This window comes from Pinus tabuliformis, chromosome 4_2 (assembly GCF_031772625.1).
Source record: "Pinus tabuliformis cultivar Carrire ecotype Pingquan chromosome 4_2, CPIR1, whole genome shotgun sequence".
Taxonomy (NCBI): Eukaryota; Viridiplantae; Streptophyta; class Pinopsida; order Pinales; family Pinaceae; genus Pinus; species Pinus tabuliformis.
This window is the reverse complement of record NC_142304.1, coordinates 21,581,312-21,653,400: the sequence shown is the minus strand read 5'-3', so window position 1 is coordinate 21,653,400 and position 72,089 is coordinate 21,581,312.

Genomic DNA, 72,089 nt, shown 5'->3' with positions numbered 1-72,089 from the left:
ACTCGGTGACAGAGCAATTGAATGCATTTAATACTGTGGTAAGTTAGTTATTATGTGTTGATATTAAAATTTCAGATGAAGATAAGTGCATTAGTTTGTTGTGTTCTCTACTAGATTCATGGGATAGTCTGGTTATTGCAATGGGTAACAATGCAACTTCCTTACAGTTTGATGAAATAGTCTCATCCTTACTGACGGAGGAGATGAGACGGAAAAATATGGAGAGCCATAATTGTGATGCCTTATCTGTAAGAGGAAGGTCCCAGAACAGAAACAAAAATAAGTCAGCGAGGGGGAGATCTAAATCTCCAGGAAAACCTGTAAAGGTGTGTTGGAAATGAGGAAAGGAAGGGAACTAGAAAAGGGACTGTAAATCTAAAGCTCCTAACAAAGGAAAGGGATCTGATGATGATCCTTCTGCAGAGGTGAAAACCACCTCAGATTAAGGTGGGAATGTGTACTTGGATTCTTCAAGTATAGATGTAGATCATGAGGCATGGTTGATTGACTTAGGTGCATCATTTCACTTCACTCCCCATAGAGAGTGGTTCTACAAGTATGAGAAATATGATGGTGGTGATGTCTTCTTGGGGGATGACAAGAAGGCTAAAATCATTTGTTGCGGAAAAGTTAAGTTGAATTTGCAAGGTGGAAGGATTAGAACACTTCCGGGTGTTTTGCATATTCCTGCATTAGCCAGAAATATGATTTCTGTAAGCAAGCTGGATAATGTAGGTGTAAAAATAGTGTTCGAGAAGGATACCTGCAAGCTGGTTTGGGGAGCACTGGTATTGATGCGGTGAGTTCAGATTGGAACTCTGTACAAGCTACAAGGTATGACTATTGTTGATGGGCACAACAGTTCGGTGGTTCCTAAAAGTAGAGCAGAAAATCTAGTGGTCTCTAGAGAAAAGACCATGTTATGGCATCAAAGGCTTAGACATATTGGAGAGAAGGGCCTTTGAATACTTCATGGTAAAGGTATGGTAGAAGGTATGACTAGTAGCTCTCTGGATTTTGATTTCTGTGAAAATTGTGTATATGGGAAGCAGAATTGAGTGAGTTTCTCCTATGGTGGTAAGAGGGCAAAACAAATATTAGAGCTTGTGCATAGTGATGTGGTTGGACCTGTGAAGGTTCCATCACTGGGTAAGTCTATGTACTATGTATCATTAATAGATGACTTCTCAAGGAATACATGGATATATCTCCTTAAGAATAAATCTGAAATCTTTGATAGGTTTAAAGAATTTAAGGCTCTAGTGGAAAACCAAACAGAGAAGAAGATAAATGTGTTAAGGACAGATAATGGTGGAGAGATTTGCAAGAAGGAATTTGAAGAATTCTGTAAGAAGTGTGGTATAACATGGAAGAAAACTACTCCATACACACCTAGGAAAAATGGATTTGCAAAAAGAATGAACAGGATGTTGATGGAAAGGGCAAGAAGCATGCTTAGTGGTGTCAGGTTAGGACATGAATTCTAGGTAGAGGCGGTGGAGACTGCATGTTACCTGGTCAACAGATCACCTTCATCACCATTGGAGGATAAGACTCCACAAGAGGTATGGACTGGTAAGAAGACATCTCTTTCACATCTGAGTGTATTTGGATGTGATGCATATGTACATGTTCCAAAGGGGAAAAGAACAAAGTTAGATAGTAAATCTGAAAAGTGCATCTTTATTGGGTATAAGGATGGTTTAAAGGGTTATAAAATTTGGAACCTAGGAACAAGGAAGGTTGTGTACAACCAAGATGTGGTGTTCAAAGAGGTGAAATATGTTATTAAACATGAATTCCAACCAAAGGAACCTGAGAAGATAGAGTTTGAGCTTAAGGAGGAAGAATCAGACTCAACAATAGAAGAGGAATTAGAAGATGAAGAGCCACAAACTCCAGTTATGAGAAGATCAGTTCGAGAAAGAAGGCAGCCAGAAAGGTATAGTCCATATGCTTTTTGTTCAAATTTTTCTTTATCTATTACTGATGATGATCCCATAACTGTGAAGGAAGAAATAGATTCAGAGGATGGAAAACTCTAGAAAGAGGCCATGATTGATGAAATGGCATCTTTGCACAAAAATGAGGCTTGGGATCTAGTGGAGTTGTCCATTGGAAGGAAACCCATTGGTAGAAAATGGGTGTTCAAGAAGAATACAAATGCAAAAGGAAAGGGGGGGAAATACAAAGCTCTGTTGGTAGCAAAAGGTTATTCCCAAGTACTGGGAATTGGTTTCGGTTTCTGGATCTGTTTCTTCAACTTGTCCTGATGATGAACCACACTAGTTGGTTCGAAACGCGTCGACAAATGATATTCCATGTGATTTTCGCCGAAAAATCTCTCACAAACTTGATATGGATCACAGAAGCCTGAACTCTATAATTGAATCCCTGCACGGAAAAGCCATTGCAACTAAGGTTCACCATTTTGAACGGGCTCGCTTGCAGGTTTCAAGGTTGAAGACAGATCTAGCTTTTCTTAAACGATGCAGAGACTCCTCCGTCAGCCGTTGGAGGCTCTGCTCAGACTATTTAACTTGCTAGGCTGGATCTGTTTCTTCAACTTGTCCTGACGATGAACCACACTAGTTGGTTCGAAACGCGTCGACAAATGATATTCCATGTGATTTTCGCCGAAAAATCTCTCACAAACTTGATATGGATCACAAAAGCCTGAACTCTATAATTGAATCCCTGCACGGAAAAGCCATTGCAACCAAGGTTCATCATTTTGAACGGGGTCACTTGCAGGTTTCAAGGTTGAAGACAGATCTAGCTTTTCTTAAACGATGCAGAGACTCCTCCATCATTGTTAGCCGTTGGAGGCTCTGCTCAGACTATTTAACTTGCTAGGCTGGATCTGTTTCTTCAACTTGTCATGACGATGAACCACACTAGTTGGTTCGAAACGCATCGACAAATGGTATTCCATGTGATTTTCACCGAAAAATCTCTCACAAACTTGATATGGATCACAGAAGCCTGAACTCTATGATATATTTTCTCCTGTTGCCAAGGTATTTTATTAGATTACTATTATATGTTGTTGTTGCTTTTGATTTTGAGGTGGAACAGATGGATGTGAAGACAAAATTTCTTCACAAAAATCTGGAAGAAGAGATCTAAATGCAGCAACCTGAAGGTTTTACAGTGAAGGGTAAGAAAGAACTGGTATGCAAGTTAAAGAAGTTTATGTATGGGTTAAAATAGTCACCAAGGATGTGGTATCAAAAATTTGATATATTTATACAAGGACTTGGCTTCACCAGAAGAAAAGCAGATCACTGTGTGTATTTTAAAGTAATTGGTGACCGTGTTATTTATCTAGTCTTCTATGTGGATGATATGTTGCTGGTTGGAAATGACAAAGAAATTATCTAGGATTTGAAGACCCAATTGTCCTCCAAATTCAACATGAAAGATCTTGGTGTTGCAAACTATATTTTGGGCATGGAAATTAAAAGAGATCGAGAAAAGAGGAAGTATGTCGAGACAATACTACAAAGATTTAATATGCAAGATAGTAAACCGGTGAAGGTTCGTATTCCTGTAGGTGTAAAGTTATCTACTAAACAATGTCCCAAGACACAAGAAGAGGAAGAGGACATGTCCCATGTTCCATATGAAATTGTAGTCGGTAGCCTGATATATGTGATGGTCTGTATTAGACCACATATTGCACATGCAGTGGGAGTATTGAGCAAGTTTATGTCAAAACCAGGGAAGAAGAACTGGATAGCAGTGAAGCGGGTTTTTAGGTATTTGCATGGCACTGGTGATTATGGTTTGTGCTACCAAGGAAGACCAGGATTGGATAGAGTGTTGGATATTCATGGCTTTATTGATGTAGATTGGGCTGGAGATCTGGATAAGAGAAGATCTACAAGTGGGTATGTGTTTAACCTGTTTGGAGGTGCAGTTAGTTGGATGAGTAAGAAACAATCTGTAGTGGCACTAGCAACTACAAAGGCAGAATACATGGCAACCACTCATGCAAGAAAGGAAGTCGTTTGGTTACAGATATTATGTTCAAGTATGGGGTTAGTACAAGAAGCTATAAGGATAGACTATGATAGACAAAGTGAAATTTTCTTGGCAAAGAACCCTGCTTATCATTCAAAGACAAAGCACATTGATGTTCAATATCACTTTGTGAGGGATATGATAGAAGACAAAAAGGTGTTGCTGATAATGGTGGACACTTTGAAGAATATTGTAGATGCATTAACAAACTCTGTGAGCTTTGAGAAGTTCTCTTGGTGTAGAGAAACAATGTGGATTGTAGGGATGGATAAATGACTAAGCTCTCTTGTGGACCCTTGTGGAAAGAAAACGACAAGTGGGAGAATGTTGGGTTGTGTTATATTCTTTCCACGACTAGCTAACCTAGTTAACCAGGGGGTTCCACCCCCCCCGTCATTACGCTGATTGCGCAGTGGGGGGGTCACAGGGGGTTTGATGGGGGCAGTTAGTGCCCCTCTATGGGGTCCAGGGCAGTGCCCCAAGGAATGAAATTTTTGGACACTATATTAGGTGGGGCGAACGTACCTATGATTTGTGCATGGTTTTTGCACACGGTTTTGGGCGCGATGGTTTTCGGTCCATGGTATTAGATGCTTTGGTATGTATATATATGTATTGTAACATTGAAAGGAACATAATGAAATTCAAGCTAGTAGTCCCGGTTTTGGGATCCAGGGGAAAATCTCTGTGTATATTTGTTTTATGTGTTATTCTCTCGCTATTATTTATTTTCTCTTTTTAGAATTCGTATGCAGCTAATTTCTGTATGGGGTTAAAATCTACACTATCTTTGAATGAAATAATTTCATTCCCTTTATATGCTTCATTGTCATGTTGTCATGTTGTCTTGAAGAAACACTTTATTTTCTTCTTGATCGGTGAATCTTACAATAAATATTCCATCAGAGAATTATTTTTTAGAGGATATTGCATATCCTACCCCGTAGATGTTTCCTTTTTGACAAATGTACGATAACCTATTTTTCTAGATGACTTCAATAAATATCACTTAAGCTTTCAATGAGGTTTCCAAGAGCTATTCCATAGGTTTTTTTCCATACATCCTTCATATTACATATGTCGGAAGCTCTTACTGATGATGCCATTCTCTACTATAATGCATCCTATATTATTTTCAATGCTTCTTATCTATAATTTACACAAAATAAGGGTTCCTTTTAGTGAAGGAGATTCCATCCATCCTAGTAGAGATCTTTCACTTCCACCTTCTTAGGCTTCTTTGACTCAAGCTTGTCTATTTCTTTGGTAATATGGGCTCTTCCTTATTTCTCTTCTTATTGTCCCTTTTACACTTAAGACAAACTCTTCGATAGTGCCCATATTATTCACATCCATAGCACTATACATAAGCCATGTTCCTCTTCTTCTTTTGAGGACCAAATTTTCCAAACTTCCTTTTCTTCTTGACATAGCAAAATATGCTTGATTCTTCTCATTTAATCCTACATCAGTCTTTTCTTTCAATCTAGTTTCTTCGATCTTACATAGATACCATAGATCTTGGAATGGAGTAGCTTCTTTCTTTTCATAAATACTTGAAGTAAATCTACCCCATTCTTATGGTAGTGTAGTTAATACCATTGTTGTCATTTCTATATCCGACATGACTTCTCCCATATCTTGCAGTTGATCTCTTATCTCTAAAATCCTCATAAAGTATGAGGCTATTCCATCTTCATTTTTCATCTTTATCTTGTAGAGTTCCTGCCATAATGAGATTACTTCTCTTGTAGTGGTTACAGAAAACAACTCTACCAATTTGTCATATATAGCTTTTGCAGTGTCTAATTTGGATACAAATGGGATAAGAGAGTCTTTTATGGATTCTATGAGAATCCTCTGGGCCCTCACTTCCCCCTTAATGAATCTAGCACGTGCCTGAGTATCTTCTTTGGTAGGTTAGGTTATTGACCCCTTGATGTGATCTATGACCTCATTCTCAATGAGATTTAGGTCAGTTATTTTCTTCCATGCAAGGAAGTTTGAAGCCCCAACCAATTTTTTGCTTTTTTTGCAAAAAGGCATTTTGAGAGTATGAGATTAAGTCATAAAATTACTTGAATGATTGATGTTGTCTTCCTCCTTAATCTTGATATTTATTGAATATTACTCCTTGAATAATAGATGAGAGAGGGCTTGCTTCACGATCCTTCTTGAATGTTCTAGCCTTTTTTTGTTGATGATCTTTGAAATGCTTCTAGAGTTTTTGTATGATGAATATTTTGATCTCTTGCTTTGTGTTCTTTGACTTGCTTTTGATCCTTCTTTAAATCTCGATTCTTGTGTGCCTTCTTGCTTGAATGCCCCTTCTTGACTTCAACACCTAAGCTCTGATCCCATGTTGAGAAATCTAGGGCATGGATGATTAGGAGATTTATCTTCTTGATAATTGCTTGCGATATACTTTTGCTACTTGTATTATGATATTCTCTTCGTTATATTATTAATGTGTTCTTTTCATCAAGAAAATTACCAAATAAAAAATAGAATACAAGAGACACAGTATGTAGGCTTATCAACTGGGGCTAAAAGCTCTCACTCTTTGAGAGGAAAACCCAATAAAAATTTATTCTTATAGATCTTCAATTGATAAATACCAATACCATGACAAAGACCCTTGACTCTAGTGTCCTCCCAATACTTTTGTCACTATCCCTGATGCTCTGCCTCTTCCTTTTATTGGATTCTTCTCGAACTTGAACTGCTCTCCTTGACTTATTCTAGAGAATCTTGGTCTCTACTCTTCCAAACTGCTCTTCTTGGCTTCCCTAGAGAAGCTTGGTCTCTTAGGTTAACCCTATTTCAGAAACCCTAGAATAATCTATGCTCCTTGATTAGTCTCTTCAAGAGAGAGATACCCATTTCTCCTTGGCTTCTTCTTGCGAGATCCTATACCCAAACAAGGTCACCTTAATGTAGCAGTAAATTCTTTGACCTTCTCTCTATGCCTTCAGACCTGCTTCCTTCGCACATGGGAGAGTATATAACCCCAAATCAGAAACCGAAGAATAATTTCTTCCTTTTCTATCCTTTATTTGTTCTTTGCTCTTATCTTCTAGTCATTTGTTCACACTTATGCTTGTAGGATCTTCTTCAATAAATTGTTTGCCTTCAAGTGAGGCCAAGTGTGGCTATATATAAACATTGTCTCATTTCCTTTAGGCTAACATAATCACTTGAGGGAGAGTTGACATGATATTCTAGGTTTCTTAACTCATTGTAGGTCGACTTGAAGAGGGCTATTGACAAGGTCTTGGAGGAATACTTTACATAGACAAGTGTGACTCTTTACAACGTATAACATGAATTCATTACATGTCAATGACTCTTTTATTCTTTTATGACTAGATGACAAAATTCCTAAAGGTTCTCAATGGGAGCCTTGACTCAAAAATAAAATCCCTTTCTCATGAAACCCGTGATGCAAGCATTACAATAATTTTATTTTTCTTCTTCACATCTCTTTACATAAAATCACAATCACAAATACATGTCATTATGAAGCCCGAACCTAGTTACGCTTTTCAAAAAATTTCACTTATTTTTCCTTTCATTTTTCAACTCTATGTAGCTCATTTATATTGGAAGGGGCCCAATTGATCTTTCAATAATTCCATTATAATCAACTTTCAAAAAGTCTTAACCCCCACAATCCAAGAGGGTCCCAACAATATTTTCATTTTATGGGAATGAATCTGAAATATAGAGCCTAAGTAACCAGTTTCATTATTCCAAAATTTCCATTTTTATCTCTAATATTGCTTCTCTTCTTCCATGTGAAAGGTAGACAAATCAAGTTCCTCCTCCATTTTCAATCCCTACATCAGCTACTTTGTAGATTTATAATATGATTGCCAGGACCTATCTCAAGTCCTTATATGTAAATTAGAAATAAACCAACTCTTATTTTCCTATTTTTAGAGGATTTCACTAATCAGTTCCTTGATTTGTCTATCATAGTGGAAAACAATTTCCATGGCCATCTACTTCATGCTCCTAAGAAGGCTAAACATAATGGTATTGGCATCCACATGGGCACTAGTTTCTTTGAATTGATCTACTAAATCGTACCAATGAAGGAAGAGTTTTGTGATTATACTTTTAGGCAACAAGAAAGAGGATCACCTCTCAAGGATATTTTAAGTTTCACTCACAATTCTTCCTATTCACATTATAACATGATTGTGTGGAATCAAATAAATAGGGAGTCACCCTGTTTGGTAGAACCATAATATCTTGGGATATCAATTGGATCCATAGTACATTTTATTCTTATTAAATATGTATGCATGTCTTCTTATAAATGATAACAAAAATAATAACATATGCTTCCACATCCAAAAATCTAGGAATGTGTTTCGACAAAGTGCACTATTTGTCAAATTCTATGAACTCTTTTTTATCCTTTTTTTTTTCCATAGAAAAAATCAAACCATCTATTAAAAATAATAGTTAGTTACAAAGCATATGCGAGGCATTGCAGAAGGACTCATTCTTTGCCATGAGACAGGGAAAAGAAAGAAGTCTCAGCTGGTTGAGAAAGAAACCAGCGCAAACACGCTCACCCGGAAGGCAATGAGCCATCGCAATAATCCCATATGGATGACAAGTAAGCATTCAAATTGGGAAAGTTGTGCACCAAAAAAACCATCAGAGGTGAGGCACAAAGCCCGTCTAAGAAAAAAAGCACACCTCCCTGGAGCGAAAAGGAAGGCAGACAGGCGAAGTAAAAGTTTATGCAGAGACAGAGATTCCGCACAAAAGAGGAACATACATCGTCCAAGAGAGAATCCTACGTAGACACGATCAGGATTCTAGAGAAATAGGAGAGTGAAATAGAGATCAAGTCGAAACGAGCCTCCTTTTACAAGGAAAGCAACCTGGGAGACCTAAGGAGGAGCAGTGAAACGGAAAATAAAAAACAAATGTAGCAAGACAAATATTTACAGAGCACAGGAAATAGATTCTGAGAAAAGATAACTAAGCGAAAGTGGGTTGTTCTAGAGGTCGAACCACCCCATTCTCTTCTTCCAAAATAGTCCACGACCCCATGATTTGATCAACACCTTCTTTGGAGAGACAATCAGCTTCAGAATTTCTTTCCCTGGAGATGTGACTAAGGGAGATCTCCATGAAAATATATTTAAGTCAAGTAGCTTCTCTAAGCAAGGGAAGCAGGATGAAATTGCTGCAAAATTGTGACCCATTGAACCATCGCACTACGTTCATAGAATCCCCGAAAATCTGAACTTCTTGCACGTTCCTTAGGACAAGCCAACAAAGAAGAAGGTGGAGAGCTTTCAATTCAGCAAAATTATTGGATCCTTGGCCAAGGCTGACCGAAGCCTTAACAGTCTTTTCCTTTGAAAGATGAATTACTAAACCAGCCCCACAGTGACCATTTATGTCCGAGGCTCCGTCATAATAAGCCCACGGGATTGAAGTTCTTATAGTTTCTTGCCGAACCAACTTGGGAGAAGGAGTAGTCTGCGGAACAGGGATACTATCGAATATAGCAGCTCCTTCAGCAACCAATCTTTCGATCGAGAAGACGGAGTCCTTGAAGATGACCTGGTTCCTAGCCAGCCACGTCCCCCAAGTGATGAGGAGCGGGATGGATCTCTCTCTGTCATTTGAAGCTTCTTTCCACCACTTCTGCCAAGCATCCAAAATCCCTTGCCCTTCCCACCTATAAGGGATTTTGAGTAACCTTAACGTTTCAGCACAAAGACTAGAATTGAAAGGGCAGAAAAGGAATAGGTGATGAATTGATTTGATGCTATCTTTGCAAAGAGGACACCATCCTGGGCCAATCCTACCCCATCTTTGAAGAAAATCCCAAGTAGGGACTTTCTGGTGCAGGACACACCAAAAGAAAAGTCTGGTTTTTGCTGGACCTTTTAACTTCCATAGAGGTTTGGCCCACCAGGTCGGATTTTCCCACCCTTTCTGGGTCATCATCCATTTGTACCCCATCTTTGGAGAGTAGATGCCATTTTGAGCAAAGACCCACCGAAGTTCATCTGGAGCGTCTGAGAGCCTGACTGAAGAATTAAGGAGGTATTTCCTATACGAATCCCATTCCTTCAGCCATTCTTCATCCAGTTGAAGATCTATTCCTTGCATCCACCCTTAGCTCCATATGGAAGAAGTCCGGGGATCGGCCACCTGGTTTAAAGTGAATCAACCCTTCTCTTTTAACACCGCAACCAACCCCTGAGATAGAGAAAACCACTCTGAACAGCCAATCTAGGGGTCTCTACCCAACCTTATTTGAGTGTCATCCCCCACGCTCCAAGGCAATCCCTTTTCAATAATATTGACAGAGCAACCATGGCTTTCCAAACCACCAAGGAGTGTTTGCAGGACTTTAATGGCAATATAATCCAATCTATCGTTGATAGAGGGTCAACGTATTTTCTCTTTGTAACAGTAGTCCACAAATTGTCAAAAGAAATAAGCCTCCAAGCGAGTTTGGCTGCTAATGATTGGGAGAAGCATTGAAGATTTTTGATCCCCCAGCCTCCCCACTCTTTGGGATGAGCCACTTTTTCCCAGGCGATCCACGGGGTGACCTTTTCTGACTTGGACCCTGCCCACAGAAACCTGCTGCAAAGTTTATCAATTTGGGATAGGACTCCTTTGGGAACCCAAGTCAGGCTAGCCCAATAGACTGGAACAGCCATAAGCACAGATTTTATTAACACAAGCCTTCCTGCCCTGGAAAGCCATCTGAAACTCCAATGTTTCAGCTTGGATTCGATTTTAGCAAGAATCCAGGTCCAATCTTTGTTCCTGTAGTTGTCTGGTTTGAGGAGAAAGCCCAAATATTTGAAGGTATCCTCCAGCGCTTTGACGTCGAAGTTTAAGACCATCTTCATGTTTTGCACCATTTCTCTGGACAAACCTGTACACGTGAGAGAGGATTTTTTCACATTTATACAAATTCTAGTCGCCTTCAGGAAAAGGTCCATGATCCTTTTGAGTGTCTTACAATCCTCCAGGCTACCATTACTGAAAAGAATTATGTCGTCCACGAATAGGAGATGGGTAACCCAAAGATTTTCAGCTGCTTCAATTCCTTTGAGAGTCCCTTGTCTTTTAGCATCCTGAATCATAAGGCGGATGCCCTCTGCAGCTAGCAAAAACAAAAGGGGAGAGAGCGGATAGCCTTGACGCAGATTGCATTCAGGACTGAAAAACTGGAAGCCACTCCATTAATCAAAACAGCTATGGAGGAGGAATAAATATAGCTCATAATCCATTTCACAAAGTCATACCTGAAACCCAGATGAGTTAGCAGAAGCCTAAGATACAGCTAGCTGATTCTGTCAAAAGCCTTTGACAAATCGATTTTCACTACAACTCCTTTTTTTTCTGGATTTTTAGACTATGAAGAGTTTCTTGAGCAACTCCAACCGCTTCATGAATTTGTCTGCCATCGAGGAAGCCAAATTGCTCAGGGGAAATGTTTCTGGAGAGAAAAGGTTTTAATCTGGAGGAAATGACTTTTGCTATGATTTTGTAAACACAGGTGCACAGGGATATGGGTCTGAAATCTGCAAAAGAGCCCGGGAGGTCAGATTTGGGGATAAGAGCAAGAAATGTGGAGTTGAAGGGATGGAAAATTGATCCGGTGCACCTGGACTCTTCTACAACTGCCACAAGCTCGTCACCGATGAATTCAAAGAAGTGTTGGAAGAATTCGACAGTCCAACCATCTGGGCTGGGGCTTTTGTCCTTTTGCATGGATTTGAGAATATCTTCTACCTCTTCCTTAGAAACGGGGGCCATGATGGATTCATTTCCTTCCTCCTCTATGAACCTAGGGAAGTACTGAGCAACTCTTATAACTTCAGCAATAGATGCTTCCTCTGGCTCTTTAAAGAGGTTCTTGAAATAGGAGTTCCCTAGAGAAGCTAACTCTTCAAAAGAACGAGCCCTATCACCATTGGCTTTTTTCAATTCCCATATAGTATTAGAATTTTTCCTTCCTTTTGCATAGTTCTGGAAAAACTTGGTGTTATCGTCCCCTGCCTGCAACCAGATCGCTCTACTTTTTAAGCACCAACTCTCTTCCCTGGCCTGAAGAATCTGCTTCCTTTCCATCTCCAGATCTTTGAGTCTGGCCCGAGACTCTTCTGTTCTATAACCAATACCTCCTGGATCTTCAAGAAGGGCTATCTCCGAATTGACATTTTCCAGTGTTTTTTCTTCATTCAGTTTCTTCTGGAGGGCCCAATGCTTGGAGGCGGCCTTCATCCTTGTTAGATTTTCCATGAAAGCCTTGCTACGACTCTCATCTTCGCTGAGATTAGCATTATTCCAAGTGTTGTGGAAAAGGCTAATATAGGATGCGTCCAGAAGCCAGGAAGCATTAAATTTGAACGGAGTGCCCGGTTTAGAGAAGGCGCCCTTCACTTCGAGGAATACAGGGAGATGGTCCGAGAGACCGCCTTCCCCAACCCAGTGTCTGAAGGCTTGTAGCTTTTCAGACAACGAATCACAAATAAGGAATCTGTCGAGCTTCTTCCCTACCCATTCTTCTCCTATTCTTCGATTCCTCCACGACGGACGCATCTTGAGCGGAGTGACATCCACCAGAGGAGAGGAGGCCAGTTTATTTATAAAGAAGTCAGTGAGAGGGTCTGCTCTTGCTCTGACCCCCCAGGACTCTGTCATCCCCAGAGAAAAGTTAAGGTCTCCGCCGATTACAAGATTTGGGTGCGCCATAAACGACTTAGCAAAGAAGGGGTTCCAAAACCTCTCCCGATCCATAACAGGACCATAAACATTGATAATGAGAAAGGGGATGCATAGTTCGTTGGAGTATAGTTCCACAGCCAGAACATTTTCCCATCCCCAAGAGGAGATCTCTCTAAGAACCTTCGAATTGAAACCCAATGCCACCCCTCCCGAGTGACCATTGGCGTCTATGACATGAAAGCTCCAACCCGGAAGAAGCTTACCGAGACAGCCTGTAACTTCTTCCCCTTTTCCCAGAGTTTCTTGGAGTAAAATAATATCAGGTTTATTGGACCTGACCAATTCCTTCAGAGCTAGCTTTTTGGGTTGGCTAGCTAGACCCCTGCAGTTGTAGGATAAGATGATCATCGTAAACTCGCAGAGGGTGTCTGCTTTGCTCTAAGCACCCCTGGAAGAGACATCTGCTTCCCGTCTGCAATGTCAATGACAGCCTTCAACTGAGCCTTCGACAGATTAGTTTTCCTTCCTCTTTTGTTCCTCAGTCCTGAAGACTCCATGTCCAGCTCCAATCCACTCACAGCGAGCCCTTTTCCTTTTCTATTGGCCAAAGGTCTGAGGTTATATGGGGGCTCAGGACTCCGGACAGAAGGAGGGGCAGAGCAGGCAGCATCGAAGGGAAAAGAGGTCGGCAATGGGGAGGAGGGAATGGTCATAATAACGCTATCAGAGGAGGTTTTCCCCTTCCTCAGATCCAGCAATTCATTCGAGAGTTGTCTTAAGGGACCAGCCTCATCACAACAAGGCAGAGATAGAACATTAGAAAGGCATAAAGAGGAGGGAGGGGAAAGAAACAAACTCGCCTGAGCCTCACCTGCCTTTTCAGAAACTAGTGAGGGTCCCCGGGAAAACATCGGATAAGAGATGTATTCATTTGCTGTAGTCCCCGGTTGTTCCTGGAAATCAACCTTCCCTTGCTCCGGGACCAAAACCTGGGAAGATGCCAGAGGATCGCTTTCCTTGGTCAGAGCCTCTGTTTCCTGAGAGGTCGCCTTCTGGTTTGCCTTATGGGTATTTCTGCTTCTCCTTTGTCCTCGACATCGACAATGTCCAAGAGTACATTCCCGGGCTAGATGACCATATTGATGACATCGATGGCATCTGAAAGGGAGGTTTTCGTAGTCCAAGATCTGAACAAACTCCAGACCTCGATACTTCAGGTTCATAGCATCCGCTAATCCCTCCCTGGGGTTTAGGCTGACCAAAATACAAGTGACTCCCCATTCATGAGTTTGAAGGTATGTTCTATCAATGTCGAGAAACTTCCCTAGAGTATTACCAATAGAGGTGAAGGCTGAGTTGGTCTAGAATTGCATAGGGAGGCCCGAAAGTTTGACCCAAACTGGGGACTCCACCTCTTTCAAACAGGGGTGTCCATCTTCTAAAAAGGATTGGCCTCTTTCCAAAGCTCCAGTTTTTTCCCATCACCCAGTTGACATGCTCCTTATGTCCGAATCGAACACAAAACCATCCTCTGTCCAAATTTTTGATTTGTTCTGGTTGTCCCGGTGCTTCTTTCCATTCTAACTAAATCCAGTCCTTGATGTAGCCTACCGAGAAATTTCTTCCTCGGACTCTACCAACTAATAATGTTTCCGAGGCTTCCATAGCCTGATCTATAAGAATATCCACTCCAAACACACAGCTAGGTCGCTCCTCCTTTATTCTGATGGGTTTGATCTTTTTCCTCTTTCCACCCCCGCCATCCTTCCTGGCTTCTCCCATTCCTGTCTTCTTATTAGCAGGATCAACTGCCTTTTCTGCCTCATACAGCTCAGATTTATTAACGACATAATCTATGTTTTCTTCTTCCACCTCCATAACCGACCTTTTTATCCCAGCCCCAGGGATAAGAGACAATCTTCTCACTTGTTCCTCTTTTCCGATACCTATCGGCTCCCTTCCCTCTTCTTTATTAGTTGGAGCTTTAGTCATGATGGTATTCAGCCCTTCCAATATAGGTTTTATAACAGATGCCTGTTCCTGGGCTCCTGACTTCAAACTCCCTCCTCCCACCGCCTTGTCAGGAGACCGAGGGTACACTGTATTATTCAGGAAGAAATGTTTTAGGTTTTTCTCGGAAACGTCAAGACCCCAGCAGGCGAGAAGGTCTTCTGGCGCTGGGTCTATATCGACGGTCTCAAAATCACGAGTCATCTCGCGATGAGCATCACTTCCCGGGTCCACCATTATTAGTCGAAATAGATATCTGTCATAACAGCCTCAAAAACGCGGACCCACATGCTTGCTACAAGCCCAGCTCTCAGCCTCCCTGCACACACTGCATTCTTCTTCCAATCTGCGTTAGCACAATCGATTGAATTCCTATTTCTCTACGTTCAAAGTCGCACAGTGTTTGGTCTTCACGTTGCGGATCTACTGCCGCAGGAAAACCCTGTCCTCGGCCTCCATGGTCGCACCTATCTTCGCCTGCTGTTAGGGTTTAGTTATAGAGCTCCGATTCAAATTCCCCACCTTAGATGAACTCTTTTTTATCCTATGGTATTTATGCCATCTATATTTATCTTTGGATATGTGTTTAGGTTAATCTATATATGATGTCTTCATGAACTAAGTTTCTTTAGAATTCTCTCTTATGTATCTCCTTCATTCTCAACTTCCTTTTCTATTTCCTTTGCGGTTTGTTCTATATTATAATTTCTCATGTAAATTTTCCCACTATCTTCATTTTCAACATCCTACTCTTCTAATTTCCTAAATATTTTGATTTCTTAGAGTTGTTTGAGTTTTTTTCTTTCCAAATTGAGTTGTTTATGTTTTACAAGTTCCGTTTCTCTTTGGCATCCATGCCCTTGTTGTCTCTATCTCTCCTCTAAATCCACTATAGTCAATGGTCTTAGATTTTTCACCAATATTCTCTAGAATATGGTCAAGGTTACAAGGCTAAATATCCACATTCTTGTTTTTGTCCTTCATACTATTCCTTTATTTGGGAGGTTATCGCTCCACTTCCCAAGTGCTCTAACCTTTTTTTATCATGTCTATTATCATTGTTCTTCTTGTTGCATGTCCTCCTCAACCACAAATTCTCTTCCAAGCAAGGGGTAGTCTTAGGTAGAGTTGAATACCAACTAATTATTAGAAAGCAACCTAGGTTGATGTCCTATTGCTAGACCAAATAAACATACTTATGTATCTTTTGATACCTTGCATAATCTAGGGGGACATACGAAGCCATCAAAAAATACTCCTAATAATGGAAATTTTTAGTCACAATTTTTTTCAAAGTTTTAATGCATTTTCAAAATTTTGGGCTCAACAACTAGGGAAAAACTAAATATGCTAATTTTATTTGCAATAGGCTAAAAAATACCCAGAACAAGGCATTTAGTGCAAATAATATGATCCTAGCAAACCTCTCCTATTTTTTAGACAATGTGTGTTCATCTTGTATGGTGTTCCTACACAACCCTAACTTCATGCTAGGGATGGGGTTCTCTCGTATTCAGAGTTTTCTAGAAATTTTTGGCATCATTGTAAAATTTGGTTTCAAAATTCTATTAGACTTTTTTTTCGCGAATGGACATAATAGTCACATATTATCACACATCTCCTCAAATATAAATTGTCGCCTTTCTAACCACTTCGTATGGCTATGTACATTAAAATGTTTATTATCATATGACTCATTAGTAGAATTTGGCTTGCATTGCAATAATATACTATTATTTTAGTATCTTAGATATTGTATTATTTCATTTCATTCTCAATTAAATATACTTTATGTTTTTTTTCTATGCATGTCCGTGATAAGGTCAAATTACATGGAATTGGGTTGCAAAATAATCAATATTGGTAAAGACTACCCTTGTAAAATCAAGTAGCCTCCCATGGTAGACACAATAAAAAAAACTACAAAGGAAGGTATACTATCTAGGTTTTTCTCCAACAAACCCTTAAGCATAGGAGGAACAAGTTTATGGACTATTTTTCCTCTAATCTTTGATGACATTGAACAACATAGGAACCTTTGATAAGAAATGTTTTTGGAGAGATGACACCCTTCAAGATATAAGTTAATTTTGATATCTCTCTAGTTAAATGAAAATAGATAGAAAATATGTGGAGATATCCTTAGATTTATTAAGGGATGAATTTTTTGTTCATATCTCTTAAAACAATGAAAATATTACTTTTGCGACACTTTATATTGATGGAATATTCACTATGTGCAATATTTCATAGATTTTGATTTGTATGTGATAAAACCAAGTTTATGGAATGTGATAGCAGGTTATCATATCCAAGAATTTGTGGAAGCAAGCCCCAAATTCTAGCGAATTTCATAGGGGAATTTAGGAACTCCAGAAGAGATGGAAAATGCCAAAAATACTACAAAATTTGAATTAAAATATATAATAAAAAAAGACATAAACCTTTCATATGTAATACATAACAATGTGCTAATAACATATGTCATTAAATGTAACATAATAATCATAAATAATGCACACAATAACATAACATTATAGTCACAATTCACTAATATTCTATCACCATTATATATCCCATTATATTTAGATAACTCAAAAGATATACACCCATCTTAAAATAATTCATATAAGAACAATTCAAATGATAAATTCACATCACCGCCCAAGGGAATGCCCCACTAGTGTCTACATCCAACCATTTCATGAAGAAATAAAGAACAACCATGGGAATTGCACTATCTAACTTGAAATCATGTGCATTCTCCAAAATAATTAATGACACACCAACCAACCCAAATTGTGCCTATTAGTCTATGACAGCCCCAACCCGGGTTTAATGTAATGTATATATTTTACTAAATATATTAAAAAGGGTTGAGTAAAAAGTGACACAGATTCTAGAGCTAAGGAGGTGGCCTACTTGGGATGTGTAAGGTTTCCTTGTGCAAGAAATATACAATATTTTCAACAGCTACTAAAGGTTGGTTGGTATATGTTTTAATGGATTGATTATGAATTTAATGGGGTTGAACTTGAAGTACACAACCCATTCTGTCTTGGAAGACATTTCAAGGAAAAAAGGATGGAGAATTCAATCCATGTGAAGAAAAGTAAAAAGCATAGGAAAAAAAGGGGGTTTAACTTGAAGGAGGGAATTAGTCACTCATTCATGCATTCAGGTGGATTCATTGATTGGAGCACCATTTATCAGAGAACAAAGTTGAAGAGAAGAGAAGAGCAAGGATTTTTTGAAGAGAAGAGAAGATAGTGACAACATATCGGTTGGCATGACAAACATGAATATGGTCTCTCCTTAGTGAGGATCAATTCCTCTCAAGTCCCTTCAAATACAAAGTGCGGAGATGGTCTTTCTCTGGATTCCCTTGATAGTGTGGATGGAGGACCTTTGAAGCCTTTCTTGCTATTATTTTATAATGGGTGTTAGATTCCCCAGAGTGGGTGGAGCCATTGTGTTTAGGGTGGATACTTGCTTCTCTATACTCCCTTAACATTCTAGGGTGGAGGAAACTGACCTCTTGACTCCCTGTTTGTGCTTGGGTGGAGTAGAAGCCTCTAGATTCCATGGGTGCTTTTATTGGCTGCCATTGGGTAGCTAAAGGGTGGAGACTTGCTTCTTTGGATTCCCTTGACATTCTTGGGTGGAGGCAACTGGCCTCTGGATTCCCTATTTGTGCTTGGGTGGAGAATAATTCTCTAGATTCCTTATGCTTTGATTGGCTACCACTGGGTAGTTGGAGGGTGGAGGTAGTTGGCCTCTATATTCCTTGTATATTATTGGATTGTTGAGTGGATAGTGGGTGGAGGTGGAAGTCCTCTAGAGTCCCTGTTCTAGATGGAAGTTAGTTCTTCACTCCTTTGAGAAAGCCCCTCAGTATTTCTAATATGGCTTGGGGGTGAAAAATGCAAGTGAGCTTGGATGCACCTATCTATGGTTGGGTCAAGAATCCTTGTCCTAGAATCAGTTGCCCAAAATATTCCAAGGTAAGTGTTCTTATGTATTTTCAATGTTAATGAATATGTGTTTATATTTATGGATTGAAATGGTACTTATGAATTTGACGAAAATGTGTTTGCATTTCTACATTGAAATTTTGTGTTGTGTGAAATGCTTGATTTTGTTGTTAATAGAACATAATAAATAACATACTGTGTAAGGTGTAAAAGCATTGAAAATATCCCTGAGGACCTGAACTAAAACATGGAAACACTTGAAATAAAGATCTCTTTTATTAATGTAGAATCATTACATTGGAGACAACATGTTTGATAGGGTCTACATGTGTTTGTGTGTGTGTGTGTGTTGGTTACAAGCGTGTGAATTAGTTTATGTGACATTGTATTAATGCTGAGGAATCAGTTCCTCTTTTAAATATAATAACTTGTGACTCTACATTATAGGCTTCTTAGCTTTCATTTTCAACAGTCCTAGAGGTCTTCAACAATCACCTCAATGCTACTCGATAGGTCACTGCAAGTCTGAGGGTGCACCTTGGCATGTGGATCTTTGTGGAGGGCAAGTCTTTGTATGGCCCTTTTGGTATTTTGTAACTCTCGTAGACTCTGGAAGAGCAGTTCCAACGACTCAGGAGGGGTAGCATCGGTAAGAGCTTTAATAAATTGAAGTAGCCATGGTGGAACATTGGCGTAGATTCAGATGGTACCAGGTCCATTGAAATTGAACCATAAGTAAATCCATGATCAAATGGCTAAGTTCTGCACAGAGCTACGTGCGGTGAAGTTAAGCGGGGACTCAACTTATAATTTGATTGAATAAGCCTTATCCTTCAATATAAGGGAAACCTAGCCATGGAAGTTGTGATTGATGCCCAGGTCTTTCCTTACCATGATTGGGAAATGGCAGGGTGACATGGCCTGGAGGCAATATCACAAAGGTTTGTTGTTGCAAAGCAAAGGAGCAATAGGGATTGTTGTCCTATGAGATGATTATAGGTTAATTAATCATGCCAGAGCATCTAAATTGTTTTGTTTTTTTTTAAGATTTTTGATGACCAATGTTATGAACAATTTGAAAACAAGTTCTTAAACTTTAACACTTGCCAAATAGAATGAAAGGGTTGTTTATTTTTCTGCAAATAGTCAATTGATTTTAATTGAGTGAATATCATAATATTAGAGAATTACAACCTACTAAATATTCAAACAAAATATTTAGTTAATTATAAGAAAGAATTCAAGTAAACAATGTTTTCCTGCTCAATAAAATGTATTTAATCTAATGCAGATGGGTGTGACAATTTATTGATATTGAATATTTTATAACAACAGACAATTTTATAAACTAATCTCTAATTATTTTTTATAACTTCATAGGGGATTTAAGATGGACTCATATTCAGTTTGATCTTACCCATATTTCTCCATAAAGACTTAAATACATGAAGAAAAACATAATGAAATGAACACATAAGAAAATCTCTAAAGGAGACAAACTATTTGAGGCAAATCCAAAATCTTTTCATTAATTTGAAGCAAATCTACAGCTCAGTTACAATTCTGATTTGAAAGCTCATCCAAGGTTTCAACCCTTAATAACTCGAAGGAATATTTATTTATACAAACTGAAAGATCTTCTAGAGATCATTTTTAACAAAAATACGAAAATAGTACAAAAATATAGGAATTCTAAAACTGTTGAGTGCTGGCACTATCTTTAAGGAATTTGTTGATGATATGATCCCCAAAAAGTGTTTCCTTTCTTTCTGTCAGTTGGGGATGAAAGTTACTCGATAATTTCACACAAGTGATCCCGTTTATCTTCACTTGGTATATAAAGATTAACCAATTTTCTTTAGACTTCATCAACCTCGGTATACTTTTCAAAAGTAGGCTTATTAATAAAAATATGTTTGATTTCATGCTTTTATTAAATCAAAATTCAAAGCCTCGAAGAATTCCTTCCTTGTAAGGTGACCCTTGATACCTCCAAATTTAGCTTTATCAGTTGCGATTGCATAAAGCTTTTGACAATATTCCTCCAAATCGATTAACTTGTCGTTTGGTGCCACTAATCCTGGTAGTCCTCTCTGGTTGAGTAAGTTAAACTTGAAATGAAACCGTTGGACAACAGTTTTGAATTTTTGGCACTTTGTCTCCAACTGATTCATGAGATTCGTTTTCTGCAAAACCTTCTTAATCTCCGTAGTAGTTTTTGTCCTCCCAACAATGTGAATCTATTGCAATTCAGCCCTAGTTTTTGAATTGAGAAATTTAATCATGTCTATGGCTTCACTTGGTTTTTTCTTAAGGAGTTCTCTGACTTCTTCAATAACTGTATGGCACTTATTAATGAGCTCTTCCGATTCAAAAATAATCTGTATGGAGGGCCAAACTTCAGTTATAGCGTGACTGATTTCTGCCCAAATATTTTTCTTGGCTTGGGCCAAGGTCTGAGCCATTAATGACTCATTTTCCAACTCTTCTATCCTTCTTGCCAATATGTGCGACTTTTGTATCTCTTCAACATAAAGAGTATCATTCTTAATCTTCTGGGTCTCTATATTTTTGAATTTCTTATGAAGCCTTTCATTTTCCTGTCTTTGGAGAGATAGCTCCTGTATGACTTTGTTTAAATCACCCATTGTTGATTTAGACTTTGTTGTTGCTGATGTCGATTCCCCTGTTATCCTTGACATTGTAATAGGTATGGCTGTAATTGGAGCTATGGCTATTTGAGTAGATTCTTCCTTTTCTTTAAGTAATTTCTCAATTTGCTCTTCCATTGTCTTTATTTGCACATTTTGCTCAATGGTTAACTTGAGCATTTCTTCTTTGTGCTACTCACTTTCTGATATCTCCTTGGTTTGGGGATCCTCTGTAGAAGGTATTTTGAGCTGATTTCTTAATGCTCAAATATATGCATTCTTCTTTTTAATAATGTCCTCTGCAAATTTAACATCAATGGGATCATACCCAATTTTGATCACTAATTCTTCTAATGATTTTACCTTGTTATCCTTTTCCAAAGAGGATATCTTTTCTATCTTTAATTGTGACTGTACATTTCAAAGAGTTGTCCTTAATTTTGATAATGCCATAGCAGTGTTAGTCATGGTGGAGAAAAGCATCTCACCAGACTGTCTGTGCATGTCCATATGGTCGATTACATGTATCTAGTTGGAATCAAAGGAAAATATGGTCTTCTTGTAGTCTAAAGAAGCCTTTTGAAAATGCACTTGAGCTTGTAGGAATTCCATTTGCATCCTGCCTTTTTCACTGTCAAAAGTTGTCAATAACCTGTGTTGTGAAGTTAATGTTTGTTTCCAAAACTTAGCATAGACATTTTCCTTCAGAGATTCATTCTTCTATTTAATTTCAAGGAAATTAGTGAAGATGTTTGGCTCCTCTTGCTCACTTATTCCTGTAGACTAGGTGATCTCCAACAAATTCTGTGAGACTGAAGAGGAGGATGGAGTGGTGATTACATTTTCTTTTGTCCCTATAGAAACCTGTGAATCATCCAAATTGATGATTATAGGATCTTTCTAACTTTGTGTAGTAGTACCTTTGGAGTTAGTCCTTGGTTTCTTCTGATAAATAATGAATTATTTTACACCTTTTGCTGAAGATGAAGATTCTTCTCTTAGTCTCTTTTCCTTCCTGCTTTAAGAAGTGGGAGTCTAGAGGGTAGAAGGAGGTAAAGCATGTTCTTCTACTTCCTGAGGTTTGTTCTCCTCCCACTGTTCTTGATTTTTGTACTTTTCAATCTATGATATTGGAGTATGATTGTAAGGTGTGGTTTTGAGTTCCACCCTTAAGTTGGATATTCTACTAAATGGGTTATAAGACCAGGCGAAACTTGGTTGGAATCCCATCTGTTTGAGGATTAAATCTACTTCAATACATGTCGATTTGGTATTGCAAATAAATGATCCTAGTTGTGACTTGATTTTGAAATTATATTTTCTCTTCCCTGAAATAAAATGTAGCTCATCCATATTGATCATTTGCCTAATATATTCCAAAGAGAAAATTCTCATTGGAACATATTTCAGCAATTTGTATGGGGCTAGTTCACAGCCATACACCCTAAGTTCTATGTAATTATGGTAAAGATATCAGACCTTTGTCTTGGCTTGGTCACTCAAGTGAAGAATCCTTTTAATTTCCAGACTAATCCTAGGCTCGCTCTAGCTGTAGAGAATCTATGCAACTGGATGAATAAAACAATCAATGAAATCTGAAAATTTGAACTCAGTTGAGTTCCTCCTTATCAAGTTATAGGAAACATGTCTCCTTGTTGAAAAAGGATCATATGCATTGGTACATAATAATATTTAAATACTCCTTTAGTAGTTATTTTCATTAATTTTTCATGCATACTTTTAGCCAAAAATTGACTGTAATTATACATGAAAGCTGGTTTGTGTTCTTTGGAGAAGATGGATAGATAACCTAGAATATATTCCTCTACCCATTGATCTATTTGGTAACCTAACAAGAAAGAAACTAAGGAATGATATGTTTAGCTCTCTCAGGAAACATGGATGCTGGATAAGGAGGGTTCTTTTTAGGAAGTTCATCATCTTCTGGAAGAAAGATCTCAAAAATTTGAGCTCTTTGGGGGAAAGTGAGCTTATGGTATAAATCCATTAGGACAGTAGTGTAGAAAAAGTTAAGGGAATCATCTTATTGATAGTCTCAGGGGTGATAGATATCAGAACGTCTCCATTCTGAGCTACCACAATTCTCTGCAGGGGATTGTACTTAGCTTGACACCATATGACTAAGTTAGGAAAAGGATGGGTCTGAGGAAAAATGAACATGGGCAATAAATATTCCCATAAGTTGATTATCTTCAGAGTCCTCATAAGTCTGCATTAACCAATGGTGAAATTCGAACATATCGAATTCGCACTCTGTTTTTGTAATTTTAAAAAATTGGTCAACTAAGGGGATGTGGTCAAGGTCTAGGGTGTCAGTAACTTTGGGATTTTCCCGTGATGAGGTTTTACTACAAGAGGGCTAGTCTTTTCTTTTGGGTGCCATTATTTGCATAAATGGGAGGAAGAAATAACAAAAGGATTAGGAAAAAAATACCTTACAAAGAGGAGGTTTCTTTCTGATGGTAAATTTGGTTATGCTATAGAGTAGAAGCAAGGAGTAGCCGAACTTGGGAAACCTGTGAATCTGAAATAAAAAGCAAAGGCAAGGAAATCACACAAAGGGGATGTGGGGTTTATTTATAATGGAGAATGTATTTCCATTAAAGGGAAACCATTACTAAACATGAGGATATTCATTTATGGCCAATGGGACGATGATAATGGTTGGAAGAAACGGATAGGCAGATAGGAATGCAATGGATATGGACACATGGAGTGAAATGGTTAGGGGATGGAAGGCATGGGAAAAGGGAATGACCATTAGGGGGATGATGTATGAGATAAGTAAGGTAAGCGGATTTCGAAGGGGGGGTGCAAAGCAAGGAGAGAGTGACACGTTGCGATGGGCTCGCCTTGAGGGAAACCACTTTTCGAAGCACCCCCCCCCCCCCCCTACCAACCCTTGTCATTATCACGTAATGGTGGAAGGGGTGTGGGTGTGAAATGGCTTCCCCGTTGTTGATTTGGGTGAGGAAGAGGATCACCATCCAAATGTGTCAGCTCATTAGCTCTTCATGACAAACTTCTTTATCATTTTATGAATTTGGTTAAAACATAATAAAGTTTAATTTATACAAAAGTTAATCACCCTTAAGAGGTAATTAAGTCATAATCAAATCAATCTTAATCTAAATTTGGTGCATTTGGACTAGCAACCAATTATTTGCCTAATTTTTTTGTAACCTTAATCTAATACATCCTTTGGCCAAATTTTGAGAATGTTAGGCCATTATTCATTCTATGTTATCCTATCTAATAATGTTCTAACAAGATTAAACAATTTGGTGAACTTATCCACTAATCTAAAACATAAATTTAAATGATTTGATCACAATTAAACTATATGTTTCAAATCAAAACAAAAGGTTGTGGCATTTAAACAAGCTGCACACAAAACCTTAATTTATTACAATGTAATTTATTCCTTTGAAGTGGAATTTAAATTGACTCGCTTATACAAATTTTTATTTTCTTTTGATGGGGTTTCATTTCATCTCTTTTTTTATTTTCCATTTTCCATTTTCATTTTTTTATTCTTTATTTATTTATACCCTCTTTTATAAATAAAAACTAACTTATCAAAAATAAAGGATGTTACAATAGGGATGATTGGGCATCAGGCAAGATGGGCTCACAACTCAAAGACAAGGTGTGCTCCCATTGACCAGGATGGAGTCCACAAGACAACTCATACCTGAGGCAATATCCCATAAGTGAACAAGGATGTGGTTCAAAGGAGCACCGAGGAGTTGGGACCGAGATGATGTGTCCCGATGCTCCCCACCCCAGAGACATGAAAGGGAAATAAGCTTGGGAAATTTTGGGATAATGTGCTAGGGTGAGATGGTGTGGGATGATGCGACACTGTAACCAGTGGGCCAATTAGAAGCAAGGGTCATGCAAAGATATGGCCCACTGGCCACGTGTTCCAAAGGGTCTCCCTTGGAAGCCCAAGAGATGCATGATAGAGGAGCATGCCATGATGGTATGCATCACGATGATGTGACATCACAACAATATGGGCCAATAAAAAGCAATGGTATGTAGAAGGGAATGACCCACAGTCTCCACGTGGCCCGAGGATTCCATCCTTGAGGTGCACATAAGAGTGGCAAAGCAAGTCGTTGGGATGGTATCTTGGAGGTCCCATCCTAAAGGTATAAGGAGAGAATGAATGGGAGAGTTGGGATAAGTCACAACAGGATGATGTGGCAGGCCAGTACCTTGGGAGGGGCTGGAAAGGTAGGTCCCCAACTTAATGTCATGTGCGCATAAGGAAGTTGTGGTGGTTTCAAAGGAACTCATAATCTACTTCCAAGGGGTGCCTTGGCAGGTTTGGAAAATGGGATTGACTCTGTCGGAGTGAACATGAGCCATTAATTTGGTGATGGGCAGGTTTGGAAAGCCACTGTTTTCTGACACCCCTACCCTTATTAACCTACATGAATGTTGACCTAGTGGAATGCATCTATCAAGTCTGGGAGCATCATGGATCATCAAATTATATGGGTGTTGGTGGAACCGCAAGTGCAGAAGTCATGGAAATTTATTTTTGGCCATAGGATCTATATATGGTGGGACCCTTTAGAGGGAGGGGCACAACATATATTATGTCTGTGCAAGTTATGAAACCACATATGTGTGTGTGTGTGTGTGTGTCACGGTTAAGAGCCCTGGTTATGGTGTTCTAGGAGAAAGGGGAGAATTAAGTTAATAATATGAACCCCTTGGGTAGGAGAAGAGATAAGAAAAATGAACCTAAGGAAACAAAACAAAAAATTATCCCATTCCTTTAACTTTACTTGAGGGGTTGGGTAAGTAGGTAGCCACTCCACTAGTAAGAAATTGGGTTGGTGTTGTTACAGGTGGTATTAGAGCATCCAGGTTCAACACTTCGACTAGATGTGCTCTATCATGAGCAAGTGATGAATTTCAAAAATTAACTAAACAAGTTTTTTAGGTGTTAAAAGTCAGTCTAAACAAATTAATTGCAGGCCTAATTGGCATATTCATTCTAAGATATATTTAAAACAACAGTAAACTAAATAGTTGACATGTTTTATTAAATTAGCAGCTATAACGGTTTGTGAATTTGGCAAGCCTAAATGTTACATTTGCTGATCTACTGCTTTGGTAATAACCATGGGCTGATGTGGATGTTTGTTGCAGCTAGTACATCACAACAACTCTGTAAGAGAAATATTATGGGCATATTTTATTTATTTATTTACTAATTATGATCTAATAATGGAATTGCTTGTTGTATGATGGATGCATATGATTGGCATACTGATAAGGCTATTTTTTCATAGGAGAGATAGTAATGGCAGCACCATGATTGCAAGGTTCATGGTCATTATTGTATTTATTTGTTTATCACATGAAATCCTAACAGTGTGTGTGATGAACATCACATCACAAGTAGCCTAAAACAAAGATAACTCAATAATGAGGATTTGTATGGTACAATATAGTTTTGACCAATCACAACATGGAAGTGATGAGATCAGGGCCAACGAAGAAAAAATATTCGTTGACAAAGGGGGATGGAATCACTCTCCATGTTGGATGGATACTTTGAGAATCCTAAGGGATGAAGTTAGAAGCTTCAAGGTAGATAATGAGAGGTCGGTAAGAGCTCAAGAGAGAAAAGTTGAGATAAATACAACCATCCTAGAAAGTATCTCATATTTGCAGAGGAAAAGGCAACCTGGGATGAGGGTTAGTCATAGGGTCAAAAAGATCCCTCAAGAGTTAGAACATAATATAAATGGGGTAGATGGTAGAAGGTCCAGGAAGAGGCATGGATAGGAAATTGAAGACATTGTGTTGGTCATTGCACCATTAATGAACCCAAGGAGAGGAACCAACACTTAAATGCATCATTTTGGTAGACCATCAAGTTCTGCTACCAAAAGGAAATGACATCACTCTCATCATCACCATGACCATCATCAGGAAGGAAAGGAAAAATATTACATGCCAGAGGAGTTTAAGAGAGCCAAGCCACCCACATTTGATGGGGATATGACTAAATTAGAAGAGCTAGAAGCTTGGTTGCTGGGCATGATGAAAGTTTTTAGAATCCATGAATATTCTAAAAATATGAAAGAAAGGATTTCCATCTTCATCTTGAAGGGAAAAGCAAACATGTGGTGGGAAGACTTGAAAAATATTATAGGAACTGCTGAGTAGTTGACTTTGGATCAATTTGAAAATATGTTCAGAGAGAAATACTTGTTTGAATGCTACTATGATGGCAAGGAAAAATGGATTTATGAAATCAAGATGGGGCAATTAACATATGAGTGTGTCATCAAGTTCCTATAATTGTTGAGGTTTGTGCTATATATGAAAGACGAGAAGGCAAAGATTCAAATATTTATTAGTGGGTTGCCTAGATAAAACTGAGTTGTTGGAACCTCAAACTCTGTAAGATGCTATTCAAAATCTAAATCACTACTACGAGCAAGTGAAATGCAGGCCAAAAATAAAACGTGACTAGAGGGCAAAGAACAATGCCAAAACTAAGAATAATTGGCCTAAAGAAAGGTCAAAACAGAGGGAAGGAAAGCATCCAGCTCATACAAAGCAATTTCAACAGAAAGCCAATGTTGTTGTTAAGATAAATATGTAGGAGCTAGTGTCAGGGAAACTCACACTTGTAGCCTGAGAGCCATTAAAATGTTGGTCATGTGGAAAAAACCACAGTAAAAGAGATTGTCTGCATTAGCAGGATGCGAGACCAAAGATTTACAATGCCCAAGAAGCTTGCACAGTGGGTGATGTAGCTCGAGATTTACCCAGAATTTATGTAGTTGTAGATAACTGCCAAGAAGACCACCTGGCATCCATCATTGAGATGGAAGGTAAGTTGTGTGATCAAATTGTTTTTGTTTTAATTGATCTAAGTTTTAATTAAAACTATATCAGCCTATAGCTTGTTAAAAAATGAAATTTGGTTAAAGAATTTCATGAAGAACCATGGTTAGTTCAATTGGCAACCAAAAGAAAAAGAAATATTAATCATTGGGTGAGATCATGTACATTTGAGCTTAGTGGCATGCCTACATAAGCTCATCTTAATGTATTTTTGTTGGGTGCATACAATATACTATTGGGTATGGATTGGTTGTACTTGCATAGAACTAAAGTGGACTACTTTGAAAACGAAATTGAATGCTTGGATAATCAAAGAGAAATCCATGTTTTGTAGGGTAGGAAAAATCCTAATTTAGTGAGGTTGATCACGGACATGCAAGCCAAGTGCAGCGGAAGAAAATGATGCATGTTGTTTGCAATGAAAAATATCAAGTGACGAGAAGGCTGGAAATGATGTTGATAATGGGGAAAATGAACTAATGAAAAGGTACCTGATTCTGCATTAGTATGAAAATGTGTTTCTAGTGGAAGTTATGGGATTGCCTCCTCACCGAGAGATGGATTTTTCTATTGATTTGGTACCTAGAGTGACTCGAGAATCCAAAGCACCATATAAGATTAGTACCCCTAAGTTGGTGGAGCTAAAATTGAAACTAAAGGAGATGTTGGACAAGGGCTAGATAAGGATGAGTGTGTCTCCATGGGGAGAACATGTATTGTTTGTAAAGAAGAAGGATATAACCCTTAGATTATGCATTGACTACAAGCAATTAAACAATGTGACCATAAAGAATAAGTACCCATTGCCAAGGATTGATGATCTCTTTGATAAACTGAGGGAAGCAGAAGTGTTCTCCAAGATTGACTTGAGGTCGGGATATCAACAATCAAGGATCAAGGAGGGGGACATTCACAACATTTCTTTCAAGAAAAGATATGGGTACTATGAGTTTGTAGTTCTACCCTTTGGGCTTACTAATGCCCCTGCCACATTTGTGGGCTTAATTAATAGTGTTTTGGGTCCTTATTTGGACAAGTTTGTCATTGTGTTTGTTGATGACATATTCGTGTACTAAAAGACAAAGGAAGAGCATAAAAAGCATCTAAATGCACTATTACAGTTGCTAAGGGAGCACAATATCTATGCAAATCTCAAGAAACATGACTTTTTCCAGTCACAAATACATTATTTGGGGCATATTATTTCCAAATAAGGGATATTAGTCAATCTTAAAAATATCAAAGCCATAATGGAGTGGCCAACACCAAAGAATGTGAATGAGGTTAGATCATTCATTGGATTGGTAGGTTATCATAGGAGATGTATCAAAACTTTCTCCAAGATAGGCCATCCTATCACATCCTTGCAAATTGAATGGGAAGCTCAATGTGCAACAATTTTTGAGTAGCTAAATAAATTGATCATAAATGCACCAGTATTAAGGATTGTAGATCTTGACAAGAATTTTGTGGTGTGCATAGATACCTACAAGGAATGGCTTAGTGGAGTCTTGATGTATGAAGTATGGGTAGTATGTTATGTGTTATGAAAATTAAATGAAAATGAGGTGAATTATGTGACCCGTGATATAGAGTTAGTTGTCATCCGTCATGCATTGAATATGTGGAGGTATTACCTCCTTGGAAAAAAATTTACACTTATGACAGACCATAGTGGGCTCAAGTATTTGTTTGAGCAACCCAAGTTGAATGTAATATAGACTAGATGGTTGGCCATACTTAGTGAGTTTGAATTTGAGATTAACTGCATCAAGGGAAAATAAAATAGGGTCATTAATTCTCTTAGTAGGAGGATTCAAATGAATCATTTGGCAGTTGTAAGCTCTTACAAAATAGACCTAGTAGAAATGGTCAAGAATGTAGGAACACAAGATGAAAAATATCAGAAAATGAGAGAAAGGTTGTTTCAAGGTGGTGAGGATGAGGAATATCACCTCACTAATGACAACCTAATTAGGTTCAAAAACAGAATTTATGTGCCAAATAGTGATGCATGAAAGAGGCTCATAATGAAAGAGTTCCATGTCAAGCCTTATTGAGGCCACCCACGGTACTAGAAGGCCCTCACAACCATTAAAAAGTTATATTATTGGCCATTTTTAAAGAAATAAGTGGATGATTTTGTGGCTAAATGCATAAAATGTTAGTAAAGGTTGAATTCAGGCATCCACCAGGATTATTACAATCCATTTCATTTCTAGAATGGAAATGGGAGGTAATTTCCATGACTTTTATCACATCTTTTACTAGAACATCCAGGAAACATGATGCACTCATGGTATTTATTGACAGATTGAGTAAGGTATCTCACTTTGTGGAAGTAAAATCCACTAACTTTGCTAGTAAGGTAGCACAAATCTTCATAAAGGATATTGTGAGATTGCATGGAATTCCTGAGAAAATTATTTCAGACAAATATGCCAAGTTCACTTCAAAATTTTGGAAGGAACTCTTTGCAGGTTTGGGGACAGAATTAGAATTCTGTATAACATATCATCCACAAACAGATGGGAAAATAGAGAGGAAAAATAGGATCCTCAAGGACATTTTGAGGATGTATGTGACGCATCAACCCAAGAATTGGGAGGAGTACCTGCCACTTGTAGAGCTTGCATACAACAATGGATACCAAGAATCCATAAAGGTGAGACCATTTGAGGCATTGTATGGGAGGAGTTGCAATACTCCTATTAGATGGAGTGATCCAGTAAACAGGGTCCTTATTGGGCCTCATATGCTAAAGGAAATGGAGCAACAAATTCATATCATCAAGTAGAATTTGAAAGTGGCACAGGATAGGAAGAAAATCTATGCATACTAGCATAGGGTGCATAAATACTTCCATGTTGGGAAACATGTGTATTTAAATATCAAGCTAAGTAGATTTATTTAAAGATTGGGTCATGTGCCAAGTTGGTACCATAGTATTGTGGGCATTTTGAGATCCTTCAAAGGATTGGACCAATGGCCTATAGGTTGGCCTTACCTTCATCAGTTAAAGTTCATGATGTTTTCCATGTTTATTTTCTTAAAATATATGTGCAGGATTTTAATAATGTGAGTGATTGGTCTATGCTATATGTGGAACCAGAGGGAGAGTTCTAACTAGATCCATTGTGTATTCTAAACTGGAGGAGTCGTATGCTCTGGAATCAAGTCGTAGAGAAAGTCAAAGTGCAGAAGCCGTAGAGAAAGTCGAAGTGCAGTGGAGGCACTTTGGGCTAGAGGAAACCACCTGGGAAATGGTTGACTCCATGGGAGTGACATATCATTTTTTGGTTGAAGAAGATGTATGTATGGTTGTAAATATTGTATAGATTTATCTGTATAAAGATCCATAAAACAGTATGTGTATATACTTTGTTTCTTGTGTTGCATATGAGAAGAACAACACTGAGAGTGGTGTTACCTCAAGGGGGAGGGGTTTGTGATAGCCCTAACCCAGGTTTCCTCATGAAAATGAAATGTAAAATTTTTGTAAAATATATTAAAAGGGTTGAGTCAAAAGGGACATGGATTCCAGAGCTGAGGAAGTGACTTTCTTGGAATGTGTAAGGTTTCCTTGTGTAGGAAATCTGAATTATTTTCAACACCTACTAAAGGTTGGTTGGTATATGTTTTAATGAATTGAATCTGAATTTAATGGGGCTGAATTTGAAGCATGCATCCCATGTTTTATTGGAAGATATTGCAATACATAAAGGATACGGAAGTCAATCCCTGTGTAGAAAAGTAAACAATAGAGGAAAAAGAGGGGGTTTGACCTCAAGGAGAGAACTATTCATTCATTCATTCGGCTAGGAAAATTCATCCATTGGAGCATAATTCAATAGAGAAAAAAGTTGAAGAGGAGATAAGAGCAAGGATTTTTTGAAGAGAAGAGAAGGTAGTGACAACATATCATTTGGCATGATTGGGATGAAGATAGTCTCTCCTTAGTGAGGAACACTGCCTCTTGAGGCCCTATAAATCTAGAGGGCATAGATTGTCCTTCTCTAGATTCAATTAATGGTGTGAGTAAATGATTGTGACCTTGGATTCCTGCAGGGAGGACATTTGAAGTCTTTCTTGCTATGATTTTACAGTGGACTCTAGATTCCCAAGAGTGGGTGGAACCACTGTGTTTAGGGAGGATAATTTCTTCCCTAAACTCCCTTGACATTCTAGGGTGAAGGAAGTTGGCCTCTAGATTCCCTGCTTGTGCCTGGGTGGAGAAGAAGCCTTTGGATTCCTTATGTGTTTTTGATTGGATGCCATTGGGTAGTTGAAGGGTGGAGACTTGCTTATTTGGATTCCCTTGACATTCTTGGGTGGAGGAAATTGGCCTCTGGATTCCCGGTTTTTTCTTGGGTGGAGAAGAAGTATTTGGATTCCCTATGATTTGATTGGATAACATTGGGTGGTTGGAGGGTGGTGGTAGATAACCTATGGATTCCCTATATATTATTGAAATGCTAAGTGGTTGGTGGATGGAGGTAGAGGTCCTTTGGAGTCCCTATTTTAGTTGGCAGTTGGTGTTTCACTCCTTTGAGCAAGCCCCTCAGTCTCTGGAATCTAGCTCCGGGGTGACAGATGCAAGTGAGCTTGGCTAAAGATGTCTATGGTTGGGTGGATATTCCTTGTCCAAGACTTAGTTTCCCAAAATATTCCAAGATAAGTGTTCTTATGCATTTGCAATGTTGACGAATATGTGTTTATATTTATGGATTGAAATGGTACTTATGAATGTGATGAACATGTGTTTTCATTTCTCGATTGAAATGTTGTGCTGTGTGAAACGCTTGACTGTGTCATTAATAGCACATAATAAATAACATATTGTGTAAGGTGTAAAAGTATTGAAAATATCCATGAGTATTTGAACTAAAACATGGCAACACTTGACACAAAGAACTCTTTTATTATTGTAGAATGATAACATTGGAGACTGCATGTTTGAAAGGGTCTCTGTGTGTGTGTGTGTGTGTATATATATATATATATTGGTTACAAGCTTGTGAATGATTTTATGTGATGTTGTGTTAATTCTGAAGAATCACTTCCTCTTTTAAATATAATAACTTATGAATCTACAATAGAGTCTTCTTAGCCTTTCATTTTCACTAGTCCTAGAGGTCTTCGACAAGCACCTCGGTGTTTTTGGCTAGGTCACTTCAAGTCTGAGGTGAGCCTTGGCATGCAGATCTTTGCGGAGTGAAAAACTTTGTATGACCCTTTTGGTATTTTGTAACTCTCGTGGACTAGGGAAGAGTCGTTCTAGCATAATATTAGGAGTTTTAGTGTTAGTAAGCACTTTTAATAATCCAAAGTATCCACGGTGGAACACTGGCATAGATCCATATGGTAGCGGGCCATTTCGACTAGGCCATAAGTAAATCCATGATCGAATGGCTAACTTATGCACATAGTTGTGTGCAACGAATTTGAGTAGGGTCTCAACTTATAATTTGACTGAATAAGCCTAGTCCTTCAATCTGAGGAAAAACTAGTTGTGGAAGTCCCTCATTGGATGCCCATATATTTCCTTACTGTGATTGGGCAATGGCGGGGTGACATGGCCTAGAGGCAATATCCTAGAAGTTTATTGTTGTAGCATAAAAGAGCAGCAGGGATGATTGCAACACCCTCCTCCCACATCTACCCAAGCAACCCTCCAACTGGGGTAAACATGCGATGAGAGGACACTATGATATGATTCGACCTCCTAAGTCAGATTAAGGAAGTGGAACTGATGAAAATACACCATACAGACATCCAATATCATCAACAAAACCCTCAAAAGACAAGTCATCCACTCAAACAACATGTCCCTATGTCCCATTGTTTTTTTAGGTCTCTTGGGTCATAGTCGCTCTCATGCTATGGGCAAGAGAGAGACTAACAACCTAAATTCGCTTTGATAGGCCTACCTACCAGTGACTGTGGACCAAAATTGTTAGTGTTGTGCTAGCAACCCCAAGATTTAAGCCACTTTCTAAGGCTCAGAGCCCAGGAAACTGCCCAGAACTAATCCATCTCTTCAAATTAGTAAAGTAACATGGAAATGAAATTACTAAAGCATATACTTGTTCAAGACCTTGACTGGATACCTACTAGCCATGACAGGCATTTCGTCAAACATATCATTGACATGTAATCTATAGGTGTAAACAACATAATTAAGGGTAGGGATATCATACTTATCTAAGAATCGCTATGAACCATTGTTCCCTCATGTCATTTGCTACATTATCATCTATTAGGTCATAGGCACATTATCCATTCATAGACAAGTAAAAAGATGTTGAGAGCCATACATAGATGCTATCATAAAATGTGCATATAACCAACATAATAGGAACAGAAATACAATAAACACATCATCTATCAAATCCATAAATACATCAGTACATTTTTACATGAAAACAAAGGGAATGGATTTCTCGTTAATGAATGCAATGAACTAACCAGAGATGGGACTACCACATTCCACCCGACTGTAGAATGGTTGAGCCAAATCTCTCTTCAGCCATTCACCCTCGTGCCATATTCCAAGCATGAATGTGGGATCTCATAGAACACATCAATCAAAACTCATCCAGGGCTTCCAGAGGCCATCCACCTCAGCCCATCAAACAATTATTCCACCTCACGGTCAGACATCACCAAAACCATCATCAGATTGGTCTCCATCCAAGCCTTCAAGGAATCGAGGGTGTTTGTTCCATACAAAGCTCCAGGACTAGTAACTCAATCCATAGCTGTCACTAGGCCCCAGGACTAGTAACTCAACCCACCAAGGGCTCCAGAGTGTTTGTCCAACCAAGGCTCCAGGACTAGTAACTCAACCCACCAACGACTCCAGAGCATTTGTCCAACCAAGGCTCCAAGACTAGTAACTCAACCCAAGTTGTTATAGGACTCCTGATCGTTTGTCCACCCAAGGCTCCAGGAATTAATAACACAACCCAAGCTAAGGAAACATGAGAACCCAACCAAAAAAAAGTAATGAAAATAAACCCACAACCACCATGGCTACACAGGAAATGGCAAGGCTATGAAATCCACTATCAATCCAGGCAAACCTCCATGCCAATGACAGATCATGACCAAGAATCTACATGAATATGCCATGCATGTCCAAACTAGTGAAGAAATCATACATTCAGCTAGGTACCTATAAGAAAATCTGATGTAGTTGTTTATGCCAATGCCTTTTTGCACTTTCCTACTCTTCATTTATCTTCTTGCTTCAAGAATCCAAGTATGCCACACCCTCCAAGAGTGCTTCAAGAAAAATCTAAGTATCCAAGAGTATGAGAGAGAGAGGGAGAAAAAATGAGAGATCTCCAACACTAAACTTAAACAATGTTACCAACTGATCCTCAGAAGCCTTTTTATGAATGTGGCCTCTATTTTCTTCACTTTCCATTATTTTCCTTCATTTTCCTCCTCACATGCAACTCGTGACCTTTCACCTCCTTTTTCTCCTAATTTCCATTATTTTCATAAATAAATGTGCCAAAATTCCTTTTAATGCCTTATCCATTTTCTTTTTCAATTTCCTTAGCTATAAACAACCAAATGAACACCCCCTAGGATGTCTTGCCCAACATTCAGCTTGGAATAAGTTTCCCAGTCATCTGTTGATATTGTTTCTAACATTTATTCCATGGAATTTTCACCAGGGCTATCACAGAACCCCCCCCCCCCCCCCCTTAGGGGACACCATCCTTGGTGTTCAATCACACCTATACCTCAACAACCTGCTGAAAGAAGACATACTTCTTATGGAGCTTTATAACATAGCTCGATGCAGTATCTACAATGAAAGATATGCTTAAGACATAACATCATGACACCAAGACAATATACCTCATAGTGGAGCTTTATGACATAGCTCTTTATGGTATTTACAACCATACACGGGTGTACATATAGCAACATCATCAAAATTATATACACAAAACACATATGCCAAATCATATACCAAAACATATATCAAACATATACCAACTTCATATATAGGCATATATCAAAAACATCATATAACATATATCAACCATCATAAAGCATATATTGATCATCATAAAGAATATACTAAACCAAGATAAAGAAAATACTAAATCACCATGAAGCATATACCAAGCCATCATAAGAAAATACCAAACCACCATAAAGAAACTACCAAACCACCATAAGAAATCACCAAATCACCATATCAAATATGCTTTGCCTCAATCGGAAAACAAGGAAGGATACATAGCCCACATTTGATCCTCCATCTCCCATGTAGCTTCATCGGGCCCAAAGTGCTTCCATTGCACTTTAACTTGCTCTATTGCTCCGTTTTGAAGCATGAGAACCTTTTTATGCAATATACAATGAGGCTCCAACTGGAATTATCCATCTGGTTACACCTGCAATACAGAACAATCAATCACATGATCAAGATATTTAACATACTTCTTAAGAAATGAGACATGGAAAACATCATGGAAGTTCATTGTCGGAGGTAGTGCAAGTCGATATGCTATTGGCCTAATCCTGTAAGTGATACTGAAGGGTCCACAAAATCGTGGTGCCAGCTTGGCACATGAGCCAATATGCAAGGAGATCTTCTTCAGTTTGATGCGCAAGTACACTTGTTCCCCAACCTGGAACTCCTTGAACAACCTATTCCTATGAGCATAGTTCTTCTACCTATCCTGTGATGCCTTAAGATTCTTCTCTATCTCCTACATCTCTTGTTCCATATCTGCCAACATATCTGGTGAAGTTAATATGTTAATGAAGAGATACAATTATCAAAGCAAAGAACAATATAGCCCTATGAAAAATTAACACCTTATGGGAGAAGCCAAGGTGAAAAGTATTTTTCTTGAGTAATGAAGCTCCTTTTATAACTTGAGGCATGAATTTTCATATCCCCATGACTCTTGAGTTTCTTTTATGACTTTTCAACTTCTAATGACCTTTGGACTTCTATATAACTCTTGGAATTATAAATATCTTTTGGAATTACATATGACTATTGGAATTACATGTATTTTTTACTTCTTCACATGGCTCTTTTGTCCATACATGACTCATGGACTTCCACTTCTTTGTCCTTATAATAATTACATAATTACATCATGATTTCCACATCATCATGTGGTGAGAACATGACAATTCACTTACATTGATGACATGGACTCATAGTGAATGATGACATGGAATTTCTTGATAGGTGACAATGTTGCCACGTGTATCTTCGATCTTTCGTGAAACTTCCATGTTGTTTATGTCTTCACGCTCTAAAGTGTCTTTGATCATATGGAGTCCTTTTGGATTTCTTTGATCATCAGGATTTCAATGTTCTTCATTCTTGAACACTTCCTTTGACTACACTATTTTCCCGATCTCTTCATGTATATTTTCCATGTTGTTTTGGAATAACTACAACTAAGATCACTCATGGAAATCAAACATTAGTTTGAAAAATATCCTATTCTAACATGTCTCATGCAATTTTTTTGTTCATGAATTAACAATGTAGTTGGGAAGAACAAGGGAAACTTTTAGGCACAGGGCACATTGCCAAAGGGGGAAGGATTGAGTGCTTCAAGGCTTCAGGATGCGCTCATGCACTCAACTAGAGAGGGGAAGATTAAGGGCGAGAACATGGCGCAGGTATTTGGGGTGAAGGAAAGCCATTGAGGCTTCGAAAGTGTGTTTTGCACTCAAGGGAACCAAGGAGGGCGTAAGGCAAATTGCCAAAGGTTGAAGGGATCATGCTTGGGCCTTCCCAAGTGCATTTTGTGCTCAAGATAAGCTAGGAGGGAGAAGGTTGAAAGTATGAAGGATGAATGGATGAGGCTTTGGTCTTCCCAAGTGTTATATGTGCTCAAGTAAGCTAAGGAGGGTGTAGGGCACAAGTTGAAAGATGAAGGAGTTATGATGTTTCTTTGATGGTGTTCCATGCACTCAACAAGGAGGAAAGCTTTCTATAAGGGAAAATTTCAGAACAGGGAAGGGGGAATTATGCTTGGGAGTGCACTATGCACTCTTTAAGGGCATATGTTTCACTTTGTAACAAATAACGGGTACAGACTAAGGATTAAGAGTGCGCCATGTGCTCTCCTAGCCATAGTGGGCTAGCTTGTGCAACTGAAATTTGTCTTAGTATGAAAGATAAGACAATGTGAAAACACAATGAGTTTAGACACAAAATTAAGTGCGACACATACCAACTCACCAATAATACTTATATAGGATCAAACAATGAGAAATACACATCAAAATTCCAGTGTACAAACACTCCCCGAGTATAATAAATAAAGTGTGTCATAGTAGTAGCTCATGTTATCACTCCAAGAAACTCTCCTAGGTTGAAGTTCGGAGATGCCTGGTAATGTATAATCTTCAATGTTGTTCTCTGAACTATTGGAATGGATGATGGTCTGAATCAAGTCTGATAACCATTTCAACTCTATTCTCACTCAAGACATGCATGAACACCCTCAACAATACAAGGATTTAGACCACTAATGCTCAATAGTTTATAGATTCAATGGATAGATGGAGAATACTGACTGTACAAACAGATGCATACATAAGCATATATGAATGGCCAGCTACAGGAAGTAAATGGAACTTGCAAATATAATTTATCAATGCAGAGATAATATGACAATTATCTGGCATTAGACACAACAGAAACATGAATAACCTATTCAAGTGCAAGCATAGAAAAGAAGAAAAAATGAGAATTGAACATGTAACAACAAAAGAAGCTTATATTGGTGGAATGAAGATGAGAAACTAGAGGAGTAGAGTCTCCACATTCTCCAAATGTTGCACCTGTATTATATCTTACTTTCAACTATTTATAGCTCTTTAAAATGCTCCTAAGCTCTTCAAAGGCTTGGAGTGTCCTAATCTATCCTCTTTATCCTTTAACAAATTTGATGCCCTGACTAGGCAAGCATAGCTCGGAGGTTTCTTCTGCTGACAGAAGAATAATCGCGTTCGGGTGTGTTCCTGCACTAGCAGGGAGATCTCTTGTGCTAGAGATGCCCCATAATCAATTTTGTTGGTTTTTTGAGCTGCGCTATCGATGCCCATGATGTTTGTCAGTTTTGGATGTGTTACGCTATGCTGCGGCCCTTGTTTTTCCCTTCAAATGTTTCGAATGGTTGTTTTCGTTTTTTACACAAAAAACACTGCAACACTATAAATATCCCACCCATCTCTTTACTTTAGACTTCAAAAGTCCTAAAAACTGGGCTATTCTCCCATTGGGTCCGCCCTTTGGGTCGCTATCACAAGTCGCTAATGGCCTGGCCCTATGTATTTGCTTTGTATTCTAAAAATACAAAAATCATTGAAAATACATTTAAAAAGGCTTTTACGGACTTGAAATATTATATATTTCCCTTCCTGGACCCTTTTGGGTCCAGGTCTTATCGCATATCACAAATCCTTGGTTCCTTGTGTCTTTCGCTAAATAATGAAAAACATTGAAAATGCATTAAAACTAGACTTCTTGCGGACCTGTAATATTATGCCATATTATGCATAAAACTATGGGGTCTGCTTATCGCATTGCACATATGAATGTGCATAGGCCCTGCCCCATGGTGCTACTTCACTACGATATAATGATGCGATCTAATCGTAATCATATATCTCTAATGCCAAGGGCCCATTGCTAGTGCTCCTTTGTAATCCCTGATAGCGATCCGTCGATTTGATCATTGGAGATCGCTGATCGGGGGTGTCTTGTGCCCAATATTAAGTCATCCTCTCTGCTTGCCAATTTGCAATTTTCTACTTAGATCTGGGCCGTTGATCGGCCATATCTAACAGTTGATGTACATTTCTATGTTTAAGCCTCCGATATGTGCTTTTTCACTGTTTTTTATGTGTTTCTACCCTCCGATAGTGCATTTCCACCATGCTAAGGGTTCTTGGCATGTGACTGTTGGGATTTTTTAGTGATCCTTAAGTAATTTTGAAGCCTTCAGTAGTGTTTTGGATCCACTTTTTGGCCAAATGCTTCCAAGGCTAACACTGGCTCCTTCTGGGGATGAAATCCCCCCTATGAGGTTTCAAGAATCTCAGACCGATGCCTTTCTTGTAACAACAAAATTAAAACTTCCTCCTAGTATTTCATTGGGCATGGAGTCTATTTTGTAATGAAAATAAAAGCTGGAAAAAACATATTTACAATAACAAGGCTTTAAAGCCTTAAATGAAATAAAGTTTCAAGAACCACCGATTTACTGGGCTACCAAAAGTATCTCCTCTTTCCAGACTGTGCAGAATGAATGTATTGTTCTGCTGAATTTGAGCGATGACAAACAGACCTATCCATAAGGAGTAAAACTTGCCATTATTACCTTTATTTTCCTTAAATGAATCCCATTTAAGCACCCAGTCACCAACTTGGAAATTGTCCACTTTTGCCTTCCTATCAAAGGTTTTTTTGATTTTCTTCTGATGAGCTTTTGACTTCTCAACCAGTTGCTCTCTGATTTGTTGTAGTTCAACCAAGTTATTCATTCTTCTTACCATGCCATTATCTTCATCTTGTTCTTCTTGCAAGAATTTAGCCACAGCAAGAATCAGCTGGATAGGGAAAACAACATAAGTGCCATAAACTAGCTTAAAAGGAGAAGTCCCTATGGACTTTTTGATGGTAACTCTGTCAGCCCATAGTGCAAAATTCAAATTGGAATCCTAGCTCTTTTTGTTGTCCTCTAATAGTTTTTTTATTACCCTTACCAAACTCTTGTTAGATGATTCTGCTAGGCCATTGCCTTGAGGATAATATGAGGTGGAATGCACTACTTGAATGCCCGTGGATTTAGTCATGTCCACCAATTCTTTTGCCTTGAAAGCTGCTAAATTATCAGTGACTAGTCTGGTTAGGCAACCAAATCTAGTGAAAATATTCTCATTCAAGAACTTTATGACAACTTGATGATTGGAATTCTTAGTGGGTATAGCCTCAATCCACTTGGTGAAATAATCAGTGGCTACTAAGATCCATTTGTGTTGGCCACTAGAATGTGGGTTGATCTCACCTATAAAGTCCAAGCCCCACTGCTGGAAGGGACCATTGACATGTACTGGCTTCAAGGGTAGAGATTTTAGCTATTGTCTTCCTGCAAACCTCTGACACTTGTCACAAGATTTCACAAAATAAAACACATCAGAGAACAGAGTAGGCCAATAATACCTAGCCCTCAGGATTTTGTGGGCTGTGGTTTTCCAATAATGATGCCCTCCACAGATGCTAGAATGGAACTGGTGTATGACTTCCATAGATTGTTGTTTATCTAGACATCTCAAGAGGATTCCTAATTAGTCTTTCCAATAAAGCATATTTTTATTAATGCGGAATTTGGCTGATCTGAGTTTAATGGTCTGGGCTTGACTTGAGCTAAGCCCTGGAGGGACTTCTAGCTTCCGCAAAAAATGAAATATGTGGAATACCATTCATAGGTGGCTATATTTTCGGCCAAATACTGATTCTGCTTTTTCTTTTCTGCTGCTGCATTATCTGAATTTGGACCTATGCAATTTCTGTCTAACAAGCTGCAATTTTCTTCATCCATAAGTTTAGCCAAGCCCTGGCCTTTGACAAGCTTAGTGGGCTTCACCTCTATGTTAAACTCTATCAATTTTGCAATCCACTTAGCTCTATTTCCATCAATATCTAGCTGAGTTAAGACATCTTTTACTAAGGCTGAAGGTACATATGCAACCACTTTGGAATGCAAAATATAAATTTTGAATGCCTTTAAAGATTTTATGAGAGCATAAGATTTTTTTTTTGAATAAGGTCATACCTTAGTTTAGCATCCCTTAGAGTTTTGCTGAAAAAGGCCACGAGATGCTCTATGCCTTCATCATTTTTCTGCAATAGAACTGTTGGAAGTGGATCATAAGAGGCAAAAGAGAAGATACAAAACTCAGTGTAATCTGGGCTGATTAGAGTGGGAGCTTCCATGATAGCTTACTTGATGGCTTCAAATTAGCTTCTTGAAGCATCTGTCCATTTTATTTCTGATCCTTTCTTCAGCATGGAAGTGATGTGCTTTACTAGCTCTGCAAATTTGGGAATGAAACTCCTTACAAAGTTAATCTTACCCAGGAAGGATTGAATGTCCCTTTTTGACCTTGGGATGGACAATGTCTAAATTTCTTGAACCCTTGCTAGATCAATCTTCACACCTTCAGCAGAAAAAATATGTTCCAGAAGTTTGCCTTCTTCTAGAACAAACTGTGACTTCTTTGGGTTCACCGAAATTCCAAACTATCTGCACTTTAGGAAGACCTTCTTCAAATGCTGTAAATGGTCTTTGTGACTGTTGGAGAAGACTGTTATGTCATCAAGAAAAATAAGGACAAACTTGTTCTTCTCTCCCACAAAGGCTATGTCCATGGCCCTCTGAAAAGTAGCCCCAGGATTCATTAGTCCGAAAGGCATCTTGGAGTACATGAAAGTGCCCCAAGGAGTAGTGAAGGCGGTATTTTCCCGATCTTCTGGATGTACAACAACCTGATTGTAACCTAAAAATCCATCTGAGAAAGACATGAATCTAGCCCCTAAAACTCTCTGCAGCAAGTGTTCCATCTTAGGTAGGGGGTAGTTATCTTTTTTAGAGCACTTGTTCAGATTTATGAAGTCAACACAAACCCTGATTTCTCCATGTTTCTTTCTTACTACCACAAGGTTAGCTATCCACTTTGAATACGTTAGGGGAATTATGACTTTGGCATCCAACAGCTTCTTGATTTCTTTCTCAATCAAAGGAAATAAGAGAGGGCTGATAGGTCTTAATTTCTGCTTAAAAGGGATGGCGTTCTTTTCCAGTGGAATCTTATGTTGAATGATGTCTAGGTCATAGGTTTTAAGATCGTTGTATTCCTAGGCAAAAATATCAGCGAATTTATTCATGAGGGTGCAATACTTCAAATTTTGGGCAGAAGACAAATGAGTGGATAGATTTATGTATTTCGGATGGGCTGGGCTCCCTATATTGTGTTTACAAACAACGGACTCAGTTTCTATTTGGGTGGGCTTATAAGGCACATCGTTATGGTCGAACAGCTTCTCTAGAGGCACCAATCCCATTGGTATATGGTTACTAGGCAGATGGATAATGCTTCCTCGGCCAATCTCGTTTTTTAGCTTGGACTGGCCGCATTATTCCATGGTTTCTTTTTCTTGGTCGATGTGCGCTTCAGAAAATTCCTCAATGACTTGTAAAAACTTGTTAATTTCATCATTGTCTTCAAAAACTTTCCAGTATTTGACATTGTCAAGAAGAGATGGTCTATATTTCACCTAAACTTCATATGTCAATTTAGGAGGCAAGGGAGGAATAAACGTGCTAGCAGACATAGCAAGGGAGTCGGCAAGTTAGTTCTTCATTCTTAGAATGTAAGAAATGTTGAATTTATTAAAAGAATCCTTGAGACTCCATACCTCATCTCTGTATGCTTTCAACCTTGGATGCTTTGCTTGGAAAGTTTTATTGACCTACTGAATGATGAGGTCTGCATCTCCAAACACTTTCAGGTCTTTGATGCCCATTTCTTTAGCAACGCTTAAGCCCAAAATCAAAGCTTTGTACTCTGCTATGTTGTTTGTGACCTGAAAGGTTAATTTGAAAGATAAATGAATTTATTCCTATGTGGGGGACACTAGGACTACACCTACCCTTGCAGCTTCCTTTGAGCAAGCCTCATCAAAGAACATTTCCCAAATCTGTGGGCCTTCTTCCTCAGCTAACTGGCAAATTGGTTTTTTAAGCTGCATGGAGGCCAACTGGGATTCTTCAATATGAAGAATACATGCTCCAAAATCAGCGTCAACAACATAGATGGGATGATTAGTGGATTCCTTTCATCGTTGATGATATAAGCCAACTAATCTTCTATGTATAATCTCTTGCTCTCACCTCCAAAAACTAGGACAGATCATTTTGTAATGATCAACCTAATCTCTTGATGCAACCTCTAGAAAGTAACATGCCAAACTTGGGGGGTACATCTGCTATCGCAATATCCATCATCATGCTTTTCATGGGTAGCTGAGACAAATTGATGGCTAGGTCCTTGATTAATCCCAGACATTTCACTTTTCTAGAGTCAAATCATGATAAGGCTTGGTAATGTCAAGACCCAACTCATCCATGACAGCTTTGGGCATTAGATTATGGCTGGCTCCAGTGTCCAGAAGGTAGTTGTGAAGGATTTTATCACGAATAGTTAGAGAGACATAGAATTATGGGGAGTTGTCCTCACAATTTTCAATCATTGGGATGAGAATAATAGCTGGCTTGTCATCTTGCAAATTTATGTAGTCAGTGGAGGCTTGGATGGCTTTAGGCTCAAGGCCTCTAGAATGGATCTTTTTAAGGACTCGTTCTTCACTAGTTCAATTAGAGGCATAGGTATTCTTAGCTTCTGAATCTTTGATTAAAAATTGAAAGGAGAAGGAGACTTTTCAAGACCTCTTACCTCATGAGCTGGAACTTTGAGGATGATAGGATCAACTGCTGGTCACTTTTGCTTATTAGTTTTTTGTACCACAGGGATATCAACTCTTTGAACAGGAGTTTCCTAGGCATTATTCATCTTTGACCTCAGATTATATCTTTGTTGATCTACAGTTTGTAGAACAGCTTCACCATCCCATTATTGGTTAATCTGGTCATTAAATAATGACTTTTCATAGGCAGCTGAGGTAAAAAAGGAGGCATTACCTTTTTCTTCCAGACAATGGATCTCATCATCTTCTTCAAATTTCTCTTCTTCCATGACTACATTCTGGAAAGGGGTCTTCACCCTTTGGTCTTCATTGGCATCTTTGCTTCTTTGTAAAATCTGCAACTGCTCATTAGCTCTTCTATATGGATTTGGATTTGGATTTCTAGGAGAAAATGTATTAGGAACTCTCCCTTTCCTAGGGTGCTGCTCAACCTTTAATTTGGAGATTTCAGAGGCTAATGACTCTATCATTTTGGTCGTTTTATCTATCTTTGGATCTGAAGATGATGAATACTTGCCCCTCTGTCTTCTTCTATCAACATTTCCCTTGAGCTTCTTTGCAACCATGATGTTTGATTCCACTTCCAAGGCTGCATCCTACATATCAGCCAAAGTAGCGCATCGCCTCTCACTCAATAGTAGGCAGAAATCAGAATCAAAAGCACTGGCATAGGTGAGTTTAGCAGAGGTAGTGGTGGGTTTTACTTCATCTGGTATCTTGCTATACATACGGTTAAACCTCTTATTAAAATCAGACAGCAACTCACCATTTTCTCTCTTTAAGTTCCCAAACTCAGTGTGCTAGTAGAGGAGATCCTTCTTATCACCCTAATGCTTTAGGAATGCATCATCTAAAGCCTCAATATCTGCTATAGATATTGGGGTTAGTTCTCTTAACCATTTTCTGGCCTCTCCATCTAGGCTTTGGACAAAGACTCTCATGCACACATCATCTTCGCTAATGTCCAGGTTATCAATATAACTATAGAATGACTCAAGATGTTCTTCAGCTGTAACACCTTCAGTCCCAGTGACTTAGGCCTATATTTATGATATTCTCCAGTAGGCAAGGCATTCAAAGGAGTGGGCAGTATTAGAAGTCCATACCTAGCAACTGTGATTCTTTACATTTTGGTGGGTGCTTGTGGTCCTGCCATAGCTGTGGTGGCTATAAGAGTACTGGCAGTCTGAATGATAGAGGGTTGAGGAGTGACTGACAAGACTAAAGGAGTAGAATGGATAGAAGGTGAAGTTTCCTTTGGGCTTACAACAAAAGGAGAAACTAAAGAATAAGGAGCTTTATGAATCTCTGAGAGTTTTTCTTCACTGCTAGTATTAGATGCTATACTCTCAACATGTATTTGTTCTATTGCAGCATTTTCTTGAATAGATATAGAATATTGTTTAGGTTTACTTGAACCCGATGCTCCTCTCTGCAAAGCCTTTCTTTCTTTGATGATTTTTTCAAGGTTAGATACTAGATCAGCTTGTGATTTTTGAGGATTTCTCCAAGTATGCCTCACAAACTGAGCCAAAACTATGAAGTGGAGTCACCAAGAGGTTCGGCCTCCAGTAGAGTCGCTAGATAGATGATTACAACCAAAAAAATGCCTAGACTTTGTCTATCATCAAAGCTGGATCTGTGTCATCTCCAAGGGAAGCTAAGCTTTAGTTTCCTCTCCCTAGCAACGACGCCAATTATGTTATCACTCCAGGAAACTCTCCTAGGTTGCAGCTTGGAGATGCCTAGTAACATATAATCTTCAATATTGTTCTATGAACTATTGGAATGAATGATGGTTTGGATCAAGTTAGATAACCATTTCAACTCTATTCTCACTCAAGACATTCATGAACACCCTCAACAATACAAGGCTTTAGACCACTAATGCTCAATAGTTTATAGATTCAATGGATAGATGGAGAATAATGACTGTACCAACAGATGCATAAATAAACATATATGAATGGCCAGCTACAGGAAGTAAATGGAACTTGCAAATCTAATTTATCAATGCAGAGATAAGATGACAATTATCTAGCATTAGACACAGTAGAAACATGAATAACCTATTCAAGTGCAAGAATAGAAAAGTAGAAAAAATGAGAATTGAACATGTAACAACAAAAGAAGATTATATGGGTGGAATGAAGATGAGAAGCTAGAGGAGTAGAGTCTCCATAGTCTCCAAAAGTTGAACGTGTATTACATCTTACTTTTAGCTATTTATAACTCTTTACAATGCTCCTGAGCTCTTCAAAGGCTCGGAGTGTCCTAATCTATCCTCTCTGTCCTTTAACAAATTTGATGCCTTGACTAGGCAAGCATGGCTTGGAGGTTTCTTCTTCTAACAGAAGAATAACTACATTCAAGTGTGTTGCTGGGTTGGCAGGGAGATTTCTTGTGCCAGAGATGCCCCACAATCGATTCTGTGGGTTTGCTGAGTTGCGCTATCAATGCCCATGATGTTTGTTGGTTTTGGATGTGTTACGTTGTACTGTGGCCCTGTTTTTCCCTTTAAATGTTTCCAATGACTGTTTTATATTTTTACACAGAAAACACTGCAACACTATAAATATCCCACCCATCTCTTTACTTCAGACTTCAAAAGTCCTAAAAGCTGGGCTATTCTCCCATCGGGTCCGCCCTCTGGGTCCCTATCGCAAGTCGCTGATGGCATGGCCTTGTGTATTTGCTTTGTATTCTAAAAATTAAAAAATCATTGAAAATATGTTAAAAAAGGCTTTTGCGAACTTGAAATCTTATATATTTCCCTTCCCGGACCCTTTCAGGTACGGGTCTTATCTCATATCGCAAATCCTTGGTTCCATGTGTCATTCGCTAAATAACGAAAAACATTGAAAATGCATTAAAATTGGACTTCTTGCGGACTTGAAATATTATTCAATATTATGCATAAAACTGTCGGGTCTGATTATCACATCGCACATATGAATGTGCATAGGCCCCGCCCCATGGTGTTATTCCGTTGCGATACAGTGACGCGATCTGATCGCAATCACATATCGCTAATGCCCAAGGCCCATTGCTAGCACTCCTTTGTAATCCCCGATAACGATCCGTCGATTCGATCATCGAAGATCACTAATCGGGGGTGTCTTGCACCCAATATTAAGTCATCCTCTCTACTCGCTGATTTTCTATTTTCTGCTTAGATCTAGGCCGTTGATCGGCCAGATCTAACGGCTGCTATACATTTCTATGTTCAAGCCTCCGATATGTGCTGTTTCACTGTTTTTTATGTGTTTCTGCCCTCCGATAGTGCATTTCCGCGATGTTAAGGGTTATTGGCATGCGACTGTTGGGATTTTTGAGTGATCTTTAGGTAATTTCGAAGCCTTCAGTAGTGTTTTGGATCCATTTTTGGGTCAAATGCTTCCAAGGCTAACAACTCCCCCATGAGATTATGGGTCGATATGTGCTCCCTAATTTGGTTCGAGGTTGAGACAAGATCCTTGATGATATTCTCATTCGATGATGATGTGGGTCATAGATCTAACTCCCCCATGATATTCTTAGGTAGTAGCCTGCTGACAAAAATTCCAGGTAGTAGCCTAATGGACAGAGGGTGGTAGATTGAGCTCCCCTTCGATGTCAAAATTATTCTTCTTTTGGATTCAAGAATATTCAACATATGAGCATGGACAATTAAGAGATAAGTTGGAATGAACAAGAATTGAGATGATCAATGATGATACAATATGATGAGATACTTAACACTAGATATGATATGATGACAAGATGACATGTTGATTTATGGTCAGATATTGAGAGGTGGAATTCCCCTTAGTTGAGAGTGTTAAAAATATGCAACTATGGTAAAATTCCACTTTGGACAGATCACCTGATGGAGATAATGATTTAATTGAATTCCTCTTTTCGAAAGGACCAAAATTGACCTAAATATCACTCAAATTGGATAAGGGAAAGTGTGCTTATGAAGAAAATCCCACATGTGCATATTTGATAAGGTTGGCCCTAGAGAAAAGTGGACAACCTTGGAAGACTATAAATATAGGGGACCTCTACGTCAATTAGACAAAATAATGAGACACTCTTCTATCTTGGTTATTGGCTCACATGAGTCTTAGGCTTCTCCATGGAGGATCAGGTTTGCTCTAAGCTGAAATTGTAGGGTCTAAAGATCACATTTCATATCTATTTTTTTGGGCCATAGTGGTAGGCACATCACAGAAGGATCTTGACCACAAGATCTCCCACAGAGGCTCATGCATGCAACTCTGAGTTAGGGTTTTCACTGTCCAAATCTGAGCCCAGTCACTCACATTCTAGGCTTAAGGGAGTGACTATGAAACCATATTCGCTAGCATAACTCCTCCTCCATGCAACCAAGAAAAAAAATATGAAATCTGTCTTTTGGAGATTTTTCTCAGTAGCCACAATGTTCGACTGTTGAACGGAAACAGTGACAATTCATTATAGACTTCAGAATTAGGGTTTTTAGTATATACATTGTTGGGTTCGTTTCAAGGAGGTTGTAGTTATTTTGTTGGTTAGTTTCATAAATGAAGATATGGATCATTGTACTCTCTTTTTTTGAATCATTTGATCACAATCTACTAAGAATAATAATTTGAAAGGGTTTTCCCCATAGTGGGATTTTCCCTGGTCTTGACCAATCCTGGTGTCTCTATGTGTGCATGTTTTTCTTTATTGTTCCTTTATGTTCTGTTGCATTGATGATGATGATATTTTTCTTTATACATAGTTGCATATGCTGCCGAATAATGATGTAAATATGAATAATATAATGATGTTATGGGGTGAAATTAATATGTTAATCAAGAGATGAAATTATCAAAGCAAAGAACAATATAGCCCTATGAAAAATTAACACCTTATGGAGAAGCCAAGGTGAAAAGTATTTTTCTTGAGTAATGAGGCTCCTTTTATAACTTGAGGCATGACTTTTCATATCCCCATGAATCTTGAGTTTATTTTATGACTTTTCAACTTCTAATGACCTTTGGACTTCTATATAATTCTTGGAATTATAAATATCTTTGGAATTACATATGACTATTGGAATTACATGTATTTTTTACTTCTTCACGTGGCTCTTTTGTTCATACATGACTCTTGGACTTCCACTTCTTTTTCCTTATAATAATTACATCATGATTTCCACATCATCATGTGGTGAGAACATGACAAGTCAATTACATTGATGACATGGACTCATAGTGAATGATGACATGGAATTTCATCATAGGTGACAATGTTGCCACTTGTATCTTCAATCTTGCATGAAATTTCCATGCTTTTGATTTCTTTACCCTCTAAAGGTTCTTTGATCATATGGAGTCCTTTTGGGTTGCTTCGATCATCAAGATTTCAATGTTCTTCATTTTTTCACATTATGTGTTCTTCATTCTTGAATTCTTCCTTTGACTGCACTCTTTGCCCAATATCTTCATGTATCTTTTCCATGTTGTTCTAGAATACCTACAACTAAGATCACTAATGGAAATCAAACATTAGTTTGAAAAATATCCTATTCTAACATGTCTCATGCATTTTTTTTGTTCATGACTTAACAATGCAGTTGGGAAGAACAAGGGAAACTTTCGGGCACAAGGAGCACCGTCAAAGGGGTAAGGATTGAGTGTTTCAAGGCTTCAATATGTGCTATAGTGCTCAACTAGAGAGAGGAAGATCAATGGAGGGAACATGGCGAAGTATTTGGGGTGAAGGAAAGCCATTGAGGCTTTGAAAGTGTATTATCCACTCAAGGGAACCAAGGAGGGCATAGGGCGAATTGCCAAAGGCTGAAGGGATCATGCTTGGGCCTTCCCAAGTGCATTTTGTGCTCAAGATAAGCTAGGAGGGAGAATGTTGCAAGTAAGAAGGATGAATGGATGAGGTTTTGGCCTTCCCAAGTGTGTTATGTGCTCAAGTAAGCCAAGGAGGGTGTAGGGCACAAGTCTGAAAGATGAAGGAGTTATGATGTTTCTTTGATGGTGTTCCTTGCACTCAACAAGGAGGAAGGATTTCTATAAGAGCGAAGTTTAGAACAGGGAAGGGGGAATTATGCTTGGGAGTGCACTATGCACTCTTGAAGGGAACATGTTTCACATTGGAACAAAGAACGGGTCCCAACTAAGTATTAAGAGTGCGCTATGCACTCTCCTAGCCCTAGTGGGTTAGCTTGTGAAACTGAAATTTGTCTTAGTCTGAAAGATAAGACAATGTGAAAACACAATGAGTTTAGACACAAAATCAAGTGTGACACATACCAACTCACCAATAAGACTTAGATAGGATCTAACAATGAGAAATACACATCAAAATGCCAGTTTACAAACACTCCCCAAGTATAATAAATAAAGTGTGTTATAGTAGTAGCTCCCCCATGAGATTATGGGTCTATATGTACTCCCTGATGTGGTTCCAGGTTGAGACAAGTTCCCTGATGATATTCTCACCAGTGATGATGTGGGTTGTAGATCTGACTCCCTAATGATATTCCTAGGTAGTATCCTGCTGACAGAAATTCCAAGTAATAACCTAATGGACATAGGGCGGTAGATTGAGCTCTCCTCTGATGTTGAAATTCTTCTTCTTTTGGATTTGAGAATAGTCAGCATATGAGCATGGACAATTAAGAGATAAGTAGGAATGAACAAGAATTGTGATGATCAATGATGATACAAGATGATGAGATACTTGACACTAGATAGGATATGATGACAGGATGACACGTTGATTGATGGTCAGATAATGAAAGGTGGAATTCTCCCTAGTTGATAGTGTTAAAAATATGAAACTATGGTAAAATTCCACTTTGGACAGGTCACCTGATGGAGATAATGATTTCATTGAATTCCTATTTTCGAAAGGACCAAAATTGACTTGAAGATCACTCAAATTGGATAAGGGAAAGTGTACTTATGAAGAAAATCCCACATGTGCATATTTGATAAGGTTGGCCCTAGAGAAAAGTGGACAACCTTGGAAGGCTATAAATACAAGGGACCTCTACCTCATTTAAACACAATAATGAGACACTCCTCTATCTTGCTTTTTGGCTTGCACGAGTCTGAGGCTTGTCCATGGATGATCAGGTTCACTCTAAGGTGAAATTGCAGTCTCTGAAGCTCGCATTTCATATCTGTTGTTTTGGACCATAGTGGTAGGCACATCATAGAAGGATCCTGACCACATGATCTCCCATAGAGGCTTGTGCATGCAACTAGGATTTAGGGTTTTCATAGTCCAAATCTGACCCCAGTCACTTGCTTTCTAGGTTTAAGGGAATGACTATGCAGCCATATTCGCTAGCATAAATCCTCCTCCATGCAACCAAGAACAAAAATATGAAACATCAGTCTTTTGGAGATTTTTCTCAGTGGCCACGATGTTCGACTGTTGAATGTAGGCAATGGCAATTCATTATAGACTTTAGAATTAGGGTTTTTAGTATATACATTGTTGGGTTCATTTCAAGGAGCTTGTAGTTATTTTGTTGGTTAGTTGCATAAATGAAGATATGGATCATTGTACTCTATTTTGTTGAATAATTTGATGATAATCTACTAAGAATAATAATTTGAAAGGCATTTCCCCATAGTGGGATTTTCCCTGGTCTCTGACCAATCTTGGTGTCTCTATGTGTGCATGTTTTTCTTTATTGTTCCTTTATGTTCTATTGCATTGATTGTTGGGTTGTGTTATATTCTTTCCACGACTAGCCCACATAGTTAACCGGGGGTTAGAGAGGGGGAGGTCATATGGGGTTTGAGGTGTACCCATAACCCCCTCTACATGGTCTGGGGTAGCGCCTTGAGAAAAAAAATTTTGGACCCTATATTAGGTTTGGAAAACCTACCTATGATTTTCGGTCCATGGTTTTGGACACGATGGTTTTTGGTCCATGGTATTGGATGCTTCGACATTTATATATATGTATTGTAGCATTGAAAGGAATATAATGAAAAATCAAGCTGGTAGTCCCATTTTTGGGATCCAGAGGAAAATCTCTGTGTATATGTGTTTTATGTTTTATTCTCTCGCATTGTTTATTTTCAGTGTTTTAGAATTCATATGCAGGTAATTTCTGTATGGGGTTAAAACCTACATTTGGTATCAGAGCTATTTTGGCTTCAAGGGGACACCTTTGTTGCTGAGGAGTTTCACTCGGGTCTGTGGTAGACCCTGTTCAGTGGGAGATCTGTAAGATTGATTCTGGTTGTGAAAGAAGATGGCAAGCAGTGGAAAGATAGAGATCGAGAAATTTAATGATCAGAGTTTTGAGTTATGGAAACTAAAGATGGAGGATCTGTTGGTGGATAAAGATCAGTGGATCGCAGTAGATCCGGGTACTAAACCAACAGGAGTGTCCAACGAAGAATGGAAGAAATTGGATTGGAAGGAAAAGAGCACAATACGATTATGTGTCTCAGATTCAGTATTGTTGAATGTATCAGGGGAAGCTACGACGAAGGCTCTGTGGGACAAGTTAGGGACTTTGTACCAATCTAAGTCTCTAGTGAATAAACTGTTCCTGTGGAAAAAGTTGTATAACCTGAGGATGAAATATGGAGACTCGGTGACGGAGCATATGAATGCATTTAATACTGTAGTAAGTCAGTTAGCATTTGTTGATATTAAAATTTCAGATGAAGATAAGTTCATTAGTTTGATGTGTTCTCTACCAGATTTGTGGGATAGACTGGTTATTACAATAGGTAGCAATGCAACTACCTTGTAGTTTGATGAAATAGTCTCATCCTTGCTAACAGAGGAGATGAGATGGAAAAATATGGAGAGCCAGAATGGTGATGCCTTATCTGTATGAGGATGGTCCCAGAACAAAAACAAAAATAAGTCATCGATTGGGTGATCTAAATCTAAAGGGAGATCTAAATCTCCAGGAAAACCTGTAAAGGTGGTGTGCTGAAAATGCGGAAAGGAAGGACACTACAAAAGGGACTATAAATCTAAAGCTCCTAATAAAGGAAAGGGATTTGATGATTCTCCTTCTCCAGAGGTGAAAACCACCTCAGATGAAGGTGGGGATGTGTACTTGGCTTCTTCAAGTACACATGTAGATCATGAGGCATGGTTGATTGACTCAGGTGCATCCTTTCACTTCACTCCCCATAGAGAGTGGTTCTGCGAGTATGTGAAATATGATGGTGGTGATGTATTCTTGGGGGATGACAGGAAGGCTAGAATCATTGGTCATGGAAAAGTAGAGTTGAAGTTGTAAGGTGGAAGGGTTAGAACACTTCCGGGTGTTCTGCATATTCCTACATTAGCTAGAAATCTGATTTCTGTAAGCAAGCTTGATGATGCAGGTGTAAAAACAATTTTCAAGAAGGATACCTGCAAAATGGTTCGGGGAGCGTTGGTATTGATGTAGGGAGATCAGATTGGAACTCTGTACAAGCTACAAGGTAGCACTTTTATTGATGGGTGCAATAGTTTTGTGGTTCCTGAAAGTGGAGCAGAAAATCTAGTGGTCTCTAGAGAGAAGACCATGTTGTGGCATCAAAGGCTTGGACATATTGGAGAGAAGAGCCCTCGAATACTTCATGGTAATGGTATGGTAGAAGGTATGAGTAATAGCTATCTAGATTTTTATTTCTATGAGAATTGTAAGCAAAATCGGGTGAGTTTCCCCTCTGGTAATAAGAGGGCGAAACAGATATTAGAACTTGTGCACAATGATGTGTTTGGACCTGTGAAGGTTCCATCACTGGGTAAGTTTGTGTACTATGTATCATTTATAGATGACTTCTCAAGGAATACATGGATATATTTCCTTAAGAAGAATGAAGCCTTTGACAGGTTTAAAGAATTTAAGGCTCTCGTGGAAAATCAGACAGAGAAGAAGATAAAGGTGCTAAGGACAAATTATGGTGGAGAGTTTTGTAGCAAGGAATTTGAAGAATTTTGTAAGAAGTTTGGTATAGCACGACAAAAGACTACTCCATATACACCTCAGCAAAATGGAGTTGTAGAAAGAATGAATAAGACATTGATGGAAAGGGAAAGAAGCATGCTCAGTGGTGTCGGGTTAGGACAGGAATTCTGGGCAGAGGCGGTGGATACTACATGTTACTTGGTCAACAGGTCACCTTCATCAAGGTTGGAGGATAAGACTCCACAAGAGATATGGACTGGTAAGAAACCCCCTCTTTCACATCTAAGGGTATTTGGATGTGATGCATATGTACATGTTCCAAAGGAGAAATGAACCAAGTTGGATATTAAATCTGAAAATTGCATCTTTATTGGGTATAAGGATGGTTTAAAGGGTTATAAGATTTGGAACCCAATCACATGGAAGGTTATGTATAGCCAAGATGTGGTGTTTAGAGAGGTAAAATATGTTATTAAACATGGAGTCCAACCAAAGGAACCTGTGAAGATAAAGTTTGAGCTTAAGGAGGAAGAATCAGACTCTACAGCAGAGGAGGAATCAGAAGATGAAGAACCACAAATTCCTAATGTGAGAAGATCAGTTCGAGAAGGAAGGCAACTAGAAAGGTATAGTGCATATGCTTTCTATTCAAATTTTGCTTTATCTATTACTGACGATGATCCCAGAACTGTGAAGGAAGCAGTAGATTCAAAGGATGGCAAACTCTGGAAAGAGGCCATGGTTAATGAAATGACATCTTTGCACAAAAATGAGGCTTGGGATCTGGTGGATTTGCCGGCTGGAAGGAAACCCATTGGCAGCAAATGGGTGTTCAAGAAGAAGACAAATGCAAAAGGAAAGGTGGAGAAATATAAAGCTTAGTTGATAGCAAAAGGTTATTCCCAAGTGCCGAGAATTGATTTTGGTGATATTTTTTCTCCTGTTGCCAAGGTAACTTCTATTAGATTACTTTTATCTGTTGCTTCTATGTTTGATTTTGAGGTAGAACAGATGGATGTGAAGACAACATTTCTTCATGGGGATCAGGAAGAGGAAATATACATGAAGCAACCTGAAGGCTTTGCGATGAAGGGTAAAAAGAACTGGTATGCAAGTTAAAGAAGTCTCTGTATGGGTTAAAACAATCACCAAGGATGTGGTATCAAAAATTTGATACATTTATACGGGGACTTGGCTTCACCAGAAGCAAAGCAGATCATTGTGTGTATTTTAAATTAATTGGTGACCATGTTATTTATCTAGTCTTGTATGTGGATGATATGTTGCTGGCTGGAAATAAGAAAGAAATTATCCAGGATTTGAAGACCCAATTATCCTCCAAATTTGACATGAAAGATTTTGGTGCTGCAAACTATATTTTGGGCATGGAAATTAAAAGAGATCGAGCAAAGAGGAAGCTCTGGTTAAACCAGAGGAAGTATGTCGATACAATACTGCAGAGGTTTAATATGTAGGATAGTAAATTGGTAAAGGTTCCTATTCCTTTAGGGGTGAGGTTATCTATTAAACAGTGTCCCAAGACACAAGAAGAGGAAGAGGACATGTCCTATGTTCCATATGCAAGTGCAGTCAGTAGCTTGATGTATGCAATGGTCTGTACTAGACCAGACATTGCACATGCAGTGGGAGTATTGAGCAGATTTATGTCAAAACCAAGGAAGGAGCACTGGACAGCAGTGAAGCGGGTTTTCAGGTATTTTCATGGAACTAGTGATTATGGTTTGTGCTACCAAGGAAGACCAGGAGTGGACAGAATGTTAGATATTCATGGCTTTTTTGATGCAGACTGGGCTAGAGATATGGATCAGAGAAGATCTACAAGTGGGTATGTGTTTAACCTATTTGGAGGTGCAGTCAGTTGGATGAGTAAGAAACAATCTATAGTGGCACTATCAACTGCAGAGGCAGAATACATGGTAGCCACTTATGCAAGTAAGGAAGAAATTTGGTTGTAGAGATTGTGTTCAAGTATGGGGTTAGTAGAGGGAGCTATAAGGATAGACTGTGACAGCCAAAGTTTAATTTTCTTGGCAAAGAACCCCACATATCATTCAAAGACAAAGCACATTGATGTTCAGTATCACTTTGTGAGGGATATGATAGAAGACAAAAAGGTGTTGTTGGTAAAGGTGGACACCTTGAAGAATACTGTAGATGCATTGACAAAATCTGTGAGCTCTGAGAAGTTCTCTTGGTGTAGAGAGACAATGGGCATTTCAGGGTTAGAAAAATGACTAAGCTCTCTTGTGGCCCCCTATGGAAAGAAAACAACATGTGAGAGAATGTTGGGTTGTGTTATATTCTTTCCATGACTAGCCCACGTAGATAACCGAGGGTTAGAGAGGGGGAGGTCACAGGGGGTTTGAGGTGTACCGTAACCCCCTCTACGGGGTCTAAGGCAGCACCCCGAGATTTTTTTTTTGGACCATATATTAAGTCCATGGTTTTGGACGCGATGGTTTTTGGTCCATGGCATTAGATGCTTCAACATATCTATCTATCTATCTATCTATATATATATATATATATATATATATATATATATATAACATTGAAAGGAATATAATGAAAAATAAAGCTGGTATTCCCGATTTTTGGATCAAGGAGAAAATCTCTGTGTATATGTGTTTTATGTGTTATTCTCTTGCATTGTTTATTTTCAGTGTTTTAGAATTTGTATGTAGGTAATTTCTGTATGGGGTTAAAAACTACATTGATGATGATGATATTGTTCTTCATACATATTTCATATGTTGCTGAATAATGATGTAAATATGAATAATGTAATGATTTTATGGGGTGAAATTAATATTGTAACATTGAAAGGAATATAATGAAAAATAAAGCTGGTATTCCTGATTTTTGGATCAAGGAGAAAATCTCTGTGTATATGTGTTTTATGTGTTATTCTCTTGCATTGTTTATTTTCAGTGTTTTAGAATTTGTATGTAGGTAATTTCTGTATGGGGTTAAAAACTACATTGATGATGATGATATTGTTCTTGATACATATTTTCATATGTTGCTGAATAATGATGTAAATATGAATAATGTAATGATTTTATGGGGTGAAATTAATATGTTAATGAAGAGGTGAAATTATCAAAGCAAATAACAATATAGCCCTATGAAAAACTAACACCTTATTGGAGAATCCAAGGTGAAAAGTACTTTTCTTGAGTAATGAGGCTCCTTTTATAACTTGAGGCATGACTTTTCATATCCCCATGACTCTTGAGTTTCTTTTATGACTTTTCAACTTCTAATGACATTTGGACTTCTATATAACTCTTGGAATTACAAATATCTTTTGGAATTACATATGACTATTAGAATTACATGTATTTTTTACTTCTTCATATGGCTCTTTTGTCCATACACGACTCTTGGACTTACACTTCTTTGTCCTTATAATAATTACATAATTACATCATGATTTCCACATCATCATGTAGTGAGAACATGACAAGTCACTTACATTGATGACATGGACTCATAGTGAATGGTGACATGGAATTTCTTGATAGGTGACAATGTTTCCACTTGTATCTTCGATCTTGCATGAAACTTCCATGTTGTTGAAGTCTTCACCTTCTAAAGGGTATTTGATCATTTGGAGTCCTTTTGGGTTGCTTCGATCATCAAGATTTCAATGTTCTTCATTTTTTCACATCATTTGTTCTTAATTCTTGAATGCTTCCTTTGACTACACTGTTTGCCCGATCTCTTCATGTATCTTTTCCATGTTGTTCTGGAATACCTACAACTAACATCACTCATGGAAATCAAACATTAGTTTGAAAAATATCCTATTATAACATGTCTCATGCAAAAGTTTTTGTTCATGACTTAACAATGCGGTTGGGAAGAACAAGGGAAACTTTCAGGCACATGGCGCACCACCAAAGGGGGGAGGATTGAGTGCTTCAAGGCTTCTGGATGCGCTCAATTAGAGAGAGGAAGATCAAGGTAGGGAACATAGTGTAGGTATTTGGGGTGAAGAAAAGCCATTGAGGCTTCAAAAGTGTGTTATGCACTCAAAGGAACCAAGCAGGGTGCAGGGCGAATTGCCAAAGGCTGAAGGGATCATGCTTGGGCCATCCCAAGTGCATTGTGCACTCAAGATAAGCTAAGAGGGAGAAGGTTGCAAGTACGAAGGATGAATGGATGAGAATTTGGCCTTCCCAAGTGTGTTATGTGCTCAAGTAAGCCAAGGAGGGCATAGGGTGTTAGTTTGAAAGATGAAGGAGTTATGATGTTTCTTTGCTGGTGTTCCATGCACTCAACAAGGAGGAAGGATTCCTATAAGAACGGAGTTTAGAACAGGGAAGGTGGAATTATGCTTGGGAGTGCAGAATGCACTCTTGAAGGGCACATGTTTCACTTTGGAACAAAGAATGGGTCCTGTCTAAGGATTAAGAGTGCGCCATGCACTCTCCTAGCCCTAGTGGGCTAGCTTGTGCAACTGAAATTTGTCTTAGTCTGAAAGATAATACAATGTGAAAACACAAAGAGTTTAGACAAAAAATCAAGTGCGACACATACCAACTCACCAATAAGACTTAGATAGGATTGAATAATGAGAAATACACATCAAAACTCCAGTTTACAAACAATCCCCAAGAATAATAAACAAAGTGTGTATGACAACAAGCAAAGGTATTGTAACCATGAAGTGCAATATACATGTTCTAAACAATGTGATGACACTTAGGAATGATCAAGAACACTTGAAACATGCAGAATAACTTGAAATGACACTTGAATACTAGAGAGACACTTGATATGACAGTTTGGTAGGCTCCAAAATTTGAATGTAGTGAAGCTTTTGGAGGGTGTCATAGCAGTGACAATACTTGGCCATGTGGTGTAACTAGATACCACACATCTTGCTTCACTCCCCACCATTACATGCGGGTGTATCATTCATCTCTCTCTCTCTCTCTCTCTCTCTCTATATATATATATATATAGTGGTGAATTTAGGCCTTTAACCACAATCTCTCATATATAATTACCATATTCTGCCATTTTTGTGGTCCTCTACCATTCGATGACCCAAGTCACATGACTAGATCAACGGCTAAAAATTAAAGCACTACTCACCCCCCGTCGATGACGTCATAGGTGGGAGGCCCGCTATCTTGGTTCTACTACATGATTTCAGGGTGAAGAACCAAAAACCCATAGTAGTGCACTTAGGACTTTGACCAAAGTCGCTCATATATAATTACCATATTCCTCCCTTTTATGGTACTCTATCATTCGATGACCCAAGTCACATGACCAAATCAACGACTAAAAATTAAAGCACTACCCCCCACCTCCCAGCTGACGTCATAGTGGGGGAGGCCCACTATCTTGGTTCTACTGCACAGTTTCAGGGTGAAGAACCAACAACCCATTGTCATTCAATTGTTCTACAATTTGTTATCTAATAGTGTCACCTAGCCTCCCATTGTTGATGTCATAAGGTTGATGGTCACGCTATTTTACTTCACCATTGATTTTTTAAACAAGTCTCTGCCATATGTTATGAACCCTTCTTATGCCCTCAGTTATAATACATGGTTACATGGTTCGATTACATGGACCTCAAGGCCATGGCCTCTAATTCCACACATGCACAAGGTTGAACCCTGACCTCTTCCCATCGTTTTTGTAACACCCTCTGAGGTAAATGTGAATATAAACCAACATAATAGGAACATAAATACAATAAAAATATCAGCCATCAAATCCATAAATACATTAGTACCTTTGCACATGAAATTAAGGGAATGGACTTCATTAATGAATGCAATGAACCAACCGTTGATGGGAATACCACGTTCCACCCGATCATAAATTGGTTGAGCCAAGTCTCTCTTCAGCCAATCACCCCCGTGCCATGAATGTGGGACTCATAGAACACATCACAAAAACCAATCAATGTGGATGCCACCAAGTTCTCTGCCTACACCATGAGGAATTTGAGTGCCTCTTAGTCTCTCAGGCTTTACCATGCATCCGTAGTCTGATCCAGGGATCACTATGCCCTACACCGAGACATACTCTCCAAGCTTTACTATGCATTCCATCCCGGAATCAATAGGCCAAACAGAGAGAAAATCCACCTCTTGGCTTTACCATATATCCCACCATTCGCCGGCAAGGATTCCTAGGCCCACCGAGGCACACAATATGGCTTTACCGCAACCCACAGTCTTGTTCAAGGGTTACTAGGGTAATGGCTTCGTGCATCCTCAGTATGGTTCAAGGACCACTAATACCATGTGTTTGTCAATTCGGAGATCCACCCCACTCAGCTTCGAATCCAACCCGGCCATCCCCCACAAAACACATGAGAGAACCCATCTCATCAAATCTATCAGGAAATGGCAAGGCTAGGCTGAAAATATTTTCATACCTGGCACGGCCCATGCCATGGTAGAAAAGAAACACATGCAATCCCATGCATGCCAAATCTAGCAAGGAAAATACACATGCAAGTTGATACCTGCAATGAATCCTGTTGTAGTTGCTTGATCCTTCCTTTCCCTACTTGATCTTTGCTTCCTCTTACCTTCTTTACCTTTCTTACTCCAATGCCAAAGTGCTCCAATAAAACTCTAAGTGTCCAAGGGTATGAGAGAGAGAGAGAGAATAATTAGAGAGCTCCAAAACTAAGCTGACCAAGTCTTGCCCACTGATCCTCAGGAGCCTTTTTATTAATGAGGCATCTATTTTCTTTATTTTCCATTATTTTCCTTCAATTTCCTCCTCACATGCAACATGTGACCTTTCACCTTCCTTTTCTCCTAATTTCCATTATTTTCATAAATAATTGTGCCAAAAAACATTTTTCCCCCTTTAATGCCTTATCCATTGCCTTTGCCAATTTTCTTAGCCATGAACAACCAAATGAACACATACTAGGATGTCCTGCCCACCATCTAGCGTGGAATATGTGTCCCATCATCCATGGTATTATATATTTTTACATGGAATTTTCACGAGGGTTGTTACAGAACCCTCCCCCTTGGGGGAAAACCATCCTCAGTGTTCAATGACACATATAACCAACATTACTGCTAAAAGCAAAACATACTGCCCATGGAGCTTTATAACAAACTCATTGTAGTATTTACATCAATGACCCACTCAAAAGAAAAACATCATGACAACATGACCAGATAAAAACCATACCACATACTGGAGCTTTATAACATAGCTCATTACAATATTTACAAAAACCACATATACAAATATACACATATGCACATTTGCTCAACCAACAAATAAAATAATATGATGCCTGCATCAACAACAAAGGAATCCAGAAGCTCACACCTCCATGGTCAAATCTGCATCCAATGTCCAGTGCTATAATCGTGCACTGCTTGTCCTCTCATCAAATAGTTATTGGCTCATTGTTCCAAGGCGCACTCCCAATGTACATCTGATTCCATATGGTAATGTTAATGACCAAAACAAATCCATCCGTGACTGTCCCTTCTCTACTACACAGTCCCTCGGGAATCCGATCACCCCTTCCGTGTAGTCACTCACCTTCCAAGTTCTGCTAGCACCCCCATCCTAGGCAGTCCATCCATTTGCAAGGCTTCCTCGCATTGGAAGATACAAAAACCAAGGCATATAACTACCTCAACACATCATACCAGTCATATCATGCTCATGGAAATCAATGGACACTATTGGGTACAAGTGTCCCACAATGGCCCTATCCCTAAAGTGATTTACCAACATACTACTGCATGTTCCAATTTCTTTCATTGTTGCTGCTAATTCTTGTAGTCGATTTCAACCACCCAATTGGGCATGTTCATTCTTCTTGTACCAAGAACATAACTTCCATTAGATTCAAAATAAATTGAAATAACTTCAAATCATACCTCATTGTTAGTTCGTCAATAAGGTACACTTGGAATCATGTTCACTTCCTATCACAAGAAATTAAACTAGCATCTTTGACCAAATAAACATGTATAAAAATATCACATCAGGTTAGCTGAAAACACAACCATCATAGATCAAAATCATAAATCACATGTAACCATCATAAACCAGAATCATAGATCACATATAATCATCATATACCATAGTCATAAATCACATGCATAATAAAATTGAAATAAAATTATGATATTTATCCTTTCCTCAATCCTTAGCTTCTCCCTTTGTCTTTTTTCCATACGCACTCTAGATCTATTGCTACACTTAAAAACACCCAGTGCCTTCTCCTCAACCATGTTCATAGACACATAGTGTGCATCACACACATACAACGACATGGCATACCACACCATGTAATACATGCATCGATACCTGACATACAAAACATACACCTACACCAAGTGTATACAATACAATGCATCCATCTATACCCGATGTGAAATACCACCCAATGCATGTACCTACATAGAGTACCACACAATGAGTACACACGCCGTAATACCATGACTGCATGATGCATATACATAATACCACATGCCCATAACACAACATCGATGGCATGCACACAATACAACACGTACACTAGTACCATATGTACAACATGTACATAGTACCACCTATACACTGCACCACCTGCACAACATGTTCACAACATCACATGTACACGGCGCCACCTGCACAACATGTACACAACGCCATATGTACACTACACCATAATACAATGTGTACACGATACCACATGTACACAGTACCACACACATGATGTGTACGTGACACCATATGTACATAGCATCATATGCATGACATGTACACAACAACGCATGCTCATAGCACCCTATGTATAACATGTACACGACACCACATGCTCATAGCACCACTTATACAATCATGCACACAACACCATATGTACATAACACCATATGTACAACATGCGTGCAACACCAAGTGTACATAACATCATCTGTACACAACACTGTATATCCAACATGCGTAGAGAACCATATGCACACACATTGCATATACATCATGAAGACAATACAATATGTATACAACACCCCATATGCAATGTTCTCACAACCCTATTTGTACCATCTTGTACATAACATTGCATAAATAACATGTACACATGCTATGTATACACAACACCACAAGTGCACACATCATAAATGCAACATGTACAACATATATAATGTATGCTCAACAATAGTACCACACATCCAAAACCACACTGTCCTTACCAAGAAACCTTGCTTTTGGTGTCTCATCCATGCTTATCCTAGCATGCCACAGACCACACTACTTTCACTTTGTTGATGTATCCTTCAACATTACTTGTTATAACATAGACATAGGAATAATACAAGTATACAATATCAAATCATATCCACATGATACTGACCTCATATATTTGTCATGACTATTCTTCCCAATTGATTCCTTGTAAGACCAAGAACCTCTTCAGGTTATTCTCCTACATAACCAATCATTCCTCCACAAGAATGATCCCTAAGAACCCTATTAGATAGTAAGATAGGTACATGGATACATACATACATATATAAATGTTAGCATAAAACAATCATGATCTTGTCAGACAACGACATACATACATACATGTATACATATATAAACTTCAACATAATCATGATCATAACATAATTACCAAATAACATAAGGTCTAGGTTAAGAGAAATTATTTATTCATGCATGACATGTGTGATATTGAGAACAACAGTTCCTAATGTATCCAAGGCATATGACACCTCTGATCCATTTACTTTACCTTTTCTGGTTACATTTCTTGTGTTTGCACTGCTACTGTCCATTTACCACAATGGACCCAACCAGTCCAACCGAATGTCATAGTCTTACCTTCCGCTGCACTTACTCATGCACAAAGTTGCATCTGGGTCTTATATCATCGGTTGGGTACCACAAATCTCTCCCGATTTCCATCAACTTTCCTCTTTCCCAACCAATTCCACGACTCAAAACATAAAAGGAAAGATAAGAAATAAACAAGAAGAAGACCATAAAAACCAATAACAACATGACTCCACAAACAAAGTGGTATGGCCATACACTAGACATAAACAAAGCCGCAAATCAAGCTCAACAATTCATAAAATACAAAAATCACAAGGCTAATAACAAACACCATGACTCGATCCCCATGGTTCCCATGGAAAGCTCAACTCGAGCCTTTTTCAAGATTTCATGGCAACCTCTCTTGCCATCCAACTCCCTGCATCATGCTCACACATGTCAACCACATGTTCCAAATATCAAGACAATCATATCTATTAATTTGAAATAAACTGTTACCAACACTAAAAATCATGTCATAATCCATAGTCAACTCATAGTCACCAGTCATAATACTGCAACTATCACCTACTATAGTCAAGTACATATCAACTGTCTCAACACATATATTTTAGTACAATCATCTTAAAACAAAAACATTTGCACACATACTCATATTAAGAAATTCATCAATCATTCAACCACTTGCAAACGTACCATGTTAAATAAATCAACTAGGCACCAAACACTCAAACACCAAATAGATGTCATAATCAAACAACCAAGCACCAAATATAATACACAATCAAACTCGTACCTTAGTGTACCTCAGGGGAGGCTATCTTGTCTGCATAATCAATCAAGCTAGTGAGATATAACTTTATAACATGTCAACATAAATCATGATATCCATAAAAATAACTAACTAACGTGTTCATATTACAAGCTCATAAGCATTTTTCGTTCATGCATAATAATAACATATGTATGATCAGTCTAGATTAGTACAACACCATATCACAAATATATCATCTCATACTTGAGTATCGAAACCATAACCATCTGCAAAGGTCAAACCAGGTTAACACAATACATATAACATCAAGATATTCAATGCAATGAACATAACCATCACACATATGACCAATCCAAATTACGACATCAAGATCTCAATGAAATAACTCCAATCATCAAGTTAATAGCATATAACAACAATAAGCTATATATCATTCTCATCAACAACATAAAACTGAATCGTCAAGCTAACTGTCATATAAAAATAAATAAGTTAACCTATAACATACTCATCAACAACATACCGCATAATCATCGGGTTATTTAATATAAAACAACAATAGCAATGCATACAATTACAGGTTACTATCATTCTTGACTATCCGACACATGTGCATATAACTACACTAATCAACCAACATCTACCATTAATGTAACCATAACATCAAAAGACATGTAAACAAACCTAATGTATATAAACCTAATTCATGTATTACGATCTTCTCTTACCCCAAAGTCTAATGTCGCAACCTCATTATGATGATCTGCATCTCTTTCTCTATCTCAGCCAACACATTAGCATCATAACAACCAATAGCATCATGATGACCTAAATTTCATACAATGACTTCACAAGGCATGTTTGACCTACTATACATGCATAACAACTACATATACACACATAACAAATGAGTACAAAACCATATACACATCATTTTAGCTAGAGTCCACTCATCAATGCATGACCATATTAAGTACACAAATCATGACCTTATGCATGACAACAACCATTACTCCATTGTACACATTGCCACATGCAACTAGCAGTGTGCATAAGAAATGCCAAATCAATTACACCTATGCATAAACGCATATAGTCGAAGCGATCAATTCTTGTAATCAGCCTACAATATTGATACATGTAATCAAAATGTTCAAAAATGTAACCTAACATACAAGGATGTAAGTAGGTATCATGAAATCAACATGTAAGCGACATATAATTCATACACAGTCAGTCACATGTTCCAAAAATCAAGACATCATGTCTATTAATTTGAAATCAGATTTCATCAGCACTGACAACCTATAAGCATACCCCCTTACTATCCATGGTCCACACTAAGGTAGAAGGAGGAAGATATTATAATGGCCCGATCTCCAATGTCCAATTATGGAAATGGGATCTCCAAAACTCTACTAAATTTAACCACACTTGAAAAGAAATTGATTTTTATTTCTCATACATTTGTATGAGATTAAGTCAAAAACATTGCATTATTCCACTTGTAACATAATAACTAAAAGCATGCCACTTTTCCATTTCCTTACATGCAACTTTTCAAATTCCTTGCATGCAACCTTTCAAATTACCTACATGCAATTCTTCAATTTCTTTGCATGAAAATAGGAATAGATTAGCTACATCCATATTATCATACTACACTACTATCCCATAAAAAAAATAACATTTTCTTCAAACAATTACCATACTTTTACATTTTCTTCAAACAACTATTATACTATTACATTTGCATGTAAGCATTTCTTCAAACACTTTACATGCAAACTAATGTAGAAAACTATTTCATATAAGTAAGCATATATCAACTACAACAATACTATTACACATCAATACTATGCCAAACCACAAACAACATACTCATTGGGGAATTTTATCAAACAGTTTGTGCAATTAATCATTGAACCATTTAAGCATTTCATCAAACACGTTGCATGAAAACTAATATAGCAAATGATTCAATGAATATATCCTAAACTGTAGTAGTAAAAGTTATGGAAATTGAACCATATGATCAGTGATATTTTCCCTCACTATGGTTCAAGTTTCAACTTCTGAGATTTCATATATGAAAAGCTATAACAAAAATACCAACACAATCATATTTGATGCACAATTCTAGGAGTATCCAGAAATCTCGACTTCCACTGGTCATATCTTCTACAATTTAGCGAATAAATGTCAGAAATTTTTATCACAATATCAATGGGATTTCCCCTCATTGTGGAAAACAATTCAGCTCCTGAGAGTGCCCAAAAGAGAATTTATAATAAAAATGTCAGCGTGACCTGTTTGAGGCCTGATTTTAGGAGAATTCAGAAGGCTCGACTCCCTCTAATCATATCTCCTAAAATATTGTGACCCAGTATTAGAAATTTCTACCACATAATAAGTGGTATTTCTGCTCAATGTGGAAAAATTTTCATCTTTTGAAAGCCTACGTAAGATGAGTTATTGCATAAGTTCTAGCATGACCTATTTAAAGGTGCATTTAGGAAGGTCATCTTCCTTAGATCATAATTCCTAAAGTATTGTGAACCAATATCTGAAATTTTTACCACATAATCAGTGGGATATGCCTTTAGCATGGATAAATTTTAAACTCCTAATATGCCACAGAAGAAAAAGTTATAACAAATATGATAGAAAGGTCTAAAATTTAACCTCTGTTCTTCATTTCACCTATGATAGAGCCCATCTAGTCCAAGTGTTAGAACCTGGAAGCTCTGATACCACTCTGTAACACCCTCTAAGGTAAATGTGAATATAAACCAACATAATAGGAACAAAAATACAATAAAAATATCAGCCATCAAATCCATAAATACATCAGTACCTTTGCACATTAAAATCAAGGGAATGGACTTCATTAATGAATGTAATGAAACAACTATTGATGGGACTACCATGTTCCATCTAACCATAGATTGGCTAAGCCAAGTCTCTCTTTAGCCAATCACCCTCGTGCCATATTCCAAGCATGAATGTAGGACTCATAGGACACATCAAAAACACCAATCAATGTGGATGCCACCCGAGGAGTTCTCCGCCTACACCATGAGGAATTTGAGTGCCTCCTAATCTCTCAAGATTTACCGTGCATCCGCAGTCTGATCCAGGGATCACTATGCCCTGAACCAAGACATACTCTCCAGGATTTACCATGCATTCCATCTCGGAATCACTAGGCCCAACGGAGAGAAAATCCACCTCTTGGCTTTACATATATCCCATCATTCACCGACAAGGATTCCTAGGCCCACCGAGGCACATAATCTAGCTTTACCACAACCCACAATCTGGTTTAGGGGTTACTAGGCTAGTGGCTTCATGCATCCTTAGTCTACTTCAGGGACCACTACCACCATGTGTTTTTCAATCCGGAGATCCACCCCACTCATCTTCGAATCCGATCTGGTCATCCCCCACAAAACGCATGAGAGAGCCCATCTCATCAAAGCTATCAGGAATGGCAAGGCTAGGCTGAAAATATTGTCACACCTGGTAAGGTCCATGCCATGGTAGAAAAGAAACACATGAAATCCCATGCATGCCAAATCTAGCAAGTAAAATACATATGCAAGTTAATACCTACAATGAAGCTTGTTGTAGCTGCTTGATCCTACCTTTCCCTGCTTGATCTTTTCTTCCTCTTGCCTTCTTTTCCTTTCTTAATCCAATGCCAAAGTGCTCCAAGAAAACAATAAGTGTCCAAGAGTATGAGAGAGAGAGAAATAATCATGAGAGAGCTCCGAAACTAAGCTGATCAAGTCTTGCCCACTAATCCTCGAAAGCCTTTTTATTAATGAGGCCTCTACTTTCTTTGTTTTCAATTATTTTCCTTCAATTTCCTCCTCACATGAAACATGTGACCTTTCACCTTCCTTCTCCTAATTTCCATTATTTTCATAAATAATTGTGCCAAAATACCCTTTTTCCTCTTTAATGCCTTATCCATTGCCTTTGCCAATTTCCTTAGCCATAAACAACCAAATGAACACATAATAGGATGTCCTACCCACCATCCAGCTTTGAATACGTGTCCCATCATCCGTGGTATTTATATATTTTTACATGGAATTTTCTCTCACGTGAGGAAAAATGGCCTCTCAATTCCCTTTTATCCATAAGGTGGAGATAGTTTTCTCTAGAGTCCCTTGATGTTTGGGGTGGAGAATTATTCCTTAGATTCCTAAAAGGAGGATTTCTAAAGGCCTTTATTGTTGTGGTTTCTTTTACAGTGGGTTATGGAGTCCCCAATATGGGTGGAACCATTTTTCTATAGCCTTGAAAGGAATATATTTGTATCTCTGGATTCCATAATTATATTGGTTGTCGAATAGCTAAAGGGTAGCGGTAACAGGCCTCTGGACTCCCTGTGCAATTGTTGACTACTTAAATAGTTGGTGGGTAGAGGTGGGAGAAACTATGGAATCTTTATGTCAATTGTAAATTAGAGTTTAACCCTTTGAGAATAATGTTGGCATTATGATACAGGTGTTGTCCTTGATGGAAACTCACTCAGAGGTATGATACAGGTGATGTCCTTGGTGGCAACTCAATTAGAGGACATATCTTAGTACAACAGGTCAAGAGAGAGATATACGCAGGTTAACCTTGATGAAAGTGTGTATACACGCAAGTGAGAAGAACAAAAGGTGCGTATACGTACACATGCAGGTTCACAGAAGGAAAGGTGCATACATGTTGGAAAACTAAGTTTTGGTCCACGGTATTTGGTCCATGGTATTTTGGTATTGGTCCATGGTATTTGGTCTGAAGTGTTGACCCCAGGTATTGGGTCCAAGGTATTGGTTCTACATGGTTTTGGACCATGGTATTGAGAGAAGCCTAAACCTATATAAGGAGAAGATCATTAGGCCAAGGGTGTGGAAGTGTGGGTTGAATATTTGATGAAGTGTGAGATCTAATATACTGGGTTTGTGATGCTTGGCTCGTTCTGAATCAAGGAGGCTCCTATGCGGTTGATAAAGGTTGATGGACCAGGATCTTGAAGACTAAAATGAATTATCAGTATATGGTATGATCATGAGTAGATCTGAGTACTGTCGCATGTTTTATCCTTTATATGTTATTTTCTGGGTATATCTAAAGTTGGAAATTGTAGCGAAGGTATAAGTAATTATCTTTAGATCTGTACGTGGGTTCTCTTTGGTGAAAGGGCATATACACGCTGGTTTGACACAGTCAAGTAACGTATACAGTATGAGATTTGATGTTTCAGGTTGCTGTTGGTTCTAGTGGTTGTTGCAGAGTTATGGGCTCTGGCCTGTGTTCTGGTAACTATGTTTTGATGACAAGGTTTCAGTGATTCAGTATTGGGTGATTTAGAGATTGATGATGCAGGTATAGTTGATGATTATATTGCAGTGGTGATTGTTTTGTATTTATGGATCCAGTCTGAAAATTTATGAAACGTGGTCCCTGGAAGAAAAGAGAAGGTTGTAGCCTTCTGTAGGCCAACACCTATGTACTAGTACTTCAACTAGTACAAGAGCTAAGGGGGTTGTAGCTCCCTTCCAGGAGAGTTTGGAGGACAAGAGAAGGTTGTAGCCTTCTGCATGTAGCAGCCTGCGTACTGGTATAAGACTGCACCAGTACAGAATTATTGTAAAAAGAAGTTTCTAATTAAAAGAAGATAGAGACGAATTGCAGTAGGTGGTTTTCACCCACATTGGGTTTCCACCTTATATCATGGTGTTCATGTGTGTTGCTTATGTGTGATGATCTATTCTTTTTATAATGTTCCTATTTACAGTTCATATGGTTAATAATGTTTTGATGCACTCATTAAGGATCAACTAACTGAATCATAAGTTTACTTGATATACGTTTTTTGCATTACACACAGTTGCGTATACACGCAGTTTGTCTTAACTGAAGTAGCCTATATGAATTTGAGTATGAAAATGAAAAATTTATATTTATTTGATAATACTGATTCACCCCCCCCCCCTCTCAGTATTATTTCCAACAATTGGAATCAGAGTAGGTCCTTTAGAAGAAGCCTGATTACTTGAAGGAAAGATCCATCAGAATGGGCAATCAAGAAAGAGAGGCATCCATCAGGCCACCAATCTTCGATGGGAGCAACATTTTCCAATAGAAGATAAGAACCACAACATATCTACAATCGCTTGGAATGGATTTTTGGGGAATCGTGGAAGGAGGATACACATATCCATCAGTAATTCCTACAGATACAGCAGAGAGAAAGCAATATGAACTCAATGCCAAAGCGGTTATTGTCTTATTTGGAATTTTGTCACAATCAGAATTTGTCAAGGTCATGCAGTTCAAATCAACCAAATAAATATGGGACAAAATCATTCTAAGCTACGAAGGAGATGAACAGGTAAAACGAGCAAAGCTTCAAACTCTCAGAATATGGTATGAAAATCTTAAGATGCATAGTAATGAAAGCATAGCTAATTACTTCCTGCGTATAGATGAGATTGTCAATTGTATGAGGAATTTGGGTGAAGAATTTAAGGAATTTGTCTTAGTTGAAAAGGTTTTAAGATCCCTGTCTGCTAAATTTGATTCCAAAGTTTCTGCCATAGAAGAAAAGGAGGATCTGCAGAAAATCACTATGACGCAGCTTCACGGAATCTTAACTGCTTTTGAGATGAGAAAAGGAGGACCATCAGATATGAGAGAAGCCGCATTCGAAGTGTCAGCAAATGAATCAGGATACATTTCAGAAGGAGAAGAT